The sequence below is a fragment of the Pithys albifrons genome, chromosome 18 (genome assembly GCF_047495875.1).
Source record: "Pithys albifrons albifrons isolate INPA30051 chromosome 18, PitAlb_v1, whole genome shotgun sequence".
In the NCBI taxonomy this organism is placed as follows: Eukaryota; Metazoa; Chordata; class Aves; order Passeriformes; family Thamnophilidae; genus Pithys; species Pithys albifrons.
Window position 1 is genome coordinate 5,217,039 of NC_092475.1, and position 61,469 is coordinate 5,278,507.

Genomic DNA, 61,469 nt, shown 5'->3' on the forward strand with positions numbered 1-61,469 from the left:
TTGTGCTATTTTTCATTTTTAGAGGCACATGATGATGGAATGTGTACAGTACCACAGGCTCTGAGCACAGTCCCTGGGTCCTCCAGGGGGAAGGAGAGTCACTCTTGCTCCTGGCTTTGTTTAAGTCTTTCTGATAAGCTGAAATCACAACTTGGAAGTACATTTGCTGAGGGCTTTCTAAGCACTGTAATCTGAGTAAGGGGCTGGATATGTAATTCCCAAACTGTGGTTATAAACTTGCCATGAAGCAAATGACAGCTGAGAAGGAAAACTGGGAGCTCTGCTTTGCTGTGATCACTTGGTGATTGTAGGGTTTGAAGGAGAGAAAACACTTCAACTCCTGTTCAAACACACCTTCTCCCCCTCCCCTGGGCCCCCAGAAATGCTAAAGAACATAGTCTGCATTTTGAGCATTAAAACAGAGTTCCCAGTAATGATGTTCCTCTGCCGTGTTCAAACCACCTGCACTGATTGATCCTGGGGTTTCAGATCAGTGCTGTGTGTGTTGGGGCTCTCCACCTTTCCTGGGAGTGGCTCACCCTGATGGTTGCCAAGCATCTTGCACAAACCCTTTGAATGCCCAAAGTTACCCATTGAAGTTCAAGATCCTGAAACAAATCTCAGTTTTTCAGAGGTGATGAACTCCTACATTGTCCATTCAAGTCAAGCACAGGATTGTTTCACCCTCATTATGTTCTTGTTAGCAAATATCCACCAACCTCATGGCAGGGTGTCACTTTTCCTCCTCATTTCTCATACAACTGGCTCCTCTACATGAAAGCACAAACTGCAAATAATATTGGAGCTTTAGCTTAAAAAATGCATATCCTGATGAATACCCTGATGAATATTTATTTAACTCATTAAAAATATCAGCCATGCCTGGCTTTCATTTGGCTCATAAACCTGAATATTGCAAAAAACCCTAAAGACAATATTTATTCAGCACATCAGCAAAGCATCAGCTGAGGGAACTTCGTATTTCTGTTTGGGGTAAGTGCACACATCCTATCCCTGTCCTGTGGAAGTACCTCATAATCTCTGGAAGTATTTCTTTGAAACAGAAAGGGCTGCTCCAGTTTCACAGCCGGAGAGGTGTAGTAGATTTATGGCTCTTAATTTCCACTAATTCCAATGGAGGTAGATGCTGAGAAGTTTATCAAAGTCTGCCTGCAAATACCTTGCCCAGGGTCACAGAGGAATCTCCTGAGGGTGGTTTGCAGGGTTGTGGATCAGCAATGAACCTGCTGGGACAGCAGTTTTCCTGGGTTTCCCCTCCTGCTGAGGGTGCTTTATTTTGAGTACCATGACTGGGTGGACACAGCAGCATCACCTGAGGTGTTCAGTCCAATCTTGAGCCAAACCTTCCCCACTATCCATCACACCGTGGTGGGATTTGCTCTCTGGCTCTGCTTTGGAGCCACCTGGATCTTCAAGGAAGAAAACTGAAATAATTTCTTACTTATTACCCTTGGCAATGCTTTCCAGCTCCTGTGATGGATGTGTGCTCCCCTTACCTTTTCCTGTTCACTTGGAAAAAGATGCAAACACAAACTGCCTCCTCCACCTGAGGTCTGATTTCCTTGGGAAGAGACACTGCTGTCTGGAGAGGGGCTTTGCACTCAGAGTCCTCTTCCATGCATGGAGTTGCTCTGGAGACAACCCCCACCTGGTACAGGGATGTCTGTTTGCCTCACACTGCCCAGGAGAGTGCTGTGCTAACAAATAATAATAAACAAATAATATTAGGCCTTTTTAGCTTTAGTGTTGACTCCCTCTACAATTCTTTATTCTTGTTTATGCCAGTTTGGATTGGAAGATTTAATTCTTTATACTGTGATTTCTAAGTTGCTCTTATTCTGCAGTCCAGACTTTTTCATCTTCTGACATAACTGGGAAAGTTTAGTGCTTTTTTCTAAATTCCATGTGTTTGCCTCCTATAAATATATCCTTTTCAAAACATCTTCAAAAAGTTATGGTTCCTATTGTGCCCTGCTGGCATCTGTAAATAGAATGTTCTGGTGACAGTCATGAATGCTCTGACCAAGAAATGTGGGGGCCTCATCCTCTCCATTTGCTTCATTTGGTCACTTTGGCTTTGCCAGAATCAGCCTTGATTTTCCCTAAAATAACACTGGAGTGGGAAATTCTTTGCGCTGTAGATGGAAATAGGAATTCACTTGTTGCTACTGCTTTTAAATGAATTTCTAAATGCAAACCCTTTCTGTACTGTCAGCACTCTGACATGGAGATGACAGGTTGTCTTGGGTTTCCATCACTCACAGCCTGTGTCAGCAGCTTTGCAGGATCCAGGGTACACTCCAGTTTCTACCCTAAAAGCCATTTCTTTGGGTTGCCTTTTTGCTGGGAACAACTGGTGAGTGCTGTTGCCTTGTAATATGTTTATTATTTTTACATACAACATTCTGTAACGTGTTCTTTGGAGGATTTGTTGGTGCAGCTTCCACAATCATCTTGTAGCCCTTCTAAATGCAATTCAATTGAACAGGTTGATGGTGTTTGCATTAATCCAAACAATGGGATCCTGTCCTGTATCAAAAATAGCGTGGCCAGCAGGCCCAGGGCAGTGACCCTTCCCCTGGACTCTGCATTAGTGAGGCCACACCTTGAGTGTTGTGTTCAGTTCTGGGCCCCTCAGTTCAGAAAAGGATATTGAGGTGCTGGAGCGGGGCCAGAGAAGAGCAACGAGGCTGGAGAAGGGACTGGAGCACAAGTGCTGTGGGGAGAGGCTGAGGGAGCTGGGGGTGTTTAGCCTGGAGAAGAGGAGGCTCAGAGGTGACCTCAGCACTGTCTGGAATTCCCTGAAGGGAAGTTCTGGCCAGGTGGGGGTTGGTCTCTTCTCCCAGGCACTCAGCAATAGGACAAGGGGGCACGATGGGCTCAAGCTCTGCCAGGGGAAATTGGAGAGCAGCAAAAAATTCTTTGCAGAGAGTGCTCAGGCATTGGAATGGGCTGCCCAGAGAGGGGGTGGATTCCCCATCCCTGGAGGTTTTTAAAGTGAGCTTGGCCGTGGCACCGAGTGCCATGATCTGGTAAAGGGAGTGGAGTTGGACCAAGGGTTGGACTCGATGATCTCGGAGGTCTTTTCCAGCCCAATCCATTCTATGATTCTGTGATTTGCTGCTGTAAATGGGTTCTGCCATATGCCCATATTTCAGAAATTCTTTGAATAAAATCCTTTGGAAAAGCAAACAGGATGAAATGAGCTGATAAAGTACAATACAGATACAGACAGAGAGATAAATTTCTTATCAGTCATAGTTGCTGTCTATTCATTGCTAAAATCAGTGGACAAAAAGAGACATTTCTATATAATGGACATAGATAAAGGAAAAGAATCAGAATATCTGCTTAGAATTTTCATATTGGCCTCCCCACACTGTTATACACCTATTAGGTGGCCCTTTCCTTGCATGATGCTGATGAAAAAGAGGCTTTGTCTTGAGAAAGAAAACTCCTCCCACTGACTATACCAAAATATACATTTTTGCAAGTAGATTTGTTTTCAAACAGGTATTTCTAATCCTTCCTTGGCTTTACTTGTTGGAACTGGCAGGTGGATAACTGGTCTGCTTGTGCCATCTCCTGGGTAATCACAGAACTGCCATCACACAGGGAAAGCCTCGATCGAGGAGCTTTAATAATTATCAGTGCCTCGAAATAGTTTGCTAATTGAATCCCTGAAGTAATTCTCTTTTTTCTTATATAGAATTTACAACAATTCAAAAACTACTGAATTACTAATAACATATTCAGCTATTGTGAATAATCAGTAGATTGTACCAAAAAGATCTTTGTAACTGAATTTTCAAAAATATTGAAATATTTAGTGATGTTTTACCAAAAAATACTTTTTTATACTGATATTTTGCTAATGAGAACCCCATTCTCTCTAAAGACAGAGTTTTAATTTCTTGGGGATGATGAGAAAGGAGGAACAGATGTTGGCTGTGTTTCATCACATGTTCCTGGAGAGAACTGTGCTGTGTGACACCTCATTTCTGATGTAAATGGTAAAAGAGCCTACAAAGAGCAGATGATGTTGCAGGATCTGGAAATCTGAGCTTTGCTATTCTGTGCATTCACTTAATCACTCTTGTCAAATCTCCCTTTGGGTAATTACCCAATTACACCCATCCAGGGGACAATAAAAAAGGCTGCAGGGCTTCCACTGGCTCCTGTAACCCCATTTTGTTTGATTTTTCACAGTGTAAAATGGTTTGCTGCAAACTGGGCTTTGCTGCAGTGTCTTCAGAGGGAGGGGTGGCACAGGCAAAGCGGAGGAAATCTGGACATTCATCCTCAAAAATGTTCTGAGAGGTTCAGCTCTCACCTCCTTGGAGTATCTGGAAATTGTAGAATCCTACCCCAGGCACGAAGCAAAACAAAGGTTCGCATCTTTCAGGTGCTTTTTGGTTTTTGAGAAATGTGCCAGTCCCAAAGAAATGTGTATTCTGGGGGGAAATAAATGATTACAGCAGCCATTGTGGATTAGGTTATTCCAGACAGTACCTGGACAGCCCCAGGTCAGCGGGCCATGTTTCACTAACAGGCTCAGCACAAGATGTTCCCATTGTGAAGGTTTCTCATTACTTCTGAAAAGCAGCAACTAATGGGAGTGTGAAGAGCAGGGACAGCACAAGAAGATGGCACAGCACCTGCTCACCTCTGCTTTGTGCCTTCCCTCAATTTTCCCCACTCACCAGTTTGCCATCCAAGTGCTATTACAGGCTAAAATTGAAAGCCACGTAGGAACGGCATAAACCTCATTTTTCTCAGTCTTCAGCATCAGCACATGGTAAGAAAGGAAAAGCCTATTTTCAGTTTCTTTGGAGGTGGTCGTGGCCTTTGAGCTCAGCTGGGAAACTGCCACCACCACACGTGCTATGATGCCTCAGAAAAGCTTCAGAAAAACCCCCAGCTTGGACTGAGGGGTTTTAAAAATACTAATCCAACACTCTGCTACTAAGTGTTTAATTATTAGGGTTGTGAAATGCAACAACACCTAAGTCATTAATAGAAGGAACTAATTATAACCCTCTCAGCAGGTGGTTTCCCCCTCACTGATAGAAACTCTTGTCATTTTTTTTGTCCTTTAAATGACTTTTTGTAATATCTTAATCAGGATAAATGGATCCTTCAGAGGGGAAAAAAATTACCCCAAACTGGCACAGGAAGGTTTGATTAAAACTTACACTCTTTCTGTGGCAGCCCCAAGATCCCAAGGGATCCTCTTAAAGGACACACAGTAATGTTTCAAATATTAGAACAGTCATTCCAATGAACCAAACACCTCATTTTGCACTTCCCTGGTACATAAAACCACCAGAGCTACATCAAAAAACCACCTCCCAACGTGATCATTAAGAGGAGTTCAAGTGCCAAACCACCAAACTGGTGACTGCAAATGCTTAGTGAGGAAAAGGAGGAATATTTTTGTCCAGGTAATTGCATGAATGACAGGGCTTGGTGGGAGTTATGAATATAATGAAACTTCAGTGATTACAGTGACAAAAGGGGATTCTGAAAATCTAGGTCCATTCTACAAGTCTCTTTCTCATTCTGGGATGGGAGCTGACATCAGTTCTGTGCATCTGCCCCTAATCTGGAAAACTGAATTATTTGCTATTTCTCTCAGTGTTTGCTCCAAGACTGGACATGCTGTAGGTTTTGTGCTGTGTGATGTGACCACAGCAGAGAACATATTCCTCAGGTCAGCTCAAAAGAAATGGGGGAAAAGCTGCTGCAAAGGCCAACATTGCAGGTGAAATACAAAATACACATGATAAGAACCATTCCTTAGTCTGACATCATTCTCAGCTGTTTCAGCCTAAATTTCTATTCTTCAAAGTGTCAACACCACGTTTTTACCCCACAATGATGCTGGGAAGCTGTATTAGTTTATTGTGTGTATGTCTACTGAATGCTTGAAGCCACAGAAGTAATGGATGTTATTACCTGAATGGGCACAGTGTAAGATTGTGAGAACCTTCAGTGAACATTCTCATTTGCCAAAAAATAGCTTTGCATTAAAACAGTTCGTTCTGTCCCATGCAAGAGAAAGAGAATTTTCTCTTTAGCAACTGTGGGTCTGATCACTTCTAACCTTTGGGTGATTGCACACATGGTTTGCCCCAAACCCAACACACCACACAAACAATAAACACACAGAATACTTTCAGTATTATTTTTAATCTTGCCTAATTTTCAGGAGAAATAGCAAAACTCATCTTAGTTATAATCTTCAAAATCTGGGGTTTATTTGCAATAAAAACATCACCTCAGTTATCAGCAGTGCTGCTGAATCCCTGACCTGGCCTGAAGTTTTCCATCTGGAATGAGAGGTTCAGGACAGTTCCTCACAGCAGTGATTTATTGTGCAAACAGATCTTGCTGCTGGCATTTAGGCAAATGTAGCTGTCTGCCACTCAGCCAAATTCTTTTATCACACTTGACTCAAGTTTCCAGCCCTGAATTATTAGATAATAATATCTGAGAAAAAGCAGACTTTATTGTTCAAGGAAACTTTGAAACAGAAAAGCAGTGCCTTACCTAGCAGAGTTAGTGCTTGCCTCAGGCAAAGCATTTTTCTCTCAGCACAGAATTGCAGCAGGACTGAAGGAAGATTTGAGTCTGACTCCATCACTCACTGTGTGTGTAACTCACCTAAAGGCAGAACATTCTGTGCTGAGCTCCCTTTCCCTTCCCCTGGTGTGTAACACCAACTGCCCTCGTGCCATCCCCCAGCACTGGGCAAGCCCAGTCACTCCTGGCCAAACCTCCACATCTAAAACTCACACACTGGGGTTTCTTCAGAAGGAAACTGGACACTGTCCCTTCCTTATCCTTCCCTCAGTGGTGCTGAAGGAAACCCAGGACTCTCCTCCTCACAGCCCCCTGGGGCTCATCTGGCCCAGGTGGTTATAACCACACCTTGCCTGCCAACAGTTTGGGAGCATTTTCATTTCCAGCAGTGTCATGATCCCAACAACCAGCAGGTGCCAGCACAGCACACGGGCACCCAAAGGGCCTTCTGCTCACAGGAGGGATGTGCAGACCTGGAGCTCACTCTCTCCTCCATGTTTCACTGTCATGTAGATAGAAAACACCTGATTATCCAGTCAGATCCACATGGCACTGAAGTTAATACTGGATTTAAAGAGACCATTCACTGGAGAAAGGACCATGTTACTGGCCCAACAGGTAATTGGCTCTCTGTTCAAGACTAGCTTATTTCCACATGGAACTTTGATTGGAATTTCAGGCTTAGTAGGTCTGGGGTTTTATTTCCTGTGCATAATAGAGGATCCTTAATGTCAGAGGTTCTATTTGTGTAAGTCTGCACAAGAATATGCCAGAATCTCTCCCCCACCTCTGCAGAGTAGAGTGGACCCTCCAGACACGTCACATTCTTGGCTGTCCATGTGCAAACAATGAAGGCAGAAGGAATAAAAGGCAAGGTCCTTGTGGCTGCAAAACTTTTCAAGTACAGAAGTTTTTTCTGAGATTGTCAGTGCTCCTGCCAGAAGCCTTTGCAACATCATAAAGTAGTCACAGCCTTCTGAAATCAATTGACTGATGGAGATCTCTTCTGACAGATTTCTTCCAGAGCAGAAAAACTTGGTCCCAGATTGTTCAAAAAGTCAACAGGCAAGTCTTCACTGCCAGTGGTGACAGAGCAGAGGGAGCCACTTTGCTTTAGTTCTCCTTCCTCAAAGTATCTGCAAGGTTCATCAACATCCCTGGAATCTTCCAGCGTGGTTTGGTAATAGAGTTTCTAAAGAAGGGAACAAACACAGAAAGTGATCAGTGAAGCTCCCACTGCCCTTTTGAAAATGAAAGCAATTCATGTGGGCTGAGAGCAGCTGGAGCCAAGGCAGCTGCCCAGGTTGGAAAGCCTTTCCTTCTGTGCTTTACAAGCCAGGCTGGCAAAGGAGGAGTTCCACATTCATTTCTCACCTGACCCAGTGTTTTGTCCACTCTCTGTATGAAGTAATCCAGGTGTCTTGCTTGGAATGTCTTGTAACCAGTGAAAAGGCAATTCTGGAAGGCAGACACAGTGTGTCAGGTTTGACCTGCATAAAGGTACCTTCTAAAATGTCTTTCACATACAAATAATTATCTTTCCCTCTGTTACAACCATGTCTCTTGTGCTGCCTCCTCCAGTTATAGTGCAGTTTATTCTGTTCAGGGACTGTTTCTCCCTGTGAGCACATTCTCCATGGATACATGGAGTGACTCAGCATTCTCTATCATCTCCAGTATTTAAACCTCTTTCTTCCTCTAAATGTATCTTTCCCTTTTCATTAATGGCACCAAAGGGTGCCATGGGCTATCCGAGCTCCTCGCTGTGATCTTAGGGATTGTAAAATCAGGTTTTCACATATGTGAAAAAGGCTATTTTACATTTTCTTTATCTGCTGTAAGACAGAGATTGTTCTTGGACTCTCTTGGTGATCTTATGAACAGAACACGTGGCAATCACCTACTGATGGAGACCAGAATTCTTTACAATAAGAAGAGAACATAGTACAAAAACCCACAGTAAAGTCCTCAGAAGTCTTCAAACCCCAGCAATAAAAATACTCATAAATCCTGAGGATGCTTGCACAGTATGTTAGCTAGAAGTTCTTGACCAGCATGATTTTGACAAATATCTGAAGAAAGATGGTTCCATTTTACTTATGCCAAGAACTGAATAAAATTTTGTGCAAATCAATTCAGGTACTGTAATACAAATTTTGGAAGAAATTGCACCTCCTTATTTTCTAATTGAATGACATTGTATCATTCTTCCTACTGTTAATAATACCAGACCTCATCCTTGGGATACCTGAGGTGGTATAAAAAAGGTCATCTACATGAGGCAGTTACCTCAACACTCCCTTCTTGTCCAGTCTCCACAGACACAGGTGTTGGAGCAGTGTGTTGTGTGATATCCAGCTTGGCCTGCACACAGAGAGAGGGCTGGTGTTAATAAGGAGCTGAACTGGGCTGGGAAGGATCACACGTTTGCAGACTGTTCCATTTTCCCCTTCCACTTACTCTGTTGTTGAACACACCACTGTGTGTGTGCAGTGGTGTGACCAGAGATGCTCTGCTTCCCAGGATGAGGCACTTGGGAAGGTCCTGCTGGTACTGAAAAATGGTAGGAATGCTGAGTCTGTCACCAGGGTTGTATTACCCAATCCAAGCAGAACACCCCTCCCCAGATATGCTTAGTGGCAAAAAAAGCTTTCTTTTTCTCAATACCAAACCCAGAGGAAACATAATTAATGAGATGATTAGTAGCAGATTCAGCCAAACAACCCTGGGGTTATGTGAATGTGTGGCTTTCACACTCACCTCAAGAAAAGGACTTCTGCTCTCCTCATTGTAGCTGATTGAAGTCTGTTCACCCTCCCGAGGGAGAACAATGGCTTTGCTTTTGGATCCTGACCCGTGACACTGGCAAAGCAGAATGATGGAAACTGGAAATGAGGAAGGGAGAGGTGAAATGGGCACTGGGAATACATGAGTATGGCTCAACACCATGGCACCCAGCCCAGTGCCAAAGGAGATCCCTGGGGAATCTCCAGCAGTGCAGCTGTGCAGAGGGAATGCCTGGCTGGAGCTGCTGCTGGCACAGGGCACTGCACTGAGCAGCACACAGAAGAGATCACAGCCAGGGAACCAGAGGAAGAGTGCTCAGATAATCTTAAAGTTCACTTTGGGTAAAGAATCAGTGGTTCATCTCTTCAGCATTAACCAACACCAGCTGGCACAGAGGAAGCAGCTCTGGAACAAGTGTAACCCCATGGAATTCATTAATTCCAGTTTGTCAGTACACAGTCAATGTCAAAAAAGTCAAGTACTCAATTTTATTCAATGCAAACAGGAGTATTTACTTGGTTGTACTGGAGTTCAGCTTAACAACAATTTGCATTTGCCAGTCACCACCCAGATGCAATATATCCATGATTTTAGTGAATTTTAGTTCATGAGCTGCAATTGCAATGAGATCTAACTGGCAGATGACAGACAAACCTGCACACCCCCATTAGGAGGTCACTTACCCAGGAGCAATAAAAAAGCCATCACCATTATTGCAATGGCACCACCTCCAAGCCCCACTGCTGCTTGTGGCACTGGTGAATCTGTACATTTATGTCCATCTGGGCAAAAGCAGAGCCTGATGTGCTGCCTCTGCCTCGTAGAAAATCCTTGCCTGTCCTGAATAATGATGGGCACAAAGTAGCTGCCTTGTGGGAGGCTTCTTACCATCAAAAGTTCAACTGACTGCCCTAAAAAGAAGACAAGCACGTTATTTCAAGACTCACAGAAAGAAGTCTGATATTCTATAGTCCCTTCTGTTGATAATCAAAGGGAAACTCATTTGCACCCCAGTTTAAGATACTTTTTTCAGTCTTAATGAACCATAGTAAATAGGACAAAATGACATCCCACGTTATCACCTCACTGAGCCTTCTGGGCAGAGAACTGTCCCAGCCTGGCTGTGTTCTGGCACAGCTGCCCTAACACTGGAATTCATTATGGAATTAATTAAATGCAGAAGTAGTTCCTCAGCTTCCTACTTCCCTTTCTGCACATTGCTTCTAGCCCTGTCCTCAGCAGAGATGAAGACTATTGTAATATTTTTTTCAAATTGCTGTAACTTCATATTTGGAAAGCAGCTCCTCAACATCCTTTCAGTCTCATTAAAATTCATCACTGACAAACTATACAGGCAAGTGACAGTGAAGTAATCAGAGGGCACACACCTGGCAACAAACGTCTCATGAAATACATGAAAGGAAGAACTCACCAAAGTTCCTTCCCAAAGTCCAGTTATGCTTCACATCTTCAGAGTCCTCAGCCAGCTCAAATGTAAATGGCCCCAAATGTGAATAGACCAGGGCAGGCTTAGCTTGTATCAAGAGAATTGTCCCTTCTTTTTTGTCACACACATCTAAAGAGGGCTCCACTAATGATGGCATGTGATCATTCATGTCAGACAAGTAAAGCAGGATGGTGCCAGTAGCAGTTTGTGGTGGAAAGCCTTGACAGGAGTAAAGGAAACAGAAAAACCCTCACAAGTGAGTATTGACAAATGCCATTCATTGGCAGGATCTCTGGTTTATCCTGAGAGTCACACCTAACACAAGTTTTAAACATTAGGGTGTTCTATTATCCACCAACCACTTAGATCCTTTATTTTATTATCATTTTGTATCTAACATGCACCTCATCTCAAACATCTTGACTGTTTTCTGACTGGCTGCTTACCAGGAGCAGTAGCTCGAACAATAATGGTGTACAGGCTGTTGTTCACAAAAGGGGATTCTTTCTCAAATTCTTTTGCCACAGTAAGAACTCCAGAATTCTCAGCCACACTCAGCCACCTGTCTGGGTCATGGACTAGTTCATATCTAAACAGGAAAGGTAAAAATTACAAGTTATGATTTTAAATGGATTTTGGATACTAAACTAAACTTGCAAAAATATATATATATTCCTAAACTATTTCTCATTCTGAGAGTTAGAACATCTCCACTTACTTTATATTATTTGGCACATCATCTGGATATGTGGCAGGATATTTTCTAAATACCCTCCCAGGCTTCATTGAATCTTCTTTTTGGACAGTAAGTACAGGAGGATGGAACTTAAGAGCACGTTGTGACTGTATGACCTTGATGTTCACCGTGGTGTTGGTGGATTCTAAGCTTGAGGTCATCACAATGCCATTTTTACACAAGAAGAAAGGTTCTTCATTTGCTACAGAAATCACAAGTCTCATCTCAGAGTCACCTTCGTAGTCAAGAGGCTGCAAACCCCAGAGAGAAGTGTGATTAGCATTTCTGACCTTTGGTTTGGCAGTGACATCAGTTTCCCTGGAACTCAGGGGAGGGCTGAGCTGCCCTGACTCAGCTGAAACACTCATTGATTGGTCTCATAGTCACACTGGCCACACTACACATTGTCAAACCTCACTGCTCCTCACCTTGATAATACTCAAAATGCCTTCATTTGTGTCTGGATCTGTTCCAATGGTGAATTGTCCCCTCTCATTGCCCACTGCCACTCTGTATTTTGCTCTCCAAGCTGGAGTGTTGGGAGAGTCTTTATCTTCCACTTGGAGCCGCAGTACAGCTGGATGTTCCTGTCCTGCTGAAACCTGCAGCTGGTACTGGGAGAGGAAAGGAAGGAAAGAAGGATATTTATTTGGTTGGTTGGTTTAGGTAATCTCTTCACAATGGCTGAAGTTTTTGGTGGTGCAATGTAGCCATCACTTGCCTAACCAGCACTCCAAAGACAGGCTGAGAAATGCCAGTGACATCCCCTAAGGAATGATGAGATCATAACAAAATGTAACTTGTTTGTCTTTATTCTTAATATAAATTGGTCACTGGTCAAGAGCTGAAAATTCAGACTTACTAATGCAGAGAAGGATTGATACACATGCTGAGACAGAGGGAACAAATCACAGCTGTGAGAAGGGGCAGAATTTTACTGGGTCAGAGTTAGTGCTGATGAAACACAGTCTGTTTTGGCAGGTTATTTAACATCATTCCCTCAGGTCTTCCAAACACCATCCTGCAGGCAGGAGACCCACCATAGTAACACACTGGTGAACGTGTTTGCTCTTGCAGGTGACTTTGTACACACTGTTGTAACCTGGTAGCTGTTCCTGCCATTTACAACTCCAAATATTTACACATACCAGTCATGACTCAGCACCGAGGGTGCATTGCTGGCCTCAGCTGGGATGGTTAATTCAGGGCAGATAGTAGGTTGTAAAATAAAAAGTAGATTGTAATCATAGGATGGTTTGAGTTAAAAGGGCCCTTAAGGCCATCTAGTTCCAGTGCCCACTGCTGAGTGCATTTTGGAGTTTAAAGGACTGGACTGTACTTAGGAAGGCTCCGTGAGGGAATGGCATTTCTCCTTACATCAGCACTGGCAAACACAGGGAGGTGGTTGTTTGCATCTTCAACTGCCACATTCACTGTTGCAGTAGATGACAGCTGGGGACTCCCTTGGTCACTGGCTTTAATCAGAAGTTTGAAAGAGTTGGCAGTCTGAAAAACAGCAATGAGGCAGTTCCAAAATTAATGCAGAAGCTCTTCCCACATTCTGCCAGTCACAGCTACAAAGCTGGATGAGGCTCTCCTCCTTACACCTGCTAACTGTATAATGAACAGGTATCATGCATTAAATGATGAGAAGCTGCCAAATAGACATCACCTGATAATCCAGGCATCTTGTCAGAAATATTGATCCATTGGTGGGATGAATCTTAAATGTGAATCCATCTGGAATGGGCATTTGCATACTTATAGAATAGGACACCTGAGAATTCACGGTGTCGGCTTCATCTTTGTCCAAGGCTGTGATTTGGAAAACTGGCTCATCTAGGGAGGAAATGGAGATATTAATGGAAGTGTTTAGTCTCAGCATGAAGTTTCTCAGACCTGCCTGCAGGCTCCCAAACACACAAGAGTCAGGTCAGCCTCTGACTTCTCCTGTGCCTGTGGATATCCCTGAAAAGACTCTGGCCACTACTTCATTTGGGTGGCAAATCCACCTAAAACACTTAGTGCCACACTCCTGAATTTACTTTATCAAAAACATTCACTACCTTTTTATGCCAACTTCTGAAGTGTTGACACCATGCCCACCACAAGCCCAGACTGAGCCTTTGTATTTCTTAACAGTGTCTGACCCCCTTCTGGGAAACAAGGGGCATGTGCAGGTTTCAGATCCACAGTTCAGACCAACCTGCCAAAGTCTTGGCTTGTAGATAAGGAGAAATACCTTGGGAGTTTTTCCAGAATGTCTCCAACATCATTCTAACATACACTGAGAAGAATCAGACATAGGAGGTAGTCCTTAAATCCAGGAGTGTTTAAGTAAAAGCAGGGAGAAGAACAGATTTAGTAAGAAAGGGATAACACCAATGAAGGATTGAAGAAGGGAGCAGTCAGACACAGAGCCTTAGTTTGGATGGCACTTACCCTGACTGTGGTTCTCTCTTACTGTAATGCTGTATTCTTCCTTGGCAAACTCAGGTGCATTGTCATTAATATCCTGAACCTTTATGTTGAAGAATAAAGGGCGGCCCAGTGGCTCCCCAGTGTCTCTGTGCTCGATATTGAAACGCACCTAAAGGAGGAGCAGCCCAGAGATCAGGATGGACTGGACACTACCATTTAGATACCAGAACAGAACAAAAAACTTGCAATTTTGAAGCTGTTTCAGTGACATTTAGCCAACATTGGCTTTCAGTCACATGCTTAAGCCATAATTTTACCTTTCAAAGGTAGCAGTTTCATAATGGTCTTCCTGGGAATCAAACAATATTTTTAAAAGTAAAAAACATTTTTACTGGAGCTGGATCTGGGTTATTAAAAAGGGCTGCCTAATATAAAATACATAAATATCCTTGGGGCCAGCCAGAAGAATGCTTCCACCTGTGCTTCCCAGTTCTGAAGTACTTATTTAAGGAGTACATTCAATTTTCTTCAGATGCATTTCTATGATATTTTGGCTCCAAATCCACGAACATGCAGCGGATTCAACTCTGAATGCTGACTCCTCCTTTGCTAAACTTAGTGCTGCTTTAAAACCAAGCCCTGGAACAGTTGTGTTCAGTGAGGGGAATCATAAAGCTCTCCAGAATTTATCTTTTCATTATGGAAGGCAAGACCTTGCACAGAAAACCACATGGAAAACTCTAATTTGGGGACAGTTAATCCACAGAGACACAAACAGGAATCACCACAGAACAAACATAAGGAGACCACAACTGAAAAAGTTTTGCAAGAGGAAAGCAAACCCACACTCACATATTTCATTCATACACTCATTATCACATTTCTTTCATTAGAGTTACTGCTTATGAACACTGTTCTGCTTTTTAAGGAGAAACATATGCCTCCTCTTCTGCAAAGTTACAGTAATGCAGCTCTGCAGCTCCTCCAGGACTCTCCAGACTTTTGTAACTCAGAGCTGTGTGTTTCCAGTCTCCTGCTAAGGAGGTTCCCTGTTTACAGCTCAGTGTTCTGGCCACTATAGTTGTAACATACTTGGAATTTCAGGACAATCTCTTCCATTTTCAGCTTATGATCAAGGGTTATACCCAAAAGAAAAAAGGAAGTGTGTGCATATTTATGGAATGACAAACAAAGAGACTGATAATAAACAATGATGACAAATTTACTGGTCTCTGCTGAGTCAGTCAACTTGGTACCTATTTATGGGTTCAAGATAAGAAACTGAGGTCAAAAAAACACTTAACATTATCACCATGAGCAAATTCTTGTGAAGGATTTAGCTATATAAAAAACAATTAACCTTTGCAAGCAGTTTAAAGTATCCTTTTAAAGTGCCTTACCAGAAAATCTGGAGTCTTCTCCCTGTCGATGGTGCGATGGACGTACACATGGCCATTGACATCATCTTCTATGGAAAACAATCCAGCCTCTGGAGGTTCATCCACCCCAGGTCCACTGATTAAATATTTGAGGGATGTATTAAGTGCTTTTATGTGGTGCAGCTGTGGGAAAGAGAAGTAGAACAATGCAGTATGAGCAGGGAACATGGATGAGAAATATAAAATACTTCAGGCCAAGTCTCTTTCTGCCCACCTTCCCTTTGTTGCTGCAGCACCACCACTTTTCTCTGGGCCATGGCCTTCTTACCTTTCCCTCTCCATAGTCTTCTTCTCCCTGAGTATCCCTGCAGCTTTTCATAGGAGGGAGCAGAATCCTTCCCACCCCACAGTCCTTCCTAGCTCTGTGTATATAAGACAAGTTTGAACAAGTCAGTTTTTTTAAAAGTTGCTGTTTAATGCACAATTCTTGCCCTCTCCTCCTTGTAATATTTTATTGTACAACCTGTGGTGAATACTTAATGATTATTCAAGGAGAATGTTTCCTAAAAGGCTGTACCTGTCCAGCATATTTGGGGAATGGTCCTTTGTCCTCTTCTTGAACATCAATGGTGGTGATGACCCAGGTCCTTTTTGCACGTGGGAGAGGACTCAGACTGCCCAAGTGATAAGAATCCACCCCCTGTTGGATAAAGAGGTTGTTTAGTGCCAGAGTTCACACATCAGCTGTTGTGTATCTGCTGTTATGTAATATGGACTACAAACCTCAAGGCTCTTTCCTTGGATGGCCCATCCAAAACTGGCATTTTCACTTTCCTGAGTGAAACTCTTGGCAGCAGCAACCTTGGGAAAAAAGAAAAGGGATTGTGACAAGTGTGGTTGACTAGAAAACATTGATGTGCTGTCCAGGAGGAGTTTGCCTTCACAGGAACATATTGATCCAGTTTTGACAGAGTTGTATTGAATTGTACCTAACCCTGCAACCTCCACAAATGTCATCTACCCCATTCCAAATGAATGCCATGAGAGCTGGGATATAATTCCTCTGCTCAGGTGATGCCAGCCCCAGAAACACAAAGTCATTGCAACCATGCAGATACCAGTCCATGATATCATCTCTATGGCTTTTCTCAAACCAAGTATCTGCAGTTTTTAAGGCCTCTGTGTCTTAGGGCTCCTTCAGAAGTTGCCTGGTATTGACAGGACATAAATCTTTTTCTGGAAAAATGAGTTAAGCCTGGGGAGCATTGCAGGGTCTCAGGTGTGACTCCAAATTTTCCAAACAGCTGGTCTAGCAGAAGGTGAACACTGGACAGAAGTCTCCAATCCAGATGAGTAAAATAAATTGATGACAATGGTGATTACACCCATATTAGCATGATTTGCCCTTTCATAAGCACAAGCTTCCTGCACCAGCTTCAAACTCTGCTGTATCCTGGAAATCTTTCACCCCAAAGGACTACGACTCAAATTACACTCACAGGTGACCCGGACACCTCTCTGCCTTTCATCAGAAATCTTGGGGGTTATAACTAATCCCATGCATTGTTCCCAAAACCAGAACAGATCTCTGCCTGCCCAGGACCTATTTCTGAAGAAACAAAATACTTCTAAACTTGTCATGGCTATAAACTAGCCAAGCAACAGGGTGGTGCAACAGCAGTTACTCAGTAGAGCTGTTGTAAGCCCAGGGAAAAGCTCTGTGATGTAAAAACAGCAAGCAAGGCTTCAACTCAGCCCTTGCAAGTTGTCCTTATTAGCTTTGCTCCAGGTTCAGCTCTGCTGGACCCCCTGGAGGAGCTTTCCCCTTTGTGTAAGTGCAGCACTTCTAAATATTTTGGAAGCTTTAACTGTGTATGCTGTGGCTTCTCACCTCCTCATGGCAATGGCTCAGGGTAGAGCTCCCTCCAGTCCAGCCACAGGCACTGCCAGGAGGGAACAACCCAGGACAGGGCCATGAATCCCACAGAAACACTTGTGGAAATGCCACTGAATTACTGAGGGGATGATTAAGACAGCAGGGTCACCACTGGGCACCAGTGCTCAGCCAGGGGTGAGTGCCCTGGCATCCCAACAGCAGGAGCAGAGGACCCACCCTTCCCAGAGATCTGAGCCCAGTTCCTGTGTCCAGGTGGATTCTGAGAATCTCCAGGGAAGGAGACTTCATCCATCACCTCTCTGGGCAGCCTGTTCCAGTGCTCAGCCACCTGCACAGTGAAGTTCTTCCTCATGTTCAGGTGGAATGTTTAGTGTTCCAGTTTCTGCCCGTTGCCTCCCGTCCTGTCTCACCCTGAGAAGATTCTGCCTCCATCCTCCCTCCGTGCCCCCCTGCAGCCAGACCCCCTCCCCACATCCCCACCCCACACCCACCTGCAGGAGCAGCAGGATGAGGAACAATTCCATGGGGAGCAGCAGGACCATGGGGAACCCAGAAAGGTCCTGCTGTGGGAGGTGGGAGCATCCAAGTGCAGCAGAGCCGGGTCTGTGGAACGTTGTGTGATGACTCCCCACAACCCAGGGCTTTTCTACCAGTTGGTTCCAGCCCTGTGAGCTGTCCCAGGGGACTGGGAGTGTTTCCACCTCATCAGACAAAGGGGGGGAAAAAATGAACTGTTGTTTCTATAGAACTGGACTCCAAGAAAAGCTTAATCCTCCTGTAGTGTTTGGTTTCTTCCAATCAGTTTGCACCTGCCACTTCCACACCCAATAAATGGGCCACAACTGCAATAAAGGTAAACACGTGCCTTCTTTTACTATTTCTTAATAACTTCTCAGGTATCTGCAAAAAGGAAACAGGAAGCTTTTACCTCCTTTGCAAGCTGGTTTTATCTGCCATGCCCAGGAGTGCTGCTCTTCTGTGCTCTCAGACTTTGAAAGGAGCAGTTCTGTAGAAGCTGATTTGGCAGCTGATGTAAACACCACTCGTGTCCTGTTCCACTGAAAAGCCATCACACCAGGGGGAACTTGAGTACCTGAGGCTGAACTTCCCACCCTGCTACATAGAACTACATAAAGAAGCAGGAAATGGAAAATTAGGTCTTGTAAAACCACATTAAAAAAAGAGTATGAGGAAGGTCCTGCCTTTGGAAACACCTCTTAGAGCATTTTCCATTTTGGAAATGTTCCTTTTACTGGGCACAAGGTTTATTCTCTTTTAGAACAGGAGAAGACTTAATTTACAGTTTGGGAAGTTGTGAAAGGAAGACTTAGGGAAGAACTATCTCCTGTTCAGGCAAGAAGATCAGGAATAAATTGTGTCAAACAGGCCATGAGGTATCAAGCAGCAGTGAGTGTGAGAGGAAGGCAGGCAGGGATCTCCTGAGGCTCACAAAGACCAGGAACAGCCTTAAACAGCAGTCCACGGTTTAGACATCAAGAAAACCTCACAGAACAAGAATGTTCTGTTTTGTATCCCACAGAGTTTTGTAAAGCTTAACATAAAGATTACAGAAACAGCAAAACAAAGGGATTTTTCAGCAGGAGGAAATGTCATTTCTTCCCCTTTCACTTTTTCCCTTCATTTTCCTCTTGATTAGTCTCAGCTGAACATATGAATAAACTGTGATATGAAGTTATACATATCCATGGAAATTAGCAAGGTGAGAATATGGTTCTCTGCAAGAATCCACCCCCGGTGTTTGCTGCTCTTTGGCTCATGTTGTGTGTCCTGGAGATTACAACAGAAAATGTTAAACTTACAGTGCATTTTAAAAAAGGTATGGATGTGATGAAGGAAGTTTTTCCTGTAATTTGCCTTAACACAACCTTGAGAGAAGTGATGCCAGGTGGGGCAGAACTGCTCTATTTCTATGGCCTCACTTGGCCAGGGGAGCAAGAGCTGAGCTGTGCTGAGCTCCAGTTCCATCCTGCAGTACAGAAACCTTCTCAAAGAATTATCCCAAGATGCCACCTCGAGGATGATGGAAAAAATACAACTGAGTACCAAACAGGCAGTATCTCACTTTTAATGTAGCAAATATACAGTAACTTTGAATTACAAGATCACCTTCCAATGAAATTACTAGCAAAAATAGTCACAAAAAGTCCAAATAAATAGGAATACATGATTACCAACATCAAAAGCTGGGGTGCAAACCCTCAGCTAATCAAGTTCAGTCCTTCCAGAGGGGTCTGTTTATTTTTCAAATGAAAAACAAATACTGCAAATGGGAGCAACAAAGGCTCAATACCTCTAAAATAAGGCAAAAAATTGTACATTCCAGGCAATTTCATACTGTAGAAATTTCAGCTAAAAAAGGAATCACAGACTGACTGAAAAACTGTCAACATTCTCTCAAACTTCTACCAAGATCCCTTAAAGAGGAAATACAAAGTAAAATGACCTCAAACAATGAATGAAACACAGGAAGGACATGAGCAGCAATGGGATTACAGTGCATTGCAGCAGCCTGGAGTCAAACAAGAGGGGCCAGGAAAGGGTGGGTTGCTCACACCATGGGAAATAACCCTTTAGAGCAGAAACTCTGAGCTCCTGCAGAAGCTTGACACCAGTTCTGCCAACAGAACAGGACCTGGAGGGGTCTGCAGGACCCTCAGAACTGCTGAATCCAACTGGAATCGAGGCGGGAGGAGGTAAAACTTTAGCTGAGCACAGGATGAGATGCAAGTAATGCAGAAAAAAGAAACATGTCAACAGAAAACCAGTATTGCTCTAAATTTGTTCAATGATACCATAAAAATATAGTTCAGCATTACTAAGAAAAAGTTTACAGACATTGGAGTAAAATTCTCTTCATTCACATCCTTGTAACGGGGTAATTTCATTGAAAATCACTGAGTTGTTCCAAGTTTATAGCTGAGTAACTGAAGAACAATCTGGCTGCTTATCTAAAATGCAAACTGAGCATATTTATTCTGTAGGTAATACTGCAGAACATCACACCTTGACATTCTCTACCAAAAAAATAAATCATTCTGTTTAAGTATCTCACATGGCAGCAACTTGTTCTTCAAGAGGCATCACCAATGCCAGGCTTAGACACACAGATTTTTTTTTATTGCTAAACAGAGTAAAAATATATAAATAATAGCCACACAAACACTGTGCTGTGGATGGATTTTAATTAATTAACTTTAAACTGAATGGATTTGATGGAATAAACTTTTCTGCTATATTCAGAAGTGCTTTTAAACACAATATCCATCAATACAAAATGAAGGAAACCTAAACCATACTCCTCTCTACAGAAGAAGCTCTTTTTTCCTGCAGGCCCAGAACACAGTCAAGTTGAAATGGAAACAGGGTAAAATGGAACCCTTGCAGGTCTGCTCAGGCCAAGAGCTGTTTGTTGAGGCAAACACAGAATTTCTATTTCTGTGAGTGAACAAAGACAACTGTAAAAGTAACAAATCAATGAACAGAAATTAGACTGGTGTGATTATCAGGTGAGACAAAGTTCCCTGGCCAGACACACACAGAGCTGAGTGATGAGCAAATATTCACTTATTTGAAGTGTCATCACCATCTCCACCTGCTCCATTTTTTATCTCCAACAACAGCCTGATGACCACCAGAGCATAAGCACTACATTAAACAAAACTTTCCCACCCTTGTGATAACAAACTTTTCTCAATGCCAGTCACCTTTGCTCTGGCTTCTGAATGAAATGTTGTTTATTCATTCTTTAAGCAGTGATTATGCAAAATGTGCCTGTATCTACATGCCCTCCTTATAGCCCAGGAAGGCATCAATTCAGAGTGAGGTGTCACAGGAAAACTGGACATACACTAATACCCAGTGCTATAACATTCTAAATTATAATAACATATAATAACATTCTAAATTAATTATTGCATCTAAGAGAATTTGTTTTAAAAAATGCTATTCTGATTATTGCCTGGGTCCTGCCCACCTTGTTTTTTGTGCTTAGAACAGTGAACTAGAACAGTGCACCCAAATCCTGCTTACTGGCAAGAGCAGCTCTGCTGTTTTTCACTGCTGTGAATCAGGCAAACTTGACTAAGGCAGACTGGCAGAATTTGGCCAGAGCCTGAAATACAAGCACTGGATGCAGGAACTTTTCATCTAAAAAAGCTGAAATAAGTGATGAGACTGAACCAGAACTAAGGGGTGACAGAGTGACAATGGGATGTGCTGGTCCTCTGCAGCTGCTGGTGTTCAGTTCCATCCTCTGAGTCCATCACACCTCTGAGACAGCCAATTTATTGGATCTTTGAGCATGTCAGATTAAGTTTCACTTTAATTGCATAGAGCTGAATGTACATGCAACTACAATTCATTTTAACTGGGACTTCACAAATACTGAATCTGGAAACATGATGCTATTCCATTTGTTTCCTTTATCAATTTCAAATTTCACATTTGGTCTCCAGTAGACTAGGAAAAAACCACTAAAAATATTTCTTAAGACTATTCCTGAGTAATGTTTTTATGTACTGTAAAATACTCCAGTTTATTACTACATTTATTAAGATTCTCACATTTTCAACTACATATATATAAATCCATGCTTTGAAGTTTTACAAAGCTGAAGATCTGGTAGGCACAATGAAAGATAGAAACAGCTAAGCATCTTAAAACCAAGATGAGCTCACCAAGTGCAATTTAGCTATATACAGAATGTACTCTTTAGTATTTGCTACTTTTTCAGTTTCTGTCACAATGTGAAGGATCTACCTGTAGAATCTGGTCCATCAGACCTCAGCTCACTTCTCATGAACACTGACTGTGGCTGAGGATGAAGTTAGTGCTGAGCAGGATTTCATTTTAAAATGAAAGCAGAATTTAACCTGCACAGGGTTGTGCCCCCAGCTGCTGTGACTGAGTTGAAACTGTACCAGATGAACTGACAGTTGACTATTCCCTGAACTATCCCTTGTATTCCCTTGTATCTCCCAGACACAAGAGAAGACAGAGGGTCCAAGGACAAGACCCAGTCCTGGTTGTACAGTTTCCTTCTGCAGGGAACTTCCCCATGTCACCTCACTGGACCCTGAAACACGGGATAAATAATAGTCATCTTGGGGGACTGAAAATAGGCATCTTCTGTATCAAAATGTATCTTTCTTGAAGGTACAATAGCCTTTAAATTCTTTCCCTAAGAGTCTATTTTTTAGGTTTTGAGAGGCCACCAGTTCTGCAGATTAGGCCACACAGTCTCTGGTAATACCCTCATTGTGCATTACTCAAATATACCCATGTGCAATTTGAAGTTTGGTCATTTCCTCTAACCACAAAAAGCATCGAGGCTTACAAAATGAACTCCCAGGAAAGCCATCCCTGAACACAGTGAAAATTCCAGATATAAAAATACACATTCCATTTTCTTAATCTGTCCCTATTGAAGCTGTCTGCTCCCTAATATTTTGTCTTAAAAAGATCCTTTCTGCATTAAAATATTTCAAAACGTTATCTCCATTCTTCTTCTTCTCACAAAAAAATAGTATCTATTTCATCAAAAAAATCCAATTCATCATCTTCTGTGAAGAATTAGAGTTGACTTTGCATAGATAGCAGGCTCCATTATTTTATATAAAACAGTTGAGCCCTTCCAATCAGAAACCACCACCATCAAACCTGTCTGATAAAACAGCAAGAAAGAGCATGGACTCTATTCCATCAAACACACCATGGCAAGCACAAGGAACACCACAGGCTTCAACAGACTGGTGCAAACTGTACATCATATTTCTCTAAACTTCACCCTGTGCCATTGTTCTCTTCACTGAGGAATTGTAAATATTTTTGAGGAAACACCAATGGAAGACACTTGCCTTCAGGGAAAAGATTTCCTGCTGGCCTTGCTGGCTTAAGATCAAATGTATAGAAATGAACAGTGCTAACTCAGAATCAAGATATTTTCTCAGGATCTTCCCATGAAGAAAACCCTTCTGCATTGGCCAAAAGCATTGGCATTTACTGAGGAAAATTCCTTCACTTGAATTTGTGTGACGTTTGCTTTGTGCCATTTGTTTTTATTTTCCTGTCCCCCACGGGTTTTTTAGGAGGAACACAATTGCTGGCATTGCCATTTTTCTTTGGATTTGTACACGTGTATGATTGGAAGCCTTTGCTGGGAGCAGCCGCCCCGTGGAACGCTGGGCTTTGCTTGGGGGGTCTGATATTCCCAACACTTGGGATTTTGGACCTGTTCTCCGAGGGCTGCACATTGAGAAGCTGTGGCTTTGCAGCTGGTTTTTTCCTCGGTTCGCTCCTGGTGTCCCCCCCAGGCTGTCTCAGAGCAGGTGCTGCACATCCCGTCCTCTCAGGGAGCTTGGAGTGCCCTGGCTGAGAACGCACCTGGCGACCGTCCCAGTGTGGATCCCCCCTGGGACCCAAACAGCTCCTGGGCAGCTTGGCAGCGCCATCCTGGGGAAGCACCTGCCTGCTGGGCAGAGGGCTGAGCAGAGCCTTGCCCTTGCCAGGGCTCTTGAGGGCACGGCTGGCGCCGGGGGCGGTGTGTGGGCGCGCCTTGGCCCTCTCGCTCTGCTCCGTCTGCAGCTGCAGCCACTCCAGCTGCACCAGGCGCGCCAGGTACTTCTCCAGAGAGCCCGTCGGCCTGGGGCGGAAATCTGCCTTCCCTTCCACGTGGACAAGGATGGCCAGCTGCTTCAGGTCCCACGAGTTGAAAGGGGGTGGGAGGAAGTCTGGGTAGTAATAGTCTGATTCTTTGAAACCCATTTCAGGGACATGTTCCAAACAGTCTGGGTCGATTTCTTCAGCTCTGAGAATGAGCTCTGGTGGAGTGCAGGGAGAGGGGGGAATGGGAATCCTTTCGGAGTCAGAGAGGTCACTGGCACTATCATCTTCAGCATCTTCTTTTATAATTTGTACTGATTCAAAATCAAGGAACATTTCACCTACAGATGCTTCTTGCCATTTCGAAGGGCCTGGACAAGCTCCAGCAACATGTTCTCCATGATTCCTTTCCAACTGTTCTTTTTCACTGCAATAATAAGGTTGCACTGGGACATCTTTAACCCTACAGAAGCTTCCTTGTGTGCTGCCCTTTGTGCTTGGAGGGATCCTGTGCAGGAAAGATTCATTCTGCCTTCTTTCTGGGAGACTCCTCTTTGGTGCTTGTACGCTGTGCAGGGAGGGGACAACACTCAGGAGCCTGAATGGAAAGAGAGATCATGTCCTGTCAGAATGGTTAATTCTTTGAACATCAGTTTGCAAAGGCCTTCAGGGACAGGGATCTGCAGGACTGAAGCTAAAACTGGCATGGAAACTTGGTAATGAGGCAAAATTATTATTTGATGGTAGAGATAACACTGCCTACTACTGATTTTTTTTGTTTGTTTTATTCTGATTTTTCATAAGAACTCAGTAAAGCAGGACAATAAATTTCCATAGTGATAACTTTTATTTGTTGTCCTCATAAAGGCTGGACTGTGGGGTCAGGGAAGTCAAAAGGACAACACAGCAGCCATGATTCCATCACAAGTATTTTATATACCAGTTTGAGATGACTACAAATTAAACAGACAATCTGAAGATAAAACTACCTTTTTGACTGAGTGTTGCTGTCCTGTTGGTTTCTTCCCTTCTTAGAAACATTTGGTTGGTTACCATCTTGAGTGTCATGGGAAATCTGAAGAGATATGACAGTAGGTGATGTTATTAAGAAGCTGACTTCAACTAGGTACTCTTTCTATGTTAAAAAAGGGATTATTTACCTTTTCAATGGCACTTGATACATTCTTGCCTAATCTTCCAGGAGAAGGTTTCACTTGAGAAATTGGTTTATTCAGTCCTTTGGTGCTTGGATGGCTTTTTCCATTACTGTAACTAGCAAGGATTGAACAGAATATCACTTACAAATAGCAACATGCATGACCCCCAGAAAGGAAATACAATAAAATCTTAGAATGCAATTGAGCTTAGAAAAGAGAATTGATTGCAACTATTCTTAAAGTTCACCAGAATTCTGCCATGGTCACTTTTTACTTTTCTACTGCTAATGCACTGCTGTATTTTTAATACTATTAATGCAAAAGTGAATAATTCTAACAGATGATCTAATAATAGAACATAGTCTTTATGTAGAATCCTCTGCTCATCATCCCAAAATAACTTGGGGAATAATAAATAATAGATATTAGAGACCAGATATTTAACTACTTATTTCCATAGTACTTGAAACCGCAATTTAACAAAATTAATGATAATAAAGTACAATATAAAGGCCAATGCAAGTGAAATCTTGCTTTGACATTTACATACTGTGAACAAAATTTAAAGGATTATTCCTTTGAAGTTAGGGAGTGGAAGTCAACAGGGAGCATAATGTCTGTTCTGGTATCAACACAAACTATTTCACAAAAGGCACAAACAACTCAGTAATATATGTTACAATGGGATTGTGAAAATATTAGGAGAAAAAACTCCCATGTAAGCAGAAGAATGGCATTAGTGACCTAGGCAGCTTAAAACTAAAACACTTATTTCCTCAGTTAAACCAGATACATTTCTGTGTAAGCACACAGAATAAATAAATCAGCATATTCTGTAAGAAGCAGCAAATAGTGTTTGTTCTACAGACATGAAATATTGCTGATTTTAAAAAGGAAAGCTTTACAATACAGTTTCAAAACAGGAACAGTCTAATTTAGCTTTACTGCAGTTCAGTTAATTTGCAAGGATGCACATCTTGTTTTCACAGTTTTTATGTCAGTATAGTCAGATTCTGTTTTTTAAAAGCCTGACTTCACAAACTCACGAGCTGATAAAAGAAACTACATCTCGTGCCTCCAGCATTGCTGCAGTCACCTCTGTGACTTCGTGACCTGCATGATCATCCTGCACCATCATTCCTGCTGCTGTGGCTCAGGGGAGAGGAGGACAATCTCAACAGCACAGCCAGGCACTTATTAACTAATCTACAGTATTTTGACACTTCTGTAACTAGAAAGAGAGAAATTAATTTCCTTACTTTACCATTCCTTTGTGGTTTTCATTGGGGTGGCTGTGGCTTCCCTTCTGCTGTGCCTCTCTGTGCAGCAGTAAGGGATATTCTTGAATGCCTGGTCCCATTATTCCTCTCTGTCAAGGGTAGCTGCACCTTGACTTTTACATAATCTTCAGACGTGCCCACCCTTTTGGGTTTGCAGGACACAGTGCATCAAACGCAGGCATTGCCACGTCCTGGAGCTGCTGGGAACAAACAAAATCCTCCCAGTGTGATTCTATTTTTAAATCAGGAAGATAAACATGATCAGCTCCTGGAAAACACTGTCCCCTCCTCCAGCACTCGCTTAATGGGAACCAGCATCATTCATTGGTATTCCAGGGAATTACCTGGGGGTTGGCAGTGCTATCAGAGCTGCTATTCAGTGTCATGCCCTCAGCATCCCCAGCATCCTCAGCATCCCCAGCATCCTCAGCATCCCCAGCACCCTCAGCATCCTCAGCATCCCCAGCATCCTCAGCATCCTCAGCATCCCCAGCACCCTCAGCATCCCCAGCACTCTCAGCATCCTCAGCATCCTCAGCATCCTCAGCATCCTCAGCATCCTCAGCATCCCCAGCATCCTCAGCATCCTCAGCATCCCCAGCATCCTCAGCATCCCCAGCATCCTCAGCATCCCCAGCATCCTCAGCACACTCAGCATCCTCAGCATCCCCAGCACCCTCAGCATCCTCAGCATCCCCAGCATCCTCAGCATCCTCAGCATCCTCAGCATTGCCAGCACCCTCAGCATCCTCAGCATCCCCAGCATCCTCAGCATCCCCAGCATCCTCAGCATCGCCAGCACCCTCAGCATCCTCAGCATCCCCAGCATTCTCAGCATCCTCAGCACCCTCAGCACGGCTCCACCTGCCCACTGGGATTGCCGGGATTGCCTGGAGCCGGGCGTCACAGCCCAACGGGGTGGGTGTTCCTGCTCCCAAATTCCCGGAGCAGATGCTCAACCCCCCCGCGTTCTGCGCGTGCTGAGCCGTCTTTTTCTGTGTCACAAAAATACGCTCTTGCCACATTCATGTATGCAAATTATGCGCCAAATACTTTTTTTTTCTTTTTCCAAAAACAAACGTCTCATCAATTCCTACTGCAAAGACTCAGAGCGGGATCTGTGGCGTTCTTTTATTTCCCGGGAGCTGCATTCCCATACCAGGGCACCGCATGGGGTGCCCAGACACGCTCTGCAAACGCGACAGGGGACCAGCAGCGCTCCTGACCCACCTCCACCGTCCCTGCACTGCTGTTTATGCACTGCTTATAAATATTAATGGCCGTGTCTATTTACACTGGATCCGTCCTCTCCCACACGCCTCCCGCCCCGGGCCGGGGGGGACCACGAGGAGGGATCCGGAGTGCGGGAGCGCCGCAGTCCCGCATCGGGACGGGGCAGATGGGCGGCCGCGAACACGCAGCGCCAGGCAGGCAGTGCCCGGCATGGATGGCTGGCTGTGCCCGCGACGGATGGATAGCTGTGCCCGGGATGGATGGCACAGGTGTCAGCAGGGGCAGGCTGTGCCTGGGATGGATGGCAGGCAGTGTCCGGGATGGATGGATGCCTGTGCCCGGGATGAATGGCAGCGGTGCCAGCAGAGGCAGGCAGTGCCCGGGATGGATGGCAGAGGTGCCAACACGGGCAGGCTGTGCCTGGGATGGATGGCAGGCAGTGCTCGGGATGGGTGGATGGCTGTGCCCGGAATGGATGGCAGGCTGTACCCGGGATGGATGGCAGGCTGTGCCCGCAGCAGCCGCCGGTCTGGGCCCCGCTCCGCTCCCTCCCGCGATTCCACCTATGTCACCGCGCTCCGCTCGCTCCCCGCCCCGCCGCCCCTCCCGCCGGTGTCGCCCACAGCCCAGACCCGCTCCCCGGCCGGGCCCCGCCGGTACCTGCCGTGCCCCGCTCGGCCTGCGCGTCCCCTTTGCCGGGGCGGTCCGGCCGGAGCGCAGAGCGCGGGGCGGGCCGGGGCGGGGAAAGGGCCCCGCGCCTGCGCTGCGGCGGCCGCGCTGTCCGCCCGGGCCGGGCCGGGCTCGGCTCCGCGGGGTTGTTCCACCCATGGGCGCTGTGGCGGCCCCGAACGCGGAGCAGCCTCCCGAGCCCAGCAGCCCCCGCCGCGACAGCCTGTGCAGCAGCCCCGGGCTCGGCTCCGGCTCGCTGCCCCCCGACAGCCTCCAAGCCGCGCCCGGGCTCGACTCGCCCAGCATCCAGTGTGACAGCCTGGAGTGCTCGCCCTGCCGGTGCTGCGGCTCGCCGGGCTCGCCGGGGCTCAGCCAGGACAGCCTGCAGGGCCCCGTCCCCCCGCGCTCTGGCCGGGGCCGCTCCGGGGCACGCCCGCCGTCCAGCGACCTCTCCGGCAGCCTGGAGTCCCTGATCCAGCTCGACAGCCTCCAGTCGCTCTGCAGCCTGTGCGTGAGCTCCTCCAAGATCAGCGGTGACAGCCTGGAATCCCTGTCTAGCCTGAGCCTCGGGGCCAGCAGCCAGCACAGCGATCTCGAGTTTATGGGCCCCTGAGACTGCCACCTCCCCTCGAACGATCGCGTCCAGCTGCTTTGAGACTTCCACGATTGTGCTCTTCGTTCACAAGGTGACGTTGCTCCAGTGGATCCTTGCTGCGTGCAGTGCAATAACCTCAGACCTTGCTGCCCGTGCCTGCCATTCCCAAATTAAGTGCTTCAGAAGGGGCGTGTTTATTATTATTATCTGGTTCTTTGCCATCGGTTGAGGATGGAAGTGCGTGGTCCTCGGAGGAATCCCAGCTACCTCTCTGATCTCTATGAGAACATGTTAAGGGCTGCAGGAGCAGCGGGCCGAGGGCAGCAGCAGCCCCCGGCAGTGCGTACAAGTAGCGGGGTGACTTTCCGGAGCAGCATCCCCGCCAAGGCGAGCCCGCAGCCAAACCACCCCCAGGGCAGCACCTCCTCCAGCTGTGACCCAGCGCTGCGGCCCATCATACGGCGCCGAGCCAGGTCTCTGCCCACATCCCCCGAGAGGAGGAGGGCAGCAGTGCAGTGTCAGGTTCCTGGCTGCCACAGCCGTATGAACCGCGTCAGGTTTGCTGATGCTTTGGGCTTGGAGCTCACTGAAGTGAAAGTCTTCCAGACCGGGGAGGATCCATCCATCCCCTTGCATGTCCTTTCCAGGCTCTCCATCAACTCAGACCTCTGGTACAGCAATTCGAACTTGGAGTTTACTATGCAGTGCTTGGTCCCTGACTTCCAGCAGCCTGCAGACTGTATGGATTTCTCCTCCCGACTTCAGGAGCAGCAGGTGTGTCTCGAGCGGGTGACCAGCTCCGATCTGGGGCTCAGTGGCACCATCCAGGTTCGCAACGTGGCCTTTGAGAAGCGCGTGTCAGTGCGATACACCTTCAACCAGTGGGAGAGCCTCCATGAAGTGTGTGCTCGGTGGCACAGGAGCATCCCAGGGCAAAACGGGCAGGATCAGGTCGATGTTTTCACTTTCTTTCTTCCCGTGCCTCCTTTCCTCCTTCAGCTGTGCTCTCTTGTCCAGTTTGCAGCAAGGTACCAAGTCAATGGCCAGGAGTACTGGGATAACAACAGAGGCAAAAACTACACTCTCACCTGCCGGACTCACCCCCTTAAGATGCCAAGGGAGTGTGAGGAGAGCTGGATCCACTTCATCTGAACAAAGGAAGTGGGTGCAGAGCAGCTTGTCAGTAGTCTTGGTGGCACTCTGTTCCTTGGCATGGCTCTCTGCTCCTATGGCAACAGTCTACTTTTTGAAACCTGCCAAACCTGGCAAAGTGTCCCAGAGCTGGGGAGCAGCCAATGACCTGTACAAACTGTTCCAAACCTCTCGGGAAGTCAAAAAGGCCAAAATCTTTACTGAGATGCATTTGTGGAAAGCCCACATGATTTGTAGTGTGTGAGCAGAATGGCTCCAGGGAATGCTGTCAGACTACCAGAAAGCAAAGCAACATGTTTCTTGTTCCTAGTAATACTCTAGGCTGCAGTTTTTAACTGGGCTCTTTTACCATTTTGTACTATTTGTTTTCTAAATGGACAGTGTGGCTTTACTACTTTTGTTTCTAATTTTGTTTATAGTATCTCACCAAGTCTGGGCACTATTCCATTTATGCATAATTTGGATGGCAGACACTGTAGGGAGTACTTGTATTTATATATATAAGATTAAGGCTGTAACCACGTTAAATATTTCCAATAATACTATTTGGCTTGGAAATTAAATGTTACCACGAGCAGAACATACATGAAAATGTGCCATCAGCCCCTCTATTTCCCTTAAAAAAAAGCTGCCTTATCTCCAGTGTTTGCAGCAGGACAGATTGTTACCAGTGTGTGTAAGGCACATCTTCCTGGGAAAGTTCTTTTTCAGGTGATGGCCAAGTAGTTTTTGGCCTTTTCCTGGTGCATCTGTATTTACTAAGTGAAACTGGAGAGATTTCTGTTGCAATTGCAGTTGAAGATCTCAAAACACTATATCAATGCTCATGATTTTACAACTGTTTCTGGTGAAATTATAAATTGAGAAATGGATATGATATATATATGTGTGTGTAAGGAAAAAAAATAGTACAGGGAGTAGGTTACAGAGCCTTGGAATAGCATGGGAGAACCCTGAATCCTGGCTCCCTGGTCCCCAGCCCAGTAATCCTGGCAGCAGTCCCTTTAAATTATTTTTTTAACTACTTCTCATTATAAAACCCCAAGACTGCAGCCTTGGCAGCACAAGCAGGAACTTCAAAGCAAAATTAGGATTTTCCTGATTTAACTAATTCTTACAGAAACCCATAAGCAGAATCCCTTCTGCTGCAGGGAGAGCACAGGGACACTGTTAGAAACCATCTTCCCATGATTCTTGCAGTACTACTTTCATTCTGTGGTTTTGATGTGGTTTAGGATTTGCAATAGGTTTGAATCTATTAAGCAAAATTTTGTCCATAATTGTTTTCATACATATTCATAACTGCATGAAAAGTTTAGCTTTGTATAGTAGCATAAATTTTCAGAGCTGGCTGGAGGTATTAGAAGAGCTGCTTTTTAGGACTATGCTGTGAAAATCAGGCCACTTTTTCGGGCATCTTAATTTCTATTGGTGCTAATTTTTTTAAATCACAGTTGTAGGCAACCTATGGCCAATTATATATCAGTCCAGAAAGTCTACTGAGTGATTCTAGAAGTGCAGAAACCCCAAGAAAATGAATATGTCTGACAATTTAATGTTGCTCCTTTGTTGTGGTCCCCATTCAGCAAAGCTGGGATTTCAAGTGAGGAGGCTGGCTTGTTCATTAGTCTTTGGCTTTCAGAGGAACCAAAGTCCTGAATGAGTATTCTGCTGAGCACCTCTTGCAGGGTATTCAGGAAATTCAGTCCTGGAACTGTTGAGAATTGACTGTGTTTGCTTTCACTTTGTGCTGGAGTTCTGTGAGGTTGAACCTTTAAGTGGAAATTGTTTTGGAGGGGGAGGTGAGGCTGAGATGGGATTGCCACAGGGGAAAATGCTGCCTGATTAAAAACCCACCTGTGTTGGTTTTTTTGTGCCTGGGTTAGAGCAGTGACCATTACCAATCTGGCAGCAACTCTTGTCTCTTAGAAAACTCAATGCAGGGAACTCTGTCTGGTCTTCCTCATATGGCACAGAAAATGAGAGCTCTGTGAGAAGGGGCGCTGTCTAATTGTGAGGGGTTTTGCCTCCTCTGGTGGCCTTCCTATGACTAAGTGACATGACAGTATAGGACTTGTGATGTCTGCACTAGTCAGTCTATATCCTCCCTGGAAATGCAGAGGTTTCCCTGTAGTTAGCAGAGTGTCTGTGGTGTGACAAATTGTATCACCTCTGCTGAGGGCAGAGAGAACACTGGGCCTAGCGCTGCCATTCTGCAGCTCAGCGTTAGTGCAGACTGTGCCAAATCATGCCAGAGCCTGTAGGTGTCGAGTGAGATGAGCTGGGACACACCTGCTCTGACTGCAGGAGGAGCTTCATTGGAAGGAATTGAAAGTGTGTACACTTACTTAGATGAAACTTGCTGACTTAGGGAATTCCATTGAAGTTTATCCACTGCTGTTAAAAGTCCTTGGAGGCAAAGTTATGTATTCATCAGTGAAGTAAGAAGAAAGTGAACATGCACACACACAGAAGCAGCTGTGCTGAATAAAAGACACTTATTTTGAAGTATTATTCCCCCCATCCTTTTCCCTCCCAAATTACTGTGTTTCTTCCACCAGCAAACCCAGCACACCATAAAAATCCCTCTGACATCTGACGGGTTCACAAAGGGTGTTGCTGGAGCAGCTCAGAGCCATCCTTGGCTTCCTGGCAGAAAGATGCTGTCGCCATCTTCTGGGAGAGACTGTCATGTGCCAGCAAATGTGAACTCTGGCTGTTATGTCAGGCAAGATTATGTAAAGCTGAGACTCTCAGTGTAAAGGTTGATACCAGATGTACCACAGTGTAGAGAGGACTACAAAACTAATGTCTCAGCAGTCTGAGTTGGGCTTGTATTGTCTTCCTTCTGTAACCTCTCAGGGTATTGGTATGTGCAAAATCTTGAATACTGAGTACTAAATACTAAAGCATTATTCTGAGTTTTCCTTTGCACTCTTTGCTTGCCCTGCACTGCTGGAGAAGCACTTGCAGTAGCAGTTCCTGACAGAACAGTCTCTGGCACTGCTGGCTGTCAGTGGAGCAGCTGAACTGAGAGTGATCTCCGGGTTAAGCTGTTAAACGTTCACACCAGTGCTGGCACCTGTCACATCAGAGGAAATAAGCACTTGGGTTTTCTTCTCACATTCAGCAATGAACATCAAAAGGCTTCTGGTTGACAAAAATGGGATTAAGCCTTTAAAAGTGATAATATGCACGTGTTGTGAAGGTAAACTTATGACCACCTTTATATCTTCTCAGGACAACTCAGCTTCTTGCACTGTGTTCAAACCGAGCACTTCCCTTATAATGAAGATTTTGTAAAAGTGAATTCTTCACAAGGGTTATTGCCATATAATGCACTTTTAAAAAACATACTATTATTGTCATACAATAAATGAATGTCTAGTAGCCCACAGTTTCAAGGTTCTTCCAAGCATGTTTTTTAAAGAAACATAAGAAATCCTTGTAAATGAAAAGGGATTGTCTTTTGTGATTAAATGTCTTGTCCAGAGCCAAATACATTACACAGGATCTCAATAAAACACATATGCTGGACAATGGGTGTAGCACTTTTAAAATTGGAAAGTTTTTAGTTAATTTTAAAATGCAATAATAAAACTATGGCTATTGTAATACAAGAGATTGAAATAAAAGCTTTTCACATTTCATGTTGTTTTTGTCCATGGTACTCATTTTAAAGCTCTTGAGGCAACTTAATGCTGAGTTGTCACAGAGCAACATCCTCAGGGAGGTCAGGTGGGGTTTTGTTGCTAAACAATGAGCAGCACCTGATAAATACAGTGATAGTTTGTGTAGCTGCAAAGATGGTCAGGCTGCCACTTTGTACACAGAACTTGTTGTCCTTTCACCTCAGAGTTCCGGACATGCAGCACCTGGAGGTTAATATCTCACATTAGGTAAAGGCCCACTGACAGTTGATTCCAACAGAGCTTCATGAAAGAGAAGGGGCTTTTCCTCTGATTGCACTTTCCAAACCTGTGCTAGACTGTACTTCACACATTCATTTCTGAGCCTCACAGTTGTTATTCTGTGTCCTATTCATTCAGTTCTCATTGCTGCAGTCTGTCCTCTCAAACCAGGTTCTTTTCACTCACAGGTTTCTTGAAAATATGTCTGCATATGGCATGTCAAGAGCGTGTCCATGTCTGCAGTGCTGATTTATCCTCTATATCAAATAGCACTCCATGAGAGTCAAGCACTTACTTGATACAATTCAGGATTTGAATAATCTGTTGCCAGGTTTCTCCTAAAGCAAAATGGAGCCATTTAACTGGAAGACATAATAAAGACATATACTGCCAGTTAGTTTTTAATCAGTGTTAATAACTTCAACACTGCATTGTCAGAGTTGCTTAGGGGAAAGATGATTATTGCAAATCACTGTTTAAATACACAAGAATGTCAATATTAAGTTGTTTAAGAATGTCAATATCCATTTTTATTACAAAGTACACAGATTGTTACAAATATATGCAAGTAGATACATAAAGGAGTGTGATTTCAGGAAACATAATGTCTTTATGGCTCTTGTTTTTCATTATCCTCTATTACTGATCTGAATCAGAACCTGCAGTGCCACCTTATTTTTAATAACTTTACCCAGTAAAATGGGGTATTAAGAATCACCTGGAAATAAATACAACCACAGTGTAGACCAGCAAAGGATAAAGACAGTGGTCTTTGATTGTAATAAACCACTTGAAAACAATGTGAATTTGTTTTAGCCTCAGGGGTGAGGATGTGTGCAAGATTATTTAAGAAAAGGACTGGTTTTTTTTTCTGCAAACATATAACCATCAGGTTTATCTCACAGGTTGTTATTTTTACATTTAGTTTCAAATTCATAGTTTGTTTTACAAAGAAAAAAAGATCCAACTTGTAATGACAGTTACATGCATACAGAGTCAGTTGTACCTACAGCACTTTGTCAGTGCTCAGTACAAAGCTCTATGTACCTGCAGCTGAAAAAGACTCAGAACAGCAAGTCTAAGTCATTACGTGAGTGTAACATTAGTACTGACTTCTCTCCTGACTTGGCTGTCTCCTTGTGATCTCAGATCTGCAAGAATTTCAGCTGACACTTGATATTAAAGCTGTTGGCATCAACACTCCTGACCCTTCTGAGTTCTACATAAACTGTAGCTGTGCCAAAGATGGAATACCTTGGCCAGCACAGCGTTTTCCAAACTGTAATAAGGACAAACATTTCTGGTGCTGTAGGGAAGAGAGGTCCCTGCATATAGTGCTACTCTTACCTGAAGAGTTTTGTTTCTATTTTCTCTAGAGTTTTTAAGTGTAGTTCCCATGTCTGTGGCCCAGATAATTTCAGTTTGTTCTGTTCTGTTTGATGCATAACTTAATGAAACTTTGGCTTTCTGATGACTTCCCTTCTGCTAAAGCAAACGAAATAGACTAATAACTGAGAAATGAACTGAAGTAGTCTTAGTTTACCTACTGCAGGAGGGAAAGTGTAGGATCCACTTCTGCACTGCACTTCACTTCTCTTTTGGTATAGAATCATATAATCATAGAATGGATTGGGTTGGAAAAGACCTCCAAGATCATCAAGTCCAACCCTTGGTCCAACTCCAGTCCCTTTACCAGATCATGGCACTCAGTGCCACGGCCAAGCTCACTTTGAAAACCTCCAGGGATGGGGAATCCACCCCCTCTCTGGGCAGCCCATTCCAATCCCTGAGCACTCTCTCTGCAAAGAATTTTTTTCTGCTCTTCAACTTCAATTTCCCCTGGCAGAGCTTGAGCCCATCGTGCCCCCTTGTCCTATTGCTGAGTGCCTGGGAGAAGAGACCAACCCCCACCTGGCCAGAACTTCCCTTCAGGCAGTTCCAGACAGTGCTGAGGTCACCTCTGAGCCTCCTCTTCTCCAGGCTGAACACCCCCAGCCTCTCCCCACAGCACTTGTGCTCCAGTCCCTTCTCCAGCCTCGTTGCTTTTCTCTGGCCCAGCTCCAGCCCCTCAATGTCTTTCCTGAACTGAGGGGTCCAGAATTGAACACAACATGGAACGAGTAAATCTGGACAATCTCAGCCCATGTGTTTGCTCTTGTGACTGGTAAAGAGAAAGCATCGAATGCAAATTGGCTTTTATCACTTCTGCTTTGTGTGCAGAAAGCAAAATTCAGGACTCAGTTTTTACAGAAAACAAGTGATGCTCCAAGTCCTTCATGCAAAATTTTGTCCCTAGTGGGTTTCTCAGTTAAGCTTTTACAAATCTGCCTTCCCTAAAGCGTCTTGTCACTCCCTTGCGCTACACTGACATCTGGTGGTATTTGAAATACCTCGTGTACAGCTTTCTTCTTTTCTTTTTGCCTTTTACAGTATTTAGCTTTTCTCTTTCATTTATTTACAATTTTATTTACAATCGCTGCAGGCTTTGCTGCTGTGAAAAGTGATTTTTTTCTTGGGAAAAGTGATTTTTCTCCTGGGTGCCGCACTATTGCTGCTTATTCTAGGCATGAACAGAGACAATTCTTGTCACTCCAGTGGAGTATCTGAGAGTCATGATAAATTCCATCACCTGCACTTGTGACACGGTGATAGACACACCAGTACCACCAGTACCACACCAGTACAGGTAAGGCCCCACCTTGGCGCTGCTGGATTCTATTTAAGCACATTATCCAGTGCACTGCTGGATTCCATTTAAGCACATTCCTTTCTTCTGGATAATAAAGACTACAAGCGTCCGTCGGCGCCCTTTACCCACAGCACGTCTGTACCTGAGGGTATGTTTGTACCTAGTCGGGCACTTGATAGTGGTGAAAACGTTTCTGAATAAAGCACATGAATGAATTGTAGTGTTTTAGCAAACTGATGCCCAGTAACTCCGGTGTTTTAAAGGGCAAAGCGCAGCGCACAGGGAGGCTCCGAGGCCGCTCCCGCCGCCCGCCCTGAGGGCGCGCAGGGCCCGCCCCCCGACGCGCGCCATTGGCCCGTGCGCCCCGCTGCCCAGCGCTGATTGGCTGGAGGCTGCGGGCGCCGGCAGCGATTGGCCGGCGGGGAGCGGCGCTGCGTGAGCGCGGGCGGTGAGGGAGGAGGCGGCGCCGCCGTGAGGGCTGAGGGGCCGTCCCGTGTCCGTGTTTGTGTCCGTGTCTGTCTGTCCTGTCAGTGTCAAACCTCTTGAGGGACATTCCAGCAGCTGAGGGTGCTGGGGCTGTCGCCGTGTCCATGTCTTCTCCTGCCAGACCTGAGGGATATTCCAGCAGCTGAGGGTGCAGGGCCGTGTCCTCTCACTGCCAGATCTCCTGAGGGACATTCCAGTGGCTTCGCCTGTTTTGGGGGCTGAGGTGACCTCTTTCGAGAAGGGAGTTCTGTTCCATCCTCCGCCTTGTCTTCCCCGGCCGGAGACACGAGCGCCATGAGGTGCCAGCACAGGCCTGGGCGGAGGCTTGTGTTTTCCCTTGTGTTGGAAAAAGGAATTTAAAATCTCCCTGTATGTGGCATTTCGGTGCATAAAAGGCTAGCCTGTGTTCCCAGGTTCTGCTCTGCATAAGTCATTCCCTGTGTTTAATCACTATTTCCCTTTGCTTTGTCCGTGTAATTTCTGGGATGGGGACACCAGGATTGCCCATTGTTGAATACATGGATTGGTTGATGTAGATTATTGTGTGCAAAGCACAAACAAGTTTGTTGCTTTTTTTTTTACATGTTAAAGCAAAGAAAATACTTTGCCTGCTGTTGGGTATAAGACACTTGTTTTCAGAACACTCTTACTGAGGTCTTGCTTTTTGCTGGAGGCTCACCTTGGAATCTGTCACTGTGTATAATTCAGAAGGCTTTTTTCCTGTGCGTAATTTTGTTAAATTATTTAACCTGCCATTTTATAGAGAGGCCCTTATGGAGCTCTGTTGATCCACCTACCCTGAATAATTTGGTGTTGAGCATCTTTGTGCTCTTTTCTTTCTGGGAAATCCCGAGGCCCCTCTGAGCCTCCAGCCATGAAACTGATCATTCCTTCCACTCTTTCTATTTTCAGCAATTGTTTATCCATGTGGGGAAGTTTGCTTATATTCCCAGTTGGCTAATGCATTTATACAAGTGACAAATTTTGGAATTTGCAATGTGTTTTGGTCCATTACTGATGTGTTTGTGAAAACTGTTTGAAGTCTGAGTGACGATTGTTGTTTTTTACACAGCTGAGCTGGTGAATTGCCAAAATGACAGCCAGGAGTGAGGTGCAGGTATGTGCTGATGGACCAGAACGTGAGTATTGATTGCTTTAGTTACCAGCTTGAAACATTCCTTCAGGTACTCAATTGCAAGGAAAATCTGTAGTGTGGCCATGCACTGTAGTAGGGAGAAATTTTCCTGTGCCATAAATTAGTGGGTGGAAAGCAGGAGGAACTGGAAATGGTTATTGATGGAAATAAATCGTGCATTGGGCATCAGCTGAGGTGACACTTAAGATCACAGTGTTGACATCTGAGTGTAGTTGATTTAGAAAGAATTTGGGGGCAAAACAGTTGAGGTTCCTTGGAAATGGGGACACTAACACAATGAACACTTATATAGGAGTTAAGTTGTAATATGAGGAAAGAAAAGCCAGTTGATGAAAACTGGCAAATAATTAAAATCCCAGTGAATAACTATTTGCATAATTCATGCATTAGATATGATGTTCTGTTCTCGAGGTTTTGCATTTCATTATTTTGTGATTCAGGATATTTGCTTCCAATGCAGTAAATGAATGCACAAAACCCTGCATTAAATGCTGTTAACTCTGTATCAGTGCTAAGCACACAGTAATAGCTGCTTTGTTTTACTGTTGGCAGTTTGAAAAGTTAATCGATGAAGCAACAAGAAAAAAAGACTCCCAATTGTTAGAAAAAATTCTGGCCTCGGAAGACTCTGCAAATGTCTCTTACAAATGCAGCAAACAGTTTGTCAACAAATTAGACAAGCTCCTGTGTCAGGTAATGTAATCTTTGCATCACAGTCATTGCACTGGCATGGCAATGGTCTGAATTGTTCATTTGCCTTGGTTTAAACCAGCACTTGATTGGAAATCTCTCCTTCAATCTTCAAGTGGCTTTGGAGAACAAACGAGGCATCTGCTTAATTAAAGAGGGGTTCTAGAACTGTGCACTAAAGCTTCTGTTGTAATTTCAATTGCAGGAACTTGATAAACAAGAAGTCAAAAGCATTTCTACCTTACTAACTGCTGTCCAGAAATGTGTGGGGAAGGTCAGCATAGCAGGAGAGGATGGGATCCCAGCAGTGATCAAATATGGGCTTGTTGGAAGGATAAGTAAAACCATAAAACATATGTGAACTTCCCTTATTAATGAAGCTGTATAAGTATTGCTTCAGTGCTGAACAGCTCAGTGTTTGATTTAATCATTGATTGTTTCAGAATTGAGAATTTCCTGTAACTTTGCAACAAGCATCACATTTGAATGTTCTTTGTCAAGTGACCCCTTATAAAGTGATGCTGCTCTATCACAGTGAGGATTTTTCAAATCATGCAGTATATAATTAATTTGGTTATGCTTACAACAATTACAATGAGATGATATATTTTCATATGAATTTGCTGTACTGCTTTGGAGTCAGGAATTAGAATTTCCTGGTGCTATTTTAATACTTATTTATTTTTCATTCTCACAGCAGTGATTTTGTACCTTCTCATTCAACAGCTTTTAGTGGCATTGTGATAATTTTCTGTTATTCCAACCTGCATGTCAGATGCATTAGTGGTTTGTAACTCAGTAAATATATTGAACAATAGACTCCACTCACTCCCTTACTGCTTTCACCAGATTTCATTGAAGGAAAATAATAGCAGTGTTAGTGTTCCTCAAATGCCTTATCATTTGCTTTAATAATGGTAATAAACCCCAGTATGTTGATAACTTTATGCTTATATTCACACCTCCAACAACACTCAGCCATTGTCCATTTCCATCTCTTTTGCCCATGGCAGGTGTCAAAGTAGATCTCCAGTTTTTGTGTTACAAAGTCCTTGAAATCTCCTGATTTTGTTTAGCCTAAGTGAAAGATTTCAGTCTAGGGCTAACATATGCTCAGCAGACTGGTAGTGCTGTTGTTGTTTTAATCTTTGTGTAATTTTTCTTAAATATAATGCAAACTATTGTCCTTTTCCAGACTATTAAAATAGTTTTATTTTCCCTTTACATGGTCAATTGGTTTGAAAAGTTAAAAGAAATTTTGATCCTCAGAGGAAGTGAAAAGAATGACGGGATTACAAGTCTGGCTGAGGATTTCTTCAACGTGTTGCTGGTAAAAATATAATGATTAAAAAATTGTCATAATATTGTTACTAGTTTGGCAACATAAAGACTTTCAAATGTGTTTCTATTTAATATATCTTCAAATGTAGTGTTTAGATGATTTTAGAAATAGATTATAAGTCTTTTAGGATAAACAGTTTGCCTGTGTTCATACGTGTTTTCTGTTCATGGCTGGCATCATGAAATAAAGTTTAAAAAATCCACAACATTAAATGTTCAATGAAAAAAAAATTCATGTTGATCAAATTTTGATTATATAAATTATTGATATGCTAATCCAGGGCCCCAGGTTTATTAGATCTGGGAGTTTTCTTCTTTTTGTAAGAATTTTTGTCATTGGTGAAATAATTTCAGTAAATTTAACTGAAACAGAATTTGGGGAAAGCACACTTGGTAGTGCAGAAATCATCTCTTCTATTCCCTGCTAAGGATGAAATAATTTCTAAGTGCTGGATTCTTTTGGATTCCTGCCCTCAGGTACATGTTGCCTGATTTTTCTGCTGTAACATTTGCTGTACCAAGATGATGTGTGTTGTTTGGTTTTTATTGCAGGTTGTGTGTGACAGCAGACCTGAAGGTGAGCTTAAAAACACACACCAGGTATGAGGGTTTAAAATGTCTCTTTCAGGACACTCTGTCAGTGTTAAAATAACTTGTGCTCATGGAGGCATCTTGAGGTAGTGCTGAGGACAACGTGTGTAATGAGGGTTGGGGCCTGTTTTTTGATCTAATATAAATAAACCACCAGATCTAAATGTTCCAGCTGATAAACCTGTAACAGAAAAGGCTCATCCCAGGAGGGCTGTTCTGTGCACAAAGGACCATATTTCTCATTCATGTGAAATGTCAGCCCTAACTTTGGTTGTTTAATTTGAGGTTTCTCTGCTGACAGATGTCCCTGTAACTTGCTGATGCCAGTAACAAAAAAAGCAGGATGGTGTCAGAGGTGGCAACTGAACTGAGCTTTTTCTAACAAGTTGTTTCTGAGCTGCTGTCCCAGCTCAGCACAGCACAGAGATCCTCCTGTGCTGACCTTGGCACCACAGACATCACACTGCTCCTCCCTTGCAGTGAGAAATCACTGCAGACCCTTACGGTGACATGATCAAAAGGAAAGATTCATTTCCTTGTCCCTGGGAAGACAAATTCAAGCCCCTGAATTGTATCTCAGAGAGCTGAGTCAGAGGATTGAGCAATTATATTTTAAAATTAATAATCTCGTGCCCAGGAGAGTTTTATGCAGTGATGCGCAGGAATAGAAACATAAAGAGCCATATTTACTATAAATTGAACTATTCTGTCTTGCTTTTAACCATGATGCTTAAGCTGCTTCTTTTCAAATATCAGTAATCCTATATGGAAAGAAAGGCTGTATTTTATTTCTAAATTTAAATGAATCTTCTCCCAAGTGTATACGAGAGGACACCCTAATACACTCTTGACAACTCTTTAATTTCTTTTTTCCTGTTTATTAGGTAAAATGCAGATACTAGAAAACTTTGTTCTGAGAACATGTTCCCTCATCACTGATGTAAGGATTAGTATTTATGTTCAGGAGGAGGTAAAAATTCTTCTTTCTAAGTTTTCTGGTTAGTGTGTTAACAGACTTCGTGAAGACAGTTATTTAACTGTGCAGACACCACCAAAAAGAGAATGGAATATTGTAGTGCTTAAGGATCAGAATGATTATTTAATGTTTCTCTGGACATGTTTTTTGTTATTTATATTTTGGGGCTTTTTCAGATTACTGACCTGTGATTTTTTATTTGGAGAGTAAATTATAAAATAGTGGTATTAAGATTGTAGTGAGAAATAATGTTCTCTATTACAACTGCAGGATTAACTAGGATTAAGATTCTTGGTTGTAAATTCTTTAGGCTCTTGCAGGAAATTTGCATCCCTTCTAGTGCACTCTAAATTTGTCCTGTTTATTTTAGAAACCTCAGTTTGTCTGATTTTTTTCCCTCTAAAGAAAGGGAAAGTTGCAAAAAAGTCTTCTGTAAAGGCTAAATCCCAAAAAGAAAGGCCTGTTAATGCAAATTTAAGGTGCACTTTAGCTCAGCAATCAACTGCAGACAGAACTCTTCCTTTGCAAGTTTTTTCTTATGTATTTAAACCTCCAGATAAGAAACATAACCCTGCAAGAACTAATGTTCCCATTAAACTAATGTGATTTATTGAAATTGAGGTAGTTTTGTTAAGACAAAAACCATTTAAGGTCAGATAGAACTCGTTGTCTTGCCTTGTTTTGCAGTTATTTAAGCCTGTTGCTTTCTTCATTGGTGTGAAATATATTACAAGGGCCCAGAATAAGAATAACTTTAACAAACTTACTTTACATTTCATCTTACTCCTTTTTTCCACTCTTCTTAGGTAGTAAGAAAACTGAATTTAATGCTTGACAACGTACCTCGAGATGCCAAGAAAAAGTTGTTTTCCACAAAGGAGATGTTACATGTCATGTAAATAATCTTCAGTGTAGTTTTTATCTCTTTGCATCATTTGCAGTTTGCAGTTTGTGTCTCTTTGTCCCTGTTTAACTCACTTTTGCATTTGCTGTTGAGTTGGCTGTGGCAGTGGCTGTGGGCAGATATTCTCCTTACAAGCCTGAAAATTCCTCTTTCCCAGTCTGGATCAGGCTTCTTCTCATGTCATAAAATAATCAGACTCTTTCTTATAAAACTGTGCATAAACACAGTGGATCAGTCACAGACAGGCTGTTCACTGGGATGTTGTTTCATAGCACTTTAAAAAAGCAAGTTGAATAAAAATTGGAAATATCAGGTGATTCTGTTCCCCAATAGTACTTCCAGTTTTACACCCTTAGCACAGCAGGCTTACCCCTCTGAATTCTTACAATTTGGTGGGATCAGGTTTTGTCTCATGCACTGAAAGTTTGTAATGAAACCTTTCCTGTGCTCAGTGTTGCTGTCACATTCTGATGAAATGTCTCTTTGCTTGGCAGGAGTGAAATGGGGAGGAGAATTTTGGATGCTGGAGGTGAGTGTGGGACTCCATTTTGTGTTGAGATCCTTACAAATTACATACACACTCATTAGAAAACCAAAGACTTTCAGAAGCTGCAGAATGTGGTGATTGGGTCATCTGAAAAATACAAATACTTGATGGAAACAATCTGGGATTCAAAGTGGAATGTTTGTGTGTATTCAGTGTATGAGAAACTCACTGAAGTTTTCAATTCTTCTCTAGAATCTACATTTTAAAATAGCAAAAGATGATAAGGAGTGAACTACTGACCATGTGCAGTAATACTGCAACTTCTCTAAGGATCTTTTTGGTATCCCAGTAATATCCCAGTTCAGACAGGGGAAAGTTGAAAACTTTCTTTTGCTGATACACCTGATGTGGCTCTGACACCCCTGGAAAGTTTGGTCAGAATTTCATTTGGAAAAACAAGTTGTTTAATCATCATTATTCCCATACTTCTTTACCTGGTTAAACTTTATGTGTTATATATTTGGAATATGAGATGTTCAGCACTGCTTATCCCAGATTCCTGCTGGTTTTCACCTCAGTAATCTCTCTCAATCCCCCCTCCTGTCCATGTTGTGCTGCAGACTATGACATGCAAGTGGCCATCACTGAGGCTTTGTGCAGAATGAGCTCAGAGAAGCAACGAGGGGAACTGGCCAGCCAGTGGTTTCCCATGGAGTTTGTGTCCAGTGCATTTAAAGCAATTAAAGATTCTGAGTTTGAAACAGTAAGTCATGGGAAAAATTATTTTCACAGAGGTAAACTTCCATTTTAAAAATTTTTAAAGGAATTTCTGTGTTTTAATAGGATTGCAGAAAGTTTCTTAACCAGGTGAATGGCATGCTTGGAGACAAAAGAAGGTAAAACTGATCTTTTTAAAGCTGATGAATGTTCTTTTTTTATTTTACATTGTGATTCAATTTCATGTTACCTTCTTGTAACATGAAAAACTGACTTTTTTGATTGCTGGGATCTCTTAGTCTCTAAAGTTTGTGAAAACACTGTCCAGTTTCTATGTCCACATATGCAAACTTTGTTTACAGTATTGGAGAATACTTGAAAAAATATCCTTTTCTTTCAGGGTTTTTACATATCCATGTTTATCAGCAGCTCTTGATAAATATGAGGTAAGTTTCTCTGCCTTCTAGTTAAGAAAGAATAAGGGTAAAGTAGGAATTTCTTTTCCAGAATTGTTCAGATGAGCATGTACTGAAAATTTGTCAGACCCACTCTTGTTAGTTGGTCTGAATCAGTGCACTCTGCTCTTACTCATTCACCTTATTGTTTTGTTGTAGCTGCAGATCCCAATGGATGAGAATCTGGAAGAGTTCTGGGTTGATTTCAATGTTGGCAGCAGGAGTATCTCTTTCTATGTGGCAGCAGATGATGCAGTAAGTGACTTTTGTCTCTCCACCTGATTGTTCTGAGGCAGGAGATCCACCTTCTTCCAAGTGCATCAGATTTGCTTCCCCACATCAACATGTTGAACTTACTCCAGCATGGAGGGGTTAAAAATCCACATCTGGTGTACCTATTTATATCAAATAATTTCAAAGTAATGATTTTCTAATGCTGTTTGGAAATAGTTTACCATATGCACCCGTGAGCAATAGTGAAACCTTTGTTCCTTGTCACTCCTTGTAACAGAGATTGGAAAAGCTGAAAATTTGTCCTCCCTGAATAACTTGCTGATCTCTGCATTTCATTTAGTTGTGAGACAATAACCTTCTATCTCTAAAAATGTATTTTTCATACAGGGCCATCAGTGGGAAACAGTGATTATACCAGAAGAGGAGGTAGAGATGTACAGCCTTGAAGGTATTTGCACTCAGAAATGGGTCCTTTTGTTACACACTAACCTGGATTTTCAAAGCCATTTATGCTGAAGTACTGGCTCAATTCCCAGCAAAGCAAAATTCTCACTTAAAATATTACAGGAACTGTTTTTACCAGGGCTAAAATTGCACTGCAGTCACATTTGTGTTTTGGACATGGAGCTGTGATTTTATGAAAATAATTTTGAAATAATGTCTTTGAGTTATTTCAATACAACACAATGCAAAAGACAATGACAGGTAATAATATTCCTTTTAAACTAGTTAGAGTAGTAAATATCTGTAATTTGTCTACAGCTATAGTAAATAACCCTCAAAGAAAATTCTAGGGAATGACATACAGAATAAGTATTTCTAAAAGATTGAATCTTGAATTGTTTCACTAATACAATTTACTGTAGGTTAGAGTGAATTAAAATACATCTTAGTAGCTGAACTGAAGCATAAGTATCAAGTGTTTACAAGCATTACATAAGATGTTGTTAAACTGTAGTGAAGAAACTTCTCAAATTTTGTTTTTGTCCAGAAAAAGATTCCAAGAAATTACTAACAATAGATCTGAAAAGCCCAATGAATGTGGGTAGTCTGGAAGGAGAGAAATTTTTCCTATATTTTGATTCCATCTTGGAAATCAAAGACGTAACCAGAAAGATTTTTGGATTTAGTAAATGTAAGGTAAGAATTGAAACACCTTTTGGAATAGTTTTTAATTGATTCAAAGTAAATGTACTTAATGCACTTAACACTCAGGAATTTACTCATTTAGTCAAAAATTGCTAGCAAGCCATAGCTTAGTCCTTACTGCTTATAACAAACTGCTTTGTTCTGAGGTCTGAAGAATTCAGCTGCTGTGAATTTGTAGCATTTCTTTTCCTCCATAATCTGAATTCAGACACTTGTGTTCTCTCATTGTTCCCTTTGTAGGGTGCAAGTAAAAAGCAAACAGCTTCAGTTGCCAAAACAGCTGTAAATGTCATCTTTGATGAAAGTGGCTCACAGGTATTTTATTTCAGTTTGGATTTGTATATTTAGTCTGGTTATTTATTAATTTCTGGTAGAAACAAGGACTTTTGAAATATCTGTAAGCACAGATAAGTGTAAAGCCAGCAAGTGATGTCTAGTGTGCATATATGTATTTTTGGGAGATATTAATATCCCAATCATAGAACAAATCAGACAAATATACACAGAAAGTTCTTTTATGTGAATTGTGACTTGGTAACCCATCCTTGTTAGTGAAAATAGTGGAAGCTTTGCAAACAAAGTCTGTAACCTCTGAAGTTTGTCAAAATCTACAGTGAGAAATGTGTTACTGAGGGTAGAGAAGTTGCTCTGTGTGTCTGTATAAACATAAAACATAAAATCCAAATATTGTCTGTGATTAAAAAAATAAAAATATTGTCTAGGTTCTGATACCAGAAAGCCAGTTGTCACCAGGTTTAAAAGAAAAATCTGAAAAGAAGGAGAAACTCAATAAGGACAAAACTCAGCAACTTCCTGGAAGTTTGAGGACTCAGAATAAAAATAACAGTCAGGAAAAACCCAGAGGTGATTCTTCTAAAGTAAGTAGGATTCCCAAAACAAAAAGGAGTAGAGAAAAAAATACAAGTCAATTTAAATATTTATAATATTTAATAATAGAAACTCCTTCTTATTTGATAGTTGGAATATAGCTAATACAAGGTTTGATTGGGACTTGACACAGCTATAAAAATATTTAACAGAAAAATCTCTCATTTGTATTTTGAAACTAATAATGTGACAAAAATAAGAAGGAATTGTTATTGTTCTTTAGACCATTATGCTCTAAAGGGAAATATTCTCAAGACATGCCCTGATCTCATGGTGTGCAAAAGTATGGCCTGAGGAGAATCCTGGGGAGGGGGAAGAGATGGGGCAGTGTCTCCATGGGGAAACAGGGCATCTTGTGCTTTACTGAACCTGCTTCTGTTCAGTTTGTAGCTGAAGTCCCCAGGGAAGCCCTTTGTGAACAAGGGGCAGGATTTGTCCATAATTCATTGAATTAATTTAGAAAACAACAATCACTGATCTCAGTTTAAACTGATCTCTGTTTAAGCATTGTGCAATTCAGGTATTTTGAGGAACTTTCTCCAAAAAGGGAACTGCATAAAAGTCACATTACATTGATGACTGCAGAAACAGCAACTGTCATCCAGTAATGGAAAGTGTCGAGAGATTCTTGGAAACAGATTTTCTAAATTTTTGTGCTGTCATCCTTAAATCAGTGTACTATGGTCAAGTTCTTTCTGTTCCTCAAGATCACTCCATCTCGTACAAGGAAAGTGTCTGAAGCCTCTGTGCTTGTTCCTGGAACTACAAGAACTTCCATGAGGAGTCCACTGACCTTTGTTAGCACATGTAAGTTTGCAAGTTCCATCAGGGTCAAAATATACTATAACTTGTCTTTGAAACACAAGCATGAACTGTGATCCTTGGCAGAGCTGGAAAGGAAAAGCAGAACTTGGAAAATCTCCTGGACAGATGCTTTAAAACTGAAATTTTTGAGCTGGGGCACTTGACCCTGGTGCATAGACATGATACAGGACAGGGGCTGCACGAGGGTTCCCTGTGACTGAGGGTCACCTGTCGTTTGTCCTGCACCTCTCAGGCAGCTGATCAGGCTGAGCAAGCTGAGAACTCAGCAAAAATATCTCACAGCAAAGTCTTCAAATAGTCACCAACTGTTTTCTGCCAGAGCCAGCCTGTACCAGGCTTTGCTTTGCCTCCAGACATCCAGTCTGTGGGCTCTTCCTCTCCATGTAACAGATGAAATCAAGAGAAATATTAAAGCTCTGTAATGTGTTGGTATCAATACTAACCAACTTTTGGTGTGATCATGGGCAAAAACTCTTCCTACTGATGTCCCAGGCAGCACAGCAATGGTAATGGAAGCAGTGGTGGGATTCTAACATGTCTCTGCTTTGTTCCAGCCACTCCTTTCAAAGGGAGATTTAAATTGCCTTTGGAAATGATGAGCTCCACTAGAAGGTCTGACAGTAGTGCAACAACTGAGACCAGAACAAAGATTTCCTGTCAGGAACCTTCTGGAGTATGCATGGCATCTGTAGCTAAGTCTTTTACTTAGAATGACATTAATATCTCTCCTGATTTGTTCCTAATTGATACTTTAAACAGCCAGAGTTTTACAGCCAGCAACTCATTTTTAGAAAGTAATGTGTTTTGGATTTTGTATAATATTTTCTTCTCTGATCTCAGGTTTAATATGTCTAAAGTCAGACTGAACTCTTAATTAGCTAAAATTTGCACTCACTCATCAGTTCTGACTGCAGAATTAACTTGTTCTTACTGGACCCTCCATTCTTCCTTTGTGTGTAATAGCAGTGAGATGTATGCACACAATCTCAGACTGATTATGCAGCACTCATAAAACATACAATGCATTCAGCTGTACAATGTGAATGTCTTCAGGTTATGGCATTTATAGCATTAGTTTTAGTGCATTTTTGATCAGGCATTCACTACTATGAAGAAAAGCTACACAGGTGTAATTGAGTTGCAGTTCAAGTATGTTTTTGAGTATTTTTCTTCTGTTCCTGTTGAACAATTACTACAAAGTAATGTTTTAATTTTGTTTCTGGTTCTAAATGTCTGTCTTGGCCAGAGTCAGGTCAAGCCCCACACTGTGGGATTCTGATGCATTTTTGATTTTAGCCATACTTTAGAGAAAGGCTTTAATGTAAAGAATGTTTTGTTTAGAATATTTCAAGTGTCAATTCCTTGGAGAATTCTACTTCTTGGGGGCTTTTTTGGACTGTCATTGTCAGTGTTACTTCCTGTGCTTTCTAGAGGTGGCAAAGATTCACATTAGAGGATGAAATTTTTGAAACAGAACACATTGGGAGGTCAAATACCAGAAATGAGGCAAAAGTACACGAAAAGGTACTGGAGCAGCACTTCCATGAAATAAACAAAAAAGAATTTCATGTTTTATTAGAGAAAGTACAAGTTTATGAAGATATACTGCTTATAGTCCTATGCTAATATTTCCTTTTGGGTCTTATTTCACTGTAGAAAAAATGTGCCAAAGAAGTTTTAAAACTTATCCAAGAGGCCACAGAAGAGCAAACTTTAGGCAAGTAATTCTACAAGCATTGATAGTCCTTAATTTTACATTATTTTAATTTTGTCCATTTCTTTTGCCATAATAATTGACACCAAATTAATGTCTCATTTAGATGAAGTGTTTGATATTGTTCCTGATTCTCAGCCAGCTGGGAAAGGCAACAAACCTTTGTAAGTATGAGGAAAAATTTCACTGTTGTCACTCACTTTGAAGTATTTTCAGGTATTGCCAGAACTGAAATTTTGTAGCAATGTAAAAATGCTTTGCAATGTATCAGATACCACTATTTTCCTGTTTTATGAGGCATGTTTATTATAATGAAGAGTCACTTTCTGCAATCCACTGATAGTAAGATGGTGTTGTCTTTAGGCTGCCTGGTCTTTTGGAGAGTTCTTTTGATAAAACTCGAGCGTGGATAGAAAGAACCCGTCCCCTTCCTGAGCAGAATGGAACCACTGGGGACAAGCAAAAGCCAAATCCACCTTTGGCATGTACATCCCATCCAGGTTATGTTCACACATGGTTAACTGTTACTCTTCACAACAGATCAGATAAACTTTCACCTTCCAAATGTGCTTTTTTTGTCCTGTTTTCCTTTCTATTGTTAGTGAAAGAGCTGTGAAATAAAAAGCATTTATTAACTTCTTAAAGTATCTCTCCAGATAAACAAATTAAAAAAAGAGAAGCAAGAAAATGAAATTTATACTATACTAAGTGGACAGTCAGAGTGTTAATCATTTGGAACAGAAACTGTTAAATACAGAAGGGAAAAATATTGAAACTACTGCTGAAATAATGTTTAAAATTTCTTTCAGCTCGAGTGGAAGACACATTTTTGCATTCTGAGCAGACCAAAGAGGAAGCCATAGTTCCTCTCAGAAAAGAGGCTGCAAATCCAAAACCATCAAAGGCTGTGAGAGTTTCTTGCCTTCCCTTCTTTGACTTGCATTTAAGAGAATTGTCAAATTTTGACTGCTTCAATATTTGTGTCTTTACTGTCATTTAGTCACAAACTTATTTTTAATTCATTTTCCACTCATGCCAAATGAAGTAAATAATGTCACCTTCACTTTTTCAGTGACATGTTTAAGATCAGTTTACTCTGAATTTCTTTTTCAAAATAATTCTTAAATAAGCAGCGTCTTGTGTTTCTCATGCACTTCTTTGCTCACTTTTGAATGTTCCAGTTCCCAAACCCACAACATTTAAAAGAAAATACCTGCTAAACTCATCTTTCTTTGCTCACTGTTTGGGCAGTGCAAGGAGAAATGGTTTGCAAAGGAATGGAATTTAGTACATTTAGAAGACATTTAATGTAGTTTAGGGGGTTTTTTGGAACCTGAAGTTCTGTTTGCAGCTTTGTTCTCCTGTTGGATGGGTTCAAAGTTGAGTCTTAACCTATTTTTATAGAAACCAAAGTCTAAAGAAATCACAGATGCAGCCAAATCTCTGATTAGTAAAATCAGTGACCGATACAAAGACAAGAGTGATGAGAAAGGCAAAGCAGGAGACTCGTTGGGCTTTAACAGGTAAGATGTGAAGTGTTTGCTGCTGTGCTGATTCTTTGTGTGCCTGTGCCTGTGGCTGGGATGTCCTGCTGGATGATGAGGACTCCAAGGGGCTGAGCTCTTTTAATCCTTTTAATCTTTTAATTGATGCTGTATTGAAATGCATGAATAGGTTTGCTGCATTTGATAAGGCTTTTATTTATACAGGCAGTATTTTAATGCATATATACTAATTAGCATTTAACAAATTGTGTGTTTATTTTTAGGACACATTTAAATAAATCCTGGGTCTCCAAGGTAACATGTTGCTACTGCTTTTGTTGGAATTGTTTTTCTTGTCAGCTGTATGTGCATATATGATGGTAGTCAGTAGGTGTAAAGAGAAAGTTCACAAATACCCTTAAATATTAATGATACTATGGAATCCTTGAAAGGGATATAGCCAGGACACAGAAATGAGTCATAATGTCTGGGGGGCAGAAATACTCTGAGGTTTTGATATTCTTATAAGATAAAGATTTAGTTCCTCCAAGCTCTTGTCCCCTTTGTTGCTAATCAGCATTGATTTCTCATCGTGATGAACTTGCTCTTTGAGATGATAATGTCTCTGAATGCAAAGTCCAAATTTGAAATGTGTGAACTTTTAATTTCTGTACAGGAAGGAGTTCAGGACAGAACCCTGAAAACCACTTCTTTTCTTAATGTAACTGCTGGTCGTATAATGTAAGTGGCTGCAATATTTGCAAGCACAGTTTCTGCTTGCCCATACCTGGCTGTGAAATGTTCATTAATTCAGTCACAACACTGATCTCTGTGTCTGTTTGACAGGAATGATATCTACAACTTTAACATCAGTGCGTCTGATCAGCCTACAATAAAGTTTGGAGTAAGAATATAACTGAAATCTGTGTTTTTATGAACAGAACAGGAAGGAAATCAGTCACATTTTGTCTACTGAAAGTATAGTTAAGATCTGAAAATTGAAATTATATCAGTGAAATAAGTGAGGCAACGTGTTTGCCATGTAAATACCTCCAGCACTCTCAAATGTATAAATGTAAAACTGTCCTCAGGTTCTGGCCACTTCAAGCTGTTATGATATTTGTCCTAAATGAAGAATTAAACAGTTTGTTAGGAATAGCATTATTTTAAATTATCCTATTATCCTGAAAATGTTATTGCTGTCTTCCAAACCCCATTTAAAAGACATCTTTGTCCAGATGTTTGAGTACAAAGAAAATCTAATGATGATAAAAGCAGAAGGCAGCAAAAGGTAGTTTTGCTTCTTATGGCTCAGAGGAGCCTTCTGAGTTGGGGAAGGTGGTGGAGCAGTTGGGGGTGTTGATGGATTGGTTTGAGATACTGAAACTTCAGTCAGTTCCAGCTGGTTTGAACCATCAGCTCTGTTAAATAAATTCTAGGATAGAAATTAATCACTGTTAATTAATGAGAGTAATAACGGAGAAGAAAAGCCCTCAGCAGTTACTGTCTGGTGACCTGTAATTTTGTTCAGATTGTATAACAAATGGAAACCCTAATTTGTTTCTTATTTATTTGCATTTTTAGGTCCAAAAATTGCATGTTACTGAACTGAGTGTTCATACAGAGACTACCAAAAGAGGGTAGGATGTTCTACTGTGTTCTGGTCTGCTGGTTATCAGTAGTACTGTCTGCACTCTCCAGCATCCTGTTCCAGAATTCCAGGGAATGTGTTTCATGAGCAAAACAGTTCTCATGGAACACTACAGGGATAGAAACTCCTCAGTGGAGGGGCTGGGTTTTAGTTACTGTTCCCCTGGGCTCTCGCTGATCCTTGGGAAACAGGCACATCCTTTAGTGTTTAAAGGGAACAGGTATTGCCAAAACAAGATGAAAACAAAAGTAGGTGCAGTTTAAATCCTCAATCCACATCTCACATGCTTAGTAGAAAGATTTAAAACAAGTGGTTTTAAATGTATTGTTAAAGGTGGTTTTTATTTTTCTAATTAAGGAATGCAATTGTCGACAAATCCAGCACTGAAGCGAAAGGAAGGAAAAAAGTAAGGTTCAGATTTTTGTGGATCAGTATAACTTGTCTTCATGCCTTTAAATACCAACTATGTAAGCAGAATGTATATAAAAATAAATCAATAACTAAAGAATTTTGTTTGCTTTTGTAGACTAGAACCAATGAAGACAAGAAGCATCTCTTTAGTGACTCGGACCCAGAGAACAGAGGGAATGACAGCAAGACAGATATTAGTTGGCTGCATGAATCCAAGAGAAAACCTAAAGCTCAGATAGTTAATTACACTAGAAATAAAAAAGTAGGGAAACCAAAAAACACAGACAAAAGTAAGAAACTTTTATCATAGATGTGAAAAATGCTGCAATAAGTTTGTCCTTAGATCCTGCACATGTGTAAATAACATGTTTCTGCTGTCTTGTTTCCAAGGAATTTTCAAATTAGTTTACATCATTTATAAAGGTTGTATTACATAAAGTTTGTATTTTAAGGTGGAAAACTACTGTGGATGGAACAGGTGGAAGTTGTTGCCAACAAAGAAAAAAAAAAAAGGCTTTTTAAAATAATGGTCTGAAAGCAGTTCCTGAGTCAGTAAGTTTGTGGGCATGAAAGTGCCTCTGTTATTTACAGCTAAAACTAATGGCAAACATTTGAACATTATATTGATTTTTCAGACTGCTTTGTAGTAGCAGATGAATCCCCTGAACCTTCTTTCCACATGGATAAACCTAAAGGCAAAAATGCAAATAAGAAAAAGGTAAATGTACTTTTGGACCTAGAATTGTAATACATATTCAAAAATCTCTTCACTCCCCTAGAAACTGTTATAAAATATTTTTTATATATTTGTGACTTCCTCCATGCTTATTTCCAGATCTGTTGTTAAATATTGTTTATTCTTTTCAGTACTATATTCTTTTTATGCAGTATTTAGCTGATATTTCAGGCATAACACTCCCTGTGAGTTAGAAAGATTGGTTACATTCTCTGAGCTTTGGTAAAGTGAAACTCTTTTAGCTGTTTTGAAATAATGGATTTCAAGTAATTAAACCAACTTATCTGCCTTTTTTTCTTATATATTTATTTTTTAATCATTCTTACAAACTGAAGATTGTTTTATTCTTCCAAAGGTAAACAGTTATAAAAAACAGAATTCAAAACCTGCTGAAAAGATTGAACAAACCTCAAGAAAAAAACTACCTCGAAGAGCAGCAGCAGCAAAAAATTACAAAGAGCCTTCCAGTTCTGAGTCAGAGAGTGAAGGGCCAATTCCACCATGCACCTCTAAGCAGAAGAAATCAAAAACACAGGTAACTACTTGCACTTTTTTATTAAAAAGCCACTTCTGCTATATTTTTCAAAGTAAACTCTGCTTGGTACTTGATACTCCTGAATATTAAGTGCCCAACATGAGCAAGTTGAAATTAATTTTACTATTTTTAATCATGATCTTTTTTCAAAGGTGAGTATTGAACTGCTAAGAAAATCAGTCCTAAATAATCTCCTTAGTCATAATAGATTTTTAGTTTCTATTTATGAAATTTATTCTGCTGTGTCCTGTAGTTTAAAAACTTCATGTTTTGAAAATCTCTGTTAAATGGGAGGGTTTAATTTGCCAAATTTTGTTCTTTATGTTAATGTGATGCTGGTAATGCTGTGCCTGTTCTGTGTACAACAGGAAATGTTGAATTTATAGAGGGTGTGTCAAGCCATTTGCTGAATATCCAAAAGGGATTTTTAGCAAATGAACAGTGAGTGCTTAAACACTTTCATTCTTTTAGCACAACATGTCAGTGTATATGGAAAGGTCTGTAAACTTTATTAAATCCTGAAGCATCAGGAATTGCTTTCAATAGTTAAGTAGTTCATAAGAATAGAAATTTCTGTGTCAAGTTTAACAAATTCCGTGTTTATTGATATTAGAACACCCAATATCCTTATGGGTAATCCTTATGGATTTAAGTCCTGCTAATGATCAATGGCACATACAGACAATATGCTCTTTACCTCCTTTTGTCTGCACTTCCCTGTGTTTCCAAAAACGTTTATATAACATTTTTCTTTTAATAGAAACTTATGAATGGGGCAGTCAAGGATGATAAGCAGCAAAAGGCACCCCAGGTTGTGTCTGTGGAGCCAAAGACAGGAGAGAACTTTGTGCAGAAACCACTTGAGAAAGCCAGGATTTCTGCAGGACAAAAAGAAGTGGAGATATCTTCAGCTGAGAGCCCTCCATCTCCTGAGACAATGAGGTGTAGGTATTTTAACTTGGAATTTCTAGCAATACTGAGTCAAATGTTGGAGCCTAAATGAGGATTAGCACAGCAATACAATTTTACAGTTATTTCATCCTTTTAAAATGAGAGAGAGCCCTTCATTCAGGGTGTTCCACATAAGCCAAGGAGGGATATTAATATGTCACTAACAGTTTTATAGATTGGTGCAGTTATTTGACATCAGCAAAATACAGAAGAGCAAGATGTAAGTGTTGGAATGAATCTGGGAACTGCTAAAACAGTGGGAGAGTGCAAGAAGGGAAGTGTGGCAAGTCCTGTGCCAGCATTTAAAATAAAATTCTACATATCTGAGACTTAAAAATACCTGGGGAAAAAAAATAGCTGGAACAGTGAGCAGTTTGGGCCCTTGGCTTACCTTTTTTAACTCCAATTCTCATGCTGACAGTGAAGTGACTTTTCTAGGTGCTGAAAGAATGTCAGAAGGAGATGTTACTCCAAGGCACAGTTCCAGTGAAAGATCTCTTGATCTTCAGGAGTCACCACCAGAAAACAGGGAGCTGTTAAACTCTGGGAAAGGAATCTCTCCTGAGAATTTCTATGCCCAAAATAAGAGTATTCAAAGTGTGTGTGTAAATCAGTCCCCTGAGGCACCAGTTACAAAGTCAACATTTGGAAAGAAAAGTTTCTCACCAGTTTTAACAGAAACATCTTTGGTAAGAATGTTAACATTTCTCTAGAGTTGTAATTGTTTGATTCAGCTGCCAACTGTTTTGTAGCTGTTGTTTTGTGCTTCTCTCCATCTCCCTTTAAAAATGCCTTTTTTTTTTTGTTAATGTGTAGCTCAGTTTAACAACATACAAAACTGTCAGTGAAAAGAATTCCAAGGGAGCCAGATTGGAAACCTGTCACAATAATGAAGATGCAAGTTTCCAACGTTGCTTTTCAGACACACTTTCTCTTAAAGGAAAACTGAAAGATGCCACTAAAGCTGTCACCACAAATAAAGAAGAGGTATGTTACTAAACTCTTTGCTTTTTGTCTGTTTTATCTTCTTTCCAGGTGGTGAGGGTTAAGGCACATCTCCTTTCAATAATGATTTTTTTGTTTATGTGTAGCTCAGCTTAACAACACATAAAACTGACAGTGGAAAACATGCCAAGAGAGCTGTGTCAGAAACAGGGAGTAACAATGAAGATCCAGGTTTCCAGTGCTGCTTTCCAGACACACTTTCTGTTAAAGGAAAACTACAGGATACCCCTGTCACCAAAAGTAAAGAGGTGAGTCAGTGCATTCTGTGCTCTTCTGAAGGGAGCTCCAGCTCCTCACCCATTTGGCCTCCTTACAGGTGGGGGGGCTCAAAGGGAAATGCCCCTCTCTCAATATTAAGCACTATATAATGTCTACTTGGAGCCTGCTTGGAGAATTCTAGTAGGTATTTTTTAAATATTTGAGATAAATTAGAGGATTGTTTATCATCTGGATACAAGGAAATAATTGTATGCTAAGGAGATCAGTTTTAATTCATAGTTTAAAAAATAACAGAGTAAATGTTTTCTTGTTGGCTTTCAATAAAAAGTAAGTTATTTTTCACAGCATAAATGTGAATTTTTGATGGAGACTTCTAGAAGTGATTTAATTTGGAAGCTAATCAATGAGTGACTTTTCTTTAGGATTGTGACCCACCATCTCCACTGTCTGCTTCCAGTGGGAGGAAAGCACAGTCCTCAGTTGAAGAACCTTATGTGCCCTTAAATGAGTCAGGTACAAACATTTAATTGAGAGCAAAAGACTTTCTATGTGTCCCAATAAAGGTGGACAAAAATGTTTATTTGTCACAAAAATATGGCCAAATTGTTATATTTTATGTATTTCAGTTTTCTACTTCTACTCCTTTTCTCATTTTCTCTGCTGTTTTAATTATCCTAAAAAAAGCACTAAGCTCCAAAATGCAGCTACAGTGAGGAGTTAGCTGAGCTCCAAAGAAAGAGTTGGAAGCATTCCCACTGATCCTGGGATAATGGTATTATCAGGAAATGATGCCAGACTTGCTCATTGTGTTCCCTGGAAATCTTGTTGGTTTATATCCAGTTCTTGTGTTGACTGAACATCTCCTCTAGAAATGCTATTAATGGTTATTAATTTTTACATAGTTCTGTCTTAAAGCCAAGACATATATTCCAAGAGTTTGGATCCAACAGGTAAAGGAAATCTTCTTTATCCTCCCATCTCATTGTTCTCAATAATCCTAAAATTAAGCTCTGTTTTCATGTTGCTTCAAGGACCAACTGTACAGCCATTTCTCAAACAAACATACCACAGTGACACGGAAATGAGCTCTGATGAGGCAGAAACAAGCAAAGAGGAGGAAAAGAAAAGAAGGAGAAGAATAAGTTTAAAGCCCAGGAAATTATTTAAAAGAGATGATGCTGTTACTTGCAGAGGTTGGTCATGGAGTAGCAGCTGAATATGGTTGTGCAAAAGTTTAAGATAATGTGACAAAGTTTTAAAAAGGAAATATAATATCCATAGAAAAGCATTTTTCATGTGAAGGAAAAAAATAAAAAATGCTAAATATTTAGATGTATCCATAAAAAGGCAGAAAATTTATATGAAAATAGAAACTGGATTCAGCCATCCAGTTGGTGAAAAGAATTTATACATGACAGAAGGTGTCCTAGGCCCTGGGATAGGAGGGTTTTCATACTGGCTTTGACCTGATCCTTTTGTGCCTCTCTGCAGTGTCTGAGAGCATTTCCACTCAGTCTGTGCATGAGCTGACTGCTTTGCAAGGGCAGTTCTGGGAACCTGCTTGTTCAACTCTCAGCATCTGCCAGAAGCTCCAGAAAGAATTTACCAAGAAAATGGAGGCAAGACCCTTCAATTCCCATATCAGCTGTGGCAGGGTCCGTGTGGGGGGGTGAAGTTTGGCTCCCACCACAGTGAGAATTCCCATTTCCTTTTAAGCCTTTTTCAGTTCCATTATTTCCTGAACTCTCCAATGACTTTTGTCTCCCCTTTCTGTTTTATTTTTCATTCCATGTGTACTTTCTCTGTTTTGAAGTGTATTTTTCAAACAATGCACCTCTAATTGCATTAGGCAGAATTTCATCAAAAACATGACCCCGTGTTTGTTTACATGTCACTAACAGAAAGCTTTTCCTTAAAGGACAAGGGGATCATTTTTAAAAAGCAGCTTTGCTGTGATATTAAGTAATTACAGTACTAAACATATTACAGTTTTTTCCCTGAAGTGAAAATAACCTGAATTTAATGTTAAAACATCCTTGTAGAACCGCTCACAGAAAATGGATCATTTTAACAAGCAAACATTAAAAGCTGCCCATCAGCACTTGACAGCAATGAGTTACCAGCTCCATGAGTGCAGGTCAGTAATGAAAGGGGGATTTCACATCATCCTCCAAGTGCAAGGAATACCTTCTGAAAATAACCTGCTTTGTTTTGGTAGGATCAGGCAGCTGGAAAAATTTCATTTTACTCTCATCGAGGAACTCGAGAATTTTGAAAAGGATTCTCAATCCCTGAAAAATATGGAAAAAGAATTCTTGGTTTGTTTTTTTAACTGCTTGATCATGGGGGGAAGTGAATTCTTATGGGATCTGTAGATTATTTATGTCCTCTTTAACTTCAGGTCATTCATTTGGATTTAAAAAGCCCTTATCATTTTGCTTCAAGTTGGTTGAAGTATCACAAAATGACTTAGTGTTGTTAGGATTGCTCTTGGAATTCCTTGGTCACTCCATGTTTTCCCAAGATATATTCACTGTATGAATTCCTGCATTATTCTCCTCCTAGAATGAACTACTTACTAGTACTTTAATGGGCTGTTTTTCCAGCTTGTGTGGGGACTGTGTAACTGTTGAGTCTGTGGTTGTGGGTTATTTTGTTCATGTTAGCTATTAGTTCTAGTTTGGAAAATCAGTTCCTAATGATTAGCATCTATTAATATTCTTCTTTCCAGACCTTTTGGAAAAAACAGACAAGTACTTTCAGTGCATATATGAAAAATGAGCAGCAGAGGTTAGTGGGCTTTGTTAATCCTGGGATGAGGTTTGTGGTCTGTTCATTGGAGGGACAAGTCAGGCCAACTGCTCCTCTCTGTGCAATCTCTTCCATGAAATAGAGATGGTAGCTGAGATGAGAAAATTAGATTAAAATGCAACATTACAGGAAAAATGTAATTACTCTCCATCTAAATTTCCCCACATACCTGGGGGACTGTTCCAGCAAGGATAGTGATATTTATCCATTCTTTAAAGTACAAATAAACTACCAATAATGGATGTATTTGTGCTCTGTGTGGGAAGTTCATACATGGCAAAGCTGTTTGAACTACCTTTTATTTCTTTAGAATTCAGGTTCTCAAAACTTCATTTGAAAAGAATATCTACCATTCTGTTGACTATGAAGAACGTATTTTTACTTCAGAGGTAGGAGGAAGTTTTGTTCTGTATGAGGAACTTTTGTTTTGCTCATGTTTTGATGACTCTTCAATTGCAGCAACAGATACCAGGATTGACTTTTTTTTCTGAGGAAAGACTTTATCCTCAGCATTGTCTTAATGATACCTAAGTATTTTTGTGGTTTTTAATTTTCATAAAATGTCCCTAAATGTAACAACATACACTGGTTTAGGCCAAGATTTCACCGATTAGAAGGTGTGTGCAGTTACCAAGATTTATTCTGGATTCTGTGGCTTTGTTCATTACTGTTCCTCATCCCAGAAAGAGCAACTTTAAAACACACCCCCTTTGCACAGGCAGGTGGATGTGTGTCCATCTGTCTGTCTTGGTTATAAACACTGGGGGCCGTAATTGTCTGCTTGAAAACGTGTTACCCGTTGTGAGCAGAGGAGACACCCTCAGTATCTTTTTGCAGATGCATCTGATGAAAGAAGACATAAAAGGACTCCAAGAGAAACTTCTAAAAGAAATGGTAAATGATGTTGCCTTGTCCTCATTTTTATTTGTTTGCTGTTTGAACACTAAAATACTAAGATTTTAAATCCAATTGACATGTTACACTTCAAATCTCACTGGGGTGATAAAAGCCACAGGTAGGTGTGAATGTGCTGGTTGAGTTCTGAGTCTTCATATGTGGGATATTGACGTGGAAAAGAAAAGTAGCATATCTGATATGTTCAAAGCAGCATATTCTGTCCACCAGGAGTACAATACATGAAATAAAATCCTCCTTTTTTCAGAAGTATGTGATAAGTGTAATGTTTTTTGCACAGCAAGAAGAGGAACTGTGCAATGTTCGCAAAGGATTGCAGACCTTGTTCCAATCAAAGACAGAATTCTGAAGGGACCTTCTTCAGATTCCTTCCTGAAATTCGAGGTGAATATAAGCACTCTTTTACAATGGTAAATTTAACAGTGTGGTTTTTTACACTCAAAGAAGCTATTGTAATGAAACCATATTTTCCTTAATAATATTAAAATCTTCATGGATAAGATTTCTCCACTTACCCATGAGACTTGGAATTACTGGACTGAATCTGCTAAAATGTAGTATGTTGTTTTATTTTTAGCACATGCTACTTTTAAATATGTCTTTATTTTTATAGGTTAATAAATGACTTTCAGAGAAATCACTTTGTATTTCCCTAGGAATGTTTTGGGCCTGTATGTACAGAATACCCACTTTGTCTGATCCAGAATGCAGTCAGAAATTACTTAGGGATGGAATTACCTGGTTTTGTCTCAGTCCTGTTTGTGCTGTTAGACTTCAGCAGGAGTTTCTAAGAGAAAACAACCCTAAACACTCGTGTTTGAACTCTGTTGCAAATAGTTGTATTAAACAAGCCAAGAAAAATATATCTTGTCTGTCTGAGTTTTTTTCACAATGATGTCATTGCTATTTTGCTTTACATCAATAATATGCATTTGCACATCAGTCAGGTAAAGCTGCTGCACAAATATTTCATGTAAGATTTTTAAAACACGAGGCTGTGTTGTGTCAGGAAATCATTGCACTGAAGTTGCCAGTAAATCATTTGCTCCACTCATCCCATCTCTGTAAGTGCACTAATGCTTTGCTCATTTTTCTGAGCCTCTGGGTTTTGTGTGGGTTTGGGTTTTTCTGAGCCTGTGCTCACTGAGTTCTCCACTAGATGGAGCTCCTGGGATGTTCAACTTTTCTTTCCGCTGGTCTAATTGAATTTTATCTGCATGAAACAGGATTTTTCTCTGAATTGGACAAGGTTTTTAAAAGTGCACTGGAAGGCCCAAATTCTTTTCTTACGATGAAGGCACGTTGGAAAAATAATACAACTGCCTTATTTTCAGTTAGTGACATGATGTGCACTGCAGGCCTGTCTCTTTTATCCATTGGGAAGAAGCTGCTCCAGGGGAGCCTCCCTGAGCCACACGTGCCTTCCCTGGTGCCATCCTCAGTTCCAGCACTAACAGAGCCCAGGCCATGGCCCAGGGAGTGTGGGCAGTGTCCAAACACCCCCATGGACCTGGCCCAGCAAGCAGAGTGTAAGGAGGGGATCAGAGGGATCCAGTGG

General features: G+C 41.7%; 4 protein-coding genes across 7 annotated transcripts; 2 read left to right on the forward strand and 2 right to left on the reverse strand.

Annotated features, from left to right (window-relative positions):
- Positions 1-10,068: 10,068 nt before the first annotated feature.
- Positions 10,069-17,815, reverse strand: CDH26 (cadherin 26). Its single transcript, XM_071573248.1, has 12 exons — positions 17,765-17,815; positions 16,160-16,237; positions 15,954-16,076; positions 15,398-15,559; positions 14,019-14,166; positions 13,249-13,415; positions 12,954-13,082; positions 12,005-12,190; positions 11,559-11,827; positions 11,287-11,429; positions 10,826-11,059; positions 10,069-10,304 (listed from the first exon to the last, which is right to left on the reverse strand). Exons 1-12 carry the CDS (start codon positions 17,813-17,815, stop codon positions 10,069-10,071), a joined length of 1,926 nt encoding a protein of 641 aa, XP_071429349.1.
- A 1,534-nt stretch (positions 17,816-19,349) lies between these two features.
- Positions 19,350-28,284, reverse strand: FAM217B (family with sequence similarity 217 member B). Of its 4 annotated transcripts, none has more exons than XM_071573133.1 (5): positions 28,225-28,284; positions 26,311-26,528; positions 25,055-25,160; positions 24,884-24,969; positions 19,350-24,492 (listed from the first exon to the last, which is right to left on the reverse strand). In XM_071573133.1, the coding sequence occupies exons 2-5, from the start codon at positions 26,409-26,411 to the stop codon at positions 23,310-23,312; spliced, it is 1,476 nt and encodes a 491-aa protein (XP_071429234.1). In that variant the 5' UTR covers positions 26,412-26,528; positions 28,225-28,284; the 3' UTR covers positions 19,350-23,309. The 4 variants fall into 4 exon arrangements, with proteins under 4 accessions (XP_071429234.1, XP_071429232.1, XP_071429233.1 ...); XM_071573131.1 differs by having other exon boundaries at positions 25,055-25,166; XM_071573132.1 differs by having other exon boundaries at positions 25,055-25,166; positions 26,311-26,531; positions 28,225-28,270.
- A 54-nt stretch (positions 28,285-28,338) lies between these two features.
- PPP1R3D (protein phosphatase 1 regulatory subunit 3D) lies at positions 28,339-33,628 on the forward strand. Its single transcript, XM_071573045.1, has one exon. It carries the CDS (start codon positions 29,060-29,062, stop codon positions 29,978-29,980), a length of 921 nt encoding a protein of 306 aa, XP_071429146.1. The 5' UTR covers positions 28,339-29,059; the 3' UTR covers positions 29,981-33,628.
- Positions 33,629-37,311: 3,683 nt separating this feature from the next.
- On the forward strand, positions 37,312-60,722 carry SYCP2 (synaptonemal complex protein 2). The gene is made up of 47 exons (XM_071573148.1): positions 37,312-37,365; positions 38,139-38,183; positions 38,775-38,915; positions 39,118-39,246; positions 40,138-40,242; positions 40,806-40,830; positions 41,729-41,814; positions 42,627-42,715; positions 43,219-43,253; positions 43,832-43,974; positions 44,055-44,107; positions 44,329-44,374; positions 44,543-44,638; positions 45,005-45,065; positions 45,609-45,757; positions 46,007-46,081; positions 46,489-46,644; positions 47,362-47,461; positions 48,034-48,152; positions 48,911-49,003; positions 49,136-49,196; positions 49,300-49,357; positions 49,557-49,693; positions 50,003-50,100; positions 50,598-50,716; positions 50,962-50,992; positions 51,354-51,418; positions 51,524-51,581; positions 52,262-52,317; positions 52,686-52,734; positions 52,855-53,029; positions 53,375-53,457; positions 53,831-54,010; positions 54,771-54,954; positions 55,400-55,650; positions 55,778-55,948; positions 56,053-56,214; positions 56,608-56,698; positions 57,217-57,378; positions 57,677-57,804; positions 58,228-58,322; positions 58,404-58,503; positions 58,917-58,975; positions 59,307-59,385; positions 59,834-59,890; positions 60,192-60,295; positions 60,568-60,722. Exons 2-46 carry the CDS (start codon positions 38,160-38,162, stop codon positions 60,258-60,260), a joined length of 4,503 nt encoding a protein of 1,500 aa, XP_071429249.1. The 5' UTR covers positions 37,312-37,365; positions 38,139-38,159; the 3' UTR covers positions 60,261-60,295; positions 60,568-60,722.
- The last annotated feature ends 747 nt before the right edge of the window (positions 60,723-61,469 follow it).

Bases quoted from the DNA above. Each gene is read 5' to 3' on its own strand.
- CDH26 (XM_071573248.1), bottom strand. From the start codon at position 17,815: ATGGTCCTGCTGCTCCCCATGGAATTGTTCCTCATCCTGCTGCTCCTG. The intron at 16,238-17,764 runs GTGGGTGTGGGG...TTTTTTCCCAAG, and splicing joins TCATCCTGCTGCTCCTGCAG to GTTGCTGCTGCCAAGAGTTT. The intron at 12,191-12,953 runs GTAAGGAGAAAT...TTCCTCTCCCAG, and splicing joins CTGTGTTTGCCAGTGCTGAT to TACCAGCTGCAGGTTTCAGC.
- FAM217B (XM_071573131.1), bottom strand. From the start codon at position 26,411: ATGGGACCAGGCATTCAAGAATATCCCTTACTGCTGCACAGAGAGGCA. The intron at 25,167-26,310 runs GTAAGGAAATTA...AATCCTTGCTAG, and splicing joins AACCACAAAGGAATGGTAAA to TTACAGTAATGGAAAAAGCC. The intron at 24,493-24,883 runs GTAGTTTTATCT...CTTTCCATTCAG, and splicing joins AGCAACACTCAGTCAAAAAG to GCTCCTGAGTGTTGTCCCCT.
- PPP1R3D (XM_071573045.1), top strand. From the start codon at position 29,060: ATGGAAGTGCGTGGTCCTCGGAGGAATCCCAGCTACCTCTCTGATCTC.
- SYCP2 (XM_071573148.1), top strand. From the start codon at position 38,160: ATGACAGCCAGGAGTGAGGTGCAG. The intron at 51,419-51,523 runs GTAAGTGGCTGC...TCTGTTTGACAG, and splicing joins GTAACTGCTGGTCGTATAAT to GAATGATATCTACAACTTTA. The intron at 58,323-58,403 runs GTCAGTAATGAA...TTGTTTTGGTAG, and splicing joins TACCAGCTCCATGAGTGCAG to GATCAGGCAGCTGGAAAAAT.